We start from the raw sequence: 72,089 nt of genomic DNA on the forward strand, positions 1-72,089 counted from the left end.
GTTATCACCCATTACCTGAGAGAACAGCAATTAGCTACACTGCTGAGACCAGAGATACTGGTCTAAACACTATTTACTGTGACAAAGCGGTGGGGTGTGTGTGTGTGTTGATGGGTGAGTGAGTGTGTTAGTGTGTGTGTGTGTTGTTGTTGTTCCTCTCCATGTGTTTAATCACCACAAATGAAAGATCTCTTTATTCTCTGGAACTAGGGAGGTAGCCTGGTAGGACCATCCTGATCTCATGAGTTTACGTTAGGTTTTGCTAATCCGTGTAGCGAAACAGAATGTAAAGTCATGAGATCAGGATGGTCCTACCAGGCTACAATCAAAACAAACAACACAGTCAAGATATACAGTGAGGGAAACTATTGCATGTGCATCAGCCCATCTCATTGGTTTATTTGACATCATATTACAACATCATCTGGACAACGAGCGTTAATGGAGCCCAGACTGTAAAGAAAAATAGGTTTATGATGGACGCTCACGCACGCACACACACACAGACACTCACAGACACACATGCACACACGCACACACAAACACGCACAGATGAGATGGTACCATAGAGACTGTGTATTCTGTGTGTTATAGGGTGACAACAGAGTTCTTGATTATCCAGTGTTCCTGCATTAGCCAGTGTTACTGAGAGGTGACTGACACACAACACAAAGGAAATTAAGTCATGAGAAACCAGGCATCTCCTTTGAAAACACCAACTACTTCCTACTTCCTGGTCAGCCCTCTATAACTGTACACAAGACACAGGTTCCGTCCAAAATGGCACCCATATTCCCTACATAATTCAATACTTTTTACCGCCCCTGGTCAAAAGCACAATTTGGGAAAGGTGTGCCATTTTGGGATGCAACCACAGTCCAACCAGTCCACAGGGCAGGTCAATTCAATAAGGCCTGAACCATGTTACTGTAAACTGAAAGCTGATTAACTGATTAAGATGATTGACTGATAACCAGACCATTGAGTTTTAGCTAGCTTATTGATGTGATGAACCACAAGGATCTGATTGAGAACAAGCACAGTAAGAGATTATGGATGATGTTTGTACTGTAGGTGATTGACATCTGTTGTGTCACACATTCGCACATGTACACAGAATCATAATTTCATAATCTTTCGCAATAACATATTCATCATGTATTTTTCCATACTGTCAACCTACAGTAGGTTGCTAATGTTACATAGGTATCTACACTCAAGAATAAGGGGAAACAACAGTCTGTGCATGTAGTTTCATTTAACACACAGTCAGAGTTGTGTCTCTGAAATGTCAGCTTGATGCCTTTTAGTTTGATGCCTCAAAAAGCTCTCTCAGAGTTCTCTCTGTGAATTTAAAGTGGTTGGACTGCAATTAGTGGCCCACAGAACGACATCAGAACAGAACAGAAGTGTGTCAGAGTGTGTAACGTGGTGAATCAGTGTGTCAGCGGAGAGCTAGCCTAGTTACGGTCGCCAAGGAGTCGATAGTTACAGTCTCTAAGGAGTCGATCTAAAAGTAGTCTATAGTCATTTGAAAAATCTCAGCAGCACATAGCAAGAAGACTGTACATGAAGTGTAGGCTGGTCATACTGAGGAGATGAATGGTGAGAAATAGGCCTTTCAATTACACACAGAACAAAACACAGGCAACTATTGAACCCACAGACACAGACGCACACACACATGAACGCACACGGACAGAAATCATATGTTTCTGAAGACACGCACACTCACACACAATTCATTTATTTGAGATGTATTTAAGACTGTGGAAACTAGCTTTTGAAAAAAGTTAACATGTTGGAATGCATTCAAGAAAATAAAACATGGATGCTCCAAATACATATGCCTACATATTGAATGAAGAAAGATAAATTCTCCATTCAATCAATGATACAATAACAATGGGGAACATTTTTCAAACTGAAACTTCACTTGTCTCTGTTCGGTCCTCGCCTCCTGATCCAGCTCCTATAGAGAGACTAGGAGTCTGAGAGAGAAGGTCAATAACTATTTGAATAGGAGGTCTGAAAGAGGTCTTGTCTTGTTTCCTGGTATTGCTGAGATCTGAATAGGCCTATCTGATCCAGTATGACATTTAGTTCTGAGCAGAAGGTTGTCTTGTCTCTTGGTCCTGAGTAGTAAATGCAGACTCAAACATCCTTGATGCCCTTTGACCTGGGTCGTGTTCATTAGTGTGCCTGTTTTAAAATGTTGTGCAACGCAAATGAAAGTAGTTCACTTGGTTTTGGATTGTTTTCTTCCATTTCGTGCCTATTAAACATGACGCTGATTCCAGAACAGTCACATCCATTGTCTGATCATTCACCTTGGAAACTGATCCCAGCTCAGTTCCTATGGAGGGAGAGAGGGAGATGATTGGTCCCCCAGGGGTTCTACTGGGTCCCATGGAGCCAATCAGAGATCAAAGAGGGGAACAATTCATTCCTTCATTCTTGCTGACATCATCATTATCCTGAGGGTTCTCTCTGTCTCTTTCTCTCTCTCTAGAGTGGGAGTCCCAAAATATGAAATTCTGAGATTGAGGCAGAGAGTTTAACATAGGATATTGACATTTGATATTGAGATCGGGGCTATTGACATTGTACCTTTAGTGAAAGGTGTTTCAATGATGCTTCACTCATCTGTGGGGAGAAAAGGGAAAATTACTAGGACTTGACTTGAAGTTGACACACCCACCAACCCACCCACACACACACCTGCTGCTTCATTAAGGCTGTAAGCCCTAGCCTCCTTGAGGTGCTCATCACTTCAGCCAGTCCCTGTGGAGAGTGGCATTACCAATTACCTGCCCTAGGCTCCCAGTCTCCTCATTATAACACCCATGGGACACACGCACACGACCGCACGTGCACACACACACAACCACACGTGCACGCACACAAACGTGCACTCACTCTTACACACACACACACACACCATCATTACTGTGTATAACCTGGAGCTGTAGCATCAATATCCCACACCATCAGATCACTCCCATACCATCATATCACTCCCACACCACCAGATCACACCACCAGATCACTCCCACACCACCAGATCACTTCCACACCATCAGATCACTCCCACACCACCAGATCACTCCCACACCACCAGATCACACCACCAGATCACTCCCACACCACTAGATCACTTCCACAGCACCAGATCCACAGCCCTCTCTCGCAGAATGATCCTCCTCAGTGAGAAGGGTTTTAACCAGAACTCTCTCATGCTTCCTCCTGACCTCTAATTGAGTCTTTGTGTCTCTAACAGAGGATGAGAAACACATTGGGACGTGGACATCCCCTCGAACTCATATCCAAACCCATCACATCTTGTGTAAGAAAAGAATACTCAGTCTATCTGTGCAAGACTGTTACCTTTGTGTGTTCCGATCTGGATAGGAGGCATAGTGCTCAGGTCTGCAGGCAGTCCCACATACACACCACCATAGTTCCTGGGAGAAGAGGACACACACACCCGCACAGTGAGAAAGGCATAGATAGAAAGGTCTTGATCACAGTGACCTTCGAGCAAACACACGCACACACGCACGCACACGCGCACACACACACACACACACACACACGCACACACGCACACACACATTACTCACATCCTTTTATCTTCTTCTTGTCCAGACTCCTCTGTGCTGTAAATGACAACATCAGTCAGTAATAACTCAGTCAGTCATAACTCAGTCAAGTCAGTAATAACTCAGTCAGTAATAACTCAGTCAGTAATAACTCAGTCAGTAATAACTCAGTCAGTAATAACTCAGTCAGTAATAACTCAGTCAGTAATAACTCAGTCAGTAATAACTCAGTCAGACATATGTCCATCAGCCCCGGGAGCTCTGACTGTCTAGTTCAAACACACGGTCACATCAAACAAAGGTCAATGCATGGCATGGCTAGGAAATAGTAATCAACTCAGGTCCAATATCTAAGTGTTTGTTTTAAAATGTGTGTGTGCGTGCGTGTATGTATGCATGGGTCTTCACCATCTAGTGGTCTTTTCTCCACCAGAAACGTGTTTATTTTGAAGCTCTGTTGCTGTCTCATTGATGACCTGGCTATGGTTATTTTCAGTCATTTAAGAGCGACTTACAGTAGTGAGGTCATACATTTTCATACTTTTTTTATTTCGTACTGGACCCCCTTGGGAATCGAACCCACAACCATGACATTGCAAGTGATACTCCACACGGCACCAGCTAGGCTTGTTGAGAACTCTGCCTGCCAGTCAAAATGTTTATCAGGAAGCTTGTTGAGAACTCGGCCTGCCTGTCAAAACGTTTATCAGGAAGCTTGTTGAGAACTCTGCCTGCCAGTCAAAATGTTTATCAGGAAGCTTGTTGAGAACTCTGCCTGCCTGTCAAAATGTTTATCAGGAAGCTTGTTGAGAACTCTGCCTGCCTGTCAAAATGTTTATCAGGAAGCTTGTTGAGAACTCTGCCTGCCTGTCAAAATGTTTATCAGGAAGCTTGTTGAGAACTCGGCCTGCCTGTCAAAATGTTTATCAGGAAGCTTGTTCAGAACTCGGCCTGCCTGTCAAAATGTTTATCAGGAAGCTTGTTGAGAACTCGGCCTGCCTGTCAAAATGTTTATCAGGAAGCTTGTTGAGAACTCGGCCTGCCTGTCAAAATGTTTATCAGGAAGCTTGTTGAGAACTCTGCCTGCCTGTCAAAATGTTTATCAGGAAGCTTGTTGAGAACTCTGCCTGCCTGTCAAAATGTTTATCAGGAAGCTTGTTGAGAACTCGGCCTGCCTTTCAAAATGTTTATCAGGGAGCTTGTTGAGAACTCTGCCTGCCTGCCAATATGTTTATCAGGAAGTAGTCCACAGTATTTGACTAATTCATTCTGAGAAATTGTGTTCTTCCCTTTATAGAGTTGAAAGGCAGGTCCCTGTGGGCAAGGTGAGGACTGAGTGTGAGTGAGACCTGATGGGGATGATTGTGGTGCCTGGCTGGGATAAACAGAGCAGTGACGTGGAAAGTTCTTCATCTTTAATGAAAGAACATGACCTATTAGCTGACAACAACAGCATATTCTTCACCTACAGTTGTCATACTGACAACAACAACAACACATTCTCCACCTACGGCTGTCATACTGACAACAACACATTCTCCACCTATGGCTGTCATACTGACAACAACACATTCTCCACCCACAGCTGTCATACTGACAACAACACATTCTCCAGGTACGGCAACAACAACAACACAGGAGCCCAATGCCGACTCACCAAGTAAAGTGTGCAATAATAAAGGAAAATATATTTTTCAAGATATATTTATATGCAGTACCAGTCAAAAGTTTGGACACACCTACTCATTCAAGGGTTTTTCTTTATTTTTACTATTTTCTACATTGTAGAATAATAGTGAAGACATCAAAACTATGAAATAACACATATGGAATCATGTAGTAACCATGTGTTGGGTCATTGTCCTGTTGAAAATCAAATGATAGTCCCACTAAGCCCAAACCAGATGGGATGGCATATCGCTGCAGAATGCTGTGGTAGCCATGCTGGTTAAGTGTGCCTTGAACTCTAAATAAATCACTGACAGTGTCACCAGCAAAGCACCCCCACACCATAACACCACCTCCTCCATGCTTTACGGTGGGAACTACACATTTAGAGATCATCCGTTCACCCACACCGCGTCTAACAAAGACACGGTGGTTGGAACCAAAAATCTCAAATTTGGACTCCAGACCAAAGGACACATTTCCACCGGTCTGATGTCCATTGCTCGTGTTTCTTGTTCCAAGCAGGTCTCTTCTTATTATTGGTGTCCTTTAGTAGGGGGTTCTTTGCAGCAGTTCAACCATGAAGGCCTGATTCACACAGTCTCCTCTGAACAGTTGATGTTGAGATGTGTCTGTTACTTGAACTCTGTGAAACATTTACTTGGGCTGCAATTTCTGAGGCTGGTAACTCTAATGAACTTATCCTCTGCAGCAGAGGTAACTCTGGGTCTTCCTTTCCTGTGGCAGTCCTCATGAGAGCCAGTTTCATCATAGCGCTTGATGGTTTTTGCAACTGCACTTGAAGAAACTTTCAAAGTTCTTGACATTTTCCGGATTGACTGACCTTCATGTCTTAAAGTAATGATGGACTGTTGTTTCTCTTCGCTTATTTGAGCTGTTAATTATTAATAAATTATTAATTCATTATTTGAGCTTGCCATAATATGGACTTGGTCTTTTACCAAATAGGGCTATCTTCTGTATACCCCCCTACCTTGTCACAACACAACTGATTGACTCAAACGCATTAAGGAGGAAAGAAATTCCACAAATTAACTGCATTCCAAGTGACTACCTCATGAAGCTGGTTGAGAGAATGCCAAGAGTGTGCAAAGCTGTCATCAAGGCAAAGGGTGCCTATTTGAAGAATCTCAAATCTCAAATATATTTTGATTTGTTTAACACTTTTTTGGTTAATACCATGTGTTATTTCATAGTTTTGATGTCTTCACTATTATTCTACAATGTATAAAAACTGTAAAAATAAAGAAAAACCCTTGAATGAGTAGGTGTGTCCAAACGTTTGACTGTTAGTGTGTGTGTGTGTATATATATATATATATATATATATATATATATATATATATATATATATATATATATATATATATATATATATATATATATATATATATATATATATATATATATATATATATACACACAGTGGGGAGAACAAGTATTTGATACACTGCCGATTTTGCAGGTTTTCCTACTTACAAAGCATGTAGAGGTCTGTAATTTTTTATCATAGGTACACTTCAACTGTGAGAGACGGAATCTAAAACAAAATCCTGAAAATCACATTGTATGATTTTTAAGTAATTAATTTGCATTTTATTGCATGACATAAGTATTTGATCACCTGCCAACCAGTAAGAATTCCGGCTCTCACAGACCTGTTAGTTTTTCTTTAAGAAGCACTCCTGTTCTCCACTCATTACCTGTATTAACTGCACCTGTTTGAACTCGTTACCTGTATAAAAGACACCTGTCCACACACTCAAACAGACTCCAACCTCTCCACAATGGCCAAGACCAGAGAGCTGTGTAAGGACATCAGGGATAAAATTGTAGACCTGCACAAGGCTGGGATGGGCTACAGGACAATAGGCAAGCAGCTTGGTGAGAAGGCAACAACTGTTGGCACAATTATTAGAAAATGGAAGAAGTTCAAGATGACGGTCAATCACCCTCGGTCTGGGGCTCCATGCAAGATCTCACCTCGTGGGGCATCAATGATCATGAGGAAGGTGAGGAATCAGCCCAGAACTACACGGCAGGACCTGGTCAATGACCTGAAGAGAGCTGGGACCACAGTCTCAAAGAAAACCATTAGTAACACACTACGCCTTCATGGATTAAAATCCTGCAGCGCACGCAAGGTCCCCCTGCTCAAGCCAGTGCATGTCCAGGCCCGTCTGAAGTTTGCCAATGACCATCTGGATGATCCAGAGGAAGAATGGGAGAAGGTCTAATGAGACAAAAATAGAGCTTTTTGGTCTAAACTCCACTCGCCGTGTTTGGAGGAGGAAGAAGGATGAATACAACCCCAAGAACACCATCCCAACCGTGAAGCATGGAGGTGGAAACATAATTCTTTGGGGATGTTTTCTGCAAAGGGGACAGGACGACTGCACCGTATTGAGGGGAGGATGGATGGGGCCATGTATCATGAGATCTTGGCCAACAACCTCCTTCCCTCAGTAAGAGCATTGAAGATGGGTCGTGGCTGGGTCTTCCAGCATGACAACGACCCGAAACAGCCAGGGCAACTAAGGAGTGGCTCCGTAAGAAGCTTCTCAAGGTCCTGGAGTGGCCTAGCCTGTCTCCAGACCTGAACCCAAAAGAAAATCTTTGGAGGGAGCTGAAAGTCCGTATTGCCCAGCGACAGCCACAAAACCTGAAGGATCTGGAGAAGATCTGTATGGAGGAGTGGGCCAAAATCCCTGCTGCAATGTGTGCAAACCTGGTCAAGACCTACAGGAAACGTATGATCTCTGTAATTGCAAACAAAGGTTTCAGTACCAAATATTAAGTTCTTCTTTTCTGATGTATCAAATACTTATGTCATGCAATAAAATGCAAATGAATTACTTAAAAATCATACAATGTGATTTTCTGGATTTTTGTTTTAGATTCCGTCTCTCACAGTTGAAGTGTACCTATAATAAAAATTACAGACCTCTACATGCTTTGTAAGTAGGAAAACCTGCAAAATCGGCAGTGTATCAAATACTTGTTCTCCCCACTGTATGTATATAATTATATATATATATATTTACAAAAAATATATGGGAGATTAGAAATTATGCAGACAATTACATTGATGGAAGCTTCAATCTATCTGCAGTATTAAAGCTGATCTACCTGGGCTTGGGGCTAGAGAGAGACAACAATACTCACACTTCTTCTTTGGAGGCTTCAGCGGGACCTGTGGGATCAAAAATATATACATTTAAGATGACTGACCAACGGGTGGGGTGGGGTGGGGTGGGGGGGGGGGGTGGGGTGGGGGGGGGGTGGGGTGGGGGGGGGTGGGTATACAAAACAGTTCATCTGATAATACTTGTGGAATGTAAAAATACTTGCTTGATATGTTTTCCAGTTTCTTGAAATACTTTGCAAATTCAACTTATTTCTATGTGAAAACTGAAATGGTCCATTCCTTTTCCATTTTAGTAGACGCTCTTATCCAGAGTAACTTACAGTAGTGAGTGCTTACATTTTCATACTGGTCCCCGCTGGGAAATGAAGCCACAACCGTAGCATTGCAAGCGCCATGTTCTACCAACTGAGCCACATCATCACATTATCACAAACCACTTGATGTCTCAACGTACTCAATTACTGTATTGTGCATTGTTTTTCTTCATGGTGATGGAAAATGTACAAACCTAGATGACCAGCCTATGTACAATACAGTATTGTGCATTTACCATAAGTGGTTTGTAAGGATGGTAAATATACTGCACAACATTATGCTTTGGGGGTGTTTTTCTGCTAAGGGGACAGGACAACTTCACCGCATCAAAGGGACGATGGACGGGGCCATGTACCGTCAAATCTTGGGTGAGAACCTCCTTCCCTCAGCCAGGGCATTGAAAAGGGGTCGTGGATGGGTATTCCAGCATGACAATGACCCAAAACACACGGCCAAGGCAACAAAGCAGTGGCTCAAGAAGAAGCACATTAAGGTCCTGGAGTGGCCTAGCCAGTCTCCAGACCTTAATCCCATAGAAAATCTGTGGAGGGAGCTGAAGGTTCGAGATGCCAAACGTCAGCCTCAAAACCTTAATGACTTGGAGAAGATCTGCAAAGAGGAGTGGGACAAAATCCCTCCTGAGATGTGTGCAAACCTGGTGGCCAACTACAAGAAACGTCTGACCTCTGTGATTGCCAACAAGGGTTTTGCCACCAAGTACTAAGTCATGTTTTGCAGAGGGGTCAAATACTTATTTCCCTCATTAAAATGCAAATCAATTTATAACATTTTTGACATGCGTTTTTCTGGATTTGTTTGTTGTTATTCTGTCTCTCACTGTTCAAATAAACCTACCATTAAAATTATAGACTGATCATTTCTTTGTCAGTGGGCAAACGTACAAAATCAGCAGGGGATCAAATACTTTTTTCCCTCACTGTATATCGGTCTGCTTATACTAGTAAAGTCCCAGTGCACTACTTTTGTGAATATTTATTTTTTCTTCAAAAAATCATTTATTTATTTAAATGTTTTATTATTCTGATTTCTCAACACCCCTACTTTCCTACCTCTATCTACCTACCTACCTACCTACCTACCTACTTACCTACCTACCTACCTACCTACCTACACCTAAAGTGGCTTCAGAATGTATTCACACCCCTTGACTCTTTCCAAATTGTGTTGTGTTACAGCCTGAATGTAAAATGGATTAAATTGAGATGTTTTTGTCACTGGCCTACACACACACCCCATAATGCCAAAGTGGGGACATTTTTACAAATTAATTAAAATTTTTAAGCTGAAATGTCTTGAGTCAATAAGTATTCAACCCCTTTGTTATGACAAGCCTGAATGAGTTCAGGAGTAAACATTTGCTTAACGTCACATAATAAGTTGCATGGACTCACTCTGTGTGCAATAATAGTGTTTAACATTTTTGAATGACTACCTCATCTCTGTACCCCACACATACAATTATCTGTAACAGTGAATTTCAAACACAGATTCAACCACAAAGACCAGGGAGGTTTTCCAAAGCCTCGCAAAGAAGGGCACCTATTGATAAATGGGTAAAAAAAAATTAAGCAGACATTGAATATCTCTTTGAGCATGTCGAGCAAGTTATTAATTACACTTTGGATGGTGTATCAATACACCCACTCACTACAAAGATAGAGGCGTCCTTCCTAACTCAGTTGCCAAAGTGGGAGGAAACAACTCAATAATTTCACCATGAGGCCAATTACTCCACAACACTAAGCTAATTGACAGAATGAAAAGAAGGAAGCCTGTACAGAATACAGTGCATTCGGGAAAGTATTCAGACCCCTTGATTTTGTTATGTTACAGCCTTATTCAAAAATAGATTAAATGGTTTTTTTCTCCTCATCAATCTACAAACAATAACCCATAATGACAAAGCAAAAACAGGTTTTTAGAAATGTTTGCAAATGTATTAAAAATAAAAAAATGATATATCACATTTACATAAGTATTCAGACCATGTACTCAGTACTTTGTTGAAGCATCTTTGGCAGCGATTACAGCCTCAAGTCTTCTTGGGTATGATGCTACAAGCTTGGCACACCTGTATTGTAGGGAGTTTCTCCCATTCTTCTCTGCAGATCCTCTCAAGCTTTGTCAGGTTGGATGGGGAGCATCGCTGCACAAATCTTTTCAAGTCTCTCCAGAGATGTTTGATCGGGTTCAAGTCCGGGCTCTGGCTGGGCCACTCAAGGACATTCAGAGACTTGTCCCGAAGCCACTCCTGCGTTGTCTTGGCTGTGTACTTAGGGTCATTGTCCTGTTGAAAGGTGAACCTTCGCCCAAGTCTGAGGTCCTGAGCGCTCTGGAGCAGGTTTTCGTCAAGGATCTCTCTGTACTTTGCTCTGTTCATCTTTCCCTCGATCCTGACTAGTCTCCCAGTCCCTGCCAGTGAAAAACATCCCCACAGCATGATGCTGCCACCACCATGCTTCACCGTAGGGATGGTGCCAGGTTTCCTCCAGACGTGACACTTGGCGTTCAGACCAAAAAGTTCAATCTTGGTTTCATCAGACCAGAGAAGCTTGTTTCTCATGCTCTGGGAGTCCTTTAGGTGCCTTTTGGCAAACTCCAAGCAGGCGGTCATGTGCCTTTTACTGAGGAGTGGCTTCCGTCTGGCCATTCTACCATAAAGGCCTGATTGGTGGAGTGCTGCAGAGATGGTTGTCCTTCTGGAAGGTTCTCCCATCTCCACAAGAACCATCGGGTTCTTGGTCACCTCCCTGACCAAGGCAATTCTCCCCCGATTGCTCAGTTTGGCCGGGCGGCCAGCTCTAGGAAGAGTTTTGGTGGTTCCAAACTTCTTCCATTTAAGAATGATGGAGCCACTGTGTTCCTGGGGACCTTCAATGCTGCAGAAATGTTCTTGAACCCTTCTCCAGATCTGTGCCTCGACCCAATCCTGTCTCAGAGCTCTACGGACAATTCCTTTGACCTCATGGCTTGGTTTTTGCTCTGACATGCACTGTCAACTGTGGAACCTTATATAGACAGGTGTGCCTTTCCAAATCATGTCCAATCAATTGAATTTACCACAGGTGGACTCCAATCAAGTTGTAGAAACATCTCAAAGATTATCAATGGAAACAGGATGCACGTTAGCTAAATATCGAGTCTCATAGCAAAGGGTCTGAATACTTATGTAATTTTTTTTATTTTTTATATCTAAAAACCTGTTTTTGCTTTGTCATTATGGGGTATTGTGTGTAGATTGATGAGGAAAAATATTTATTTAATCCATTTTTGAATGTCGAAAAAGTGAAGGGGTCTGAATACTTTCCGAATGCACTGTATATATGCATCCTGTTTGCAACAAGTCATTAAACAAACATGCATCCTTTTTGCAACAAGGCACTATAGTAATACTGCAAAAAAATTGTCAAAGCAATTCACTTTTTGTCCCGAATACAAAGTGTTATGTTTAGGGACAATCCAATATAACACATTGCTGAGTACCACTCTCCATATTTTCAAGCAAAGTGGTGGCTGCATCATGTTATGGGTATGCTTGTAATCATTAAGGACTGGGGAGTTTTTCAGGATAAAAAAGAAACAGGAGCAGAATCCTAGAGGAAAACCTGGTTCGGTCTGCTTTCCACCAGACACTGCGAGATGAATTCACCTTTCAGCAGTACAGCAATAACCTAAAACACAAGGCCAAATCTACACTGGAGTTGCTTACCAAGAAGACAGTGAATGTTCCTGAGTGGCAGAGTTTTGACTTAAATCTACTTGAAAATCTATGGTGACCTGAAAATGGTTGTCTAGCAATGATCAACACCCAATTTGACAGAGCTTGAAGAATTATGAAAATAATAATGGGCAAATGTTACACAATCCAAGTGTGGAAAGCTCTTAAGAGACTTAAACACACTATGACTCCCCTCGCAACCTGTGTGTGTGTGTTTGAGCATGCATGCGTGTGTGGGTCTGAAATCTCTCCCATCCACTGCCATGTCTTTTTAGAAACAGAGAAGCCTTGACTGCTTTCAGTGTTCATGAGCTTGGCTATTGTCCCATTGTGAGTGCTGTTGAAAACATCTTGTCCCCGAGTCACCTATCTATTCTGTACTCAGGCAGGCATCTGAGCACCACTCTCCCCAGCCATAACAGATATATCTGTTCAGGCAGGCATCTGAGCACCACTCTCCCCAGCCATAACATACAGTTGAAATCGGAAGTTTATATGCACCTTAGCCAAATACATTTAAACTCAGTTTTTCACAATTCTTGACATTTAATCCTAGTCAAGATTCCCTGTCTTAGGTAATTTAGGATCACCACTTTATTTTAAGAATGTGAAATGTTAGAATAATAGTAGAGAGAATTATTTTATTTAAGCTTTTATTTCTTTCATCACATTCCCAGTGGGTCAGAAGTTTATATACACTCAATTAGTATTTGGTAGCATTGCCTTTAAATTGTTTAACTTGGGTCAAACGTTTCGGGTAGCCTTACACAAGATTCCCACAATAAGTTGGGTGAATTTTGGCCAATTCTTTCTGACAGAGCTGGTGTAACTGAGTCAGGTTTGTAGGCCTCCTTGCTCGCACACGCTTTTTCAGTTCTGTCCACACATTTTCTATAGGATTGAGGTCAGGGCTTTGTGATGGCCACTCCAATACCTTGACTTTGTTGTCCTTAAGCCATTTTGCCACAACTTGACCAAGCTTTAACTTCCTGACTGATGTCTTGAGATGTTGCTTCAATATATCCACATAATTTTCCTTCCTCATGATGCCATCTATTTTGTGAAGTGCACCAGTCCCTCCTGCAGCAAAGCACCCCCATAGCATGATGCTGCCACCCCCGTGCTTCACGGTTGGGATGGTGTTCTTCGGCTTCCAAGCAACCCCCTTTTCCCTCCAAACATAACGATGGTCATTATGGCCAAACAGTTCTATTTTTGTTTCATCAGACCAGAGGACATTTCTCCAAAAAGTACGATCTTTGTCCCCATGTGCAGTTTCAAACCGTAGTCTGGCTTTTTTATGGCGGTTTTGGAGCAGTGGCTTCTTCCTTGCTGAGCAGCCTTTCAGGTTATGTCGATATAGGACTCGTTTTACTGTGGATATAGATACCTGCTTCCTCCAGCATCTTCACAAGGTCCTTTGCTGTTGTTCTGGGATTGATTTGCACTTTTTGCACCAAAGTACGTTCATCTCTAGGAGACAGAATGTGTCTCCTTCCTGAGCGGTATGACGGCTGCGTGGTCCCATGGTGTTTATACTTGCATACTATTGTTTGTACAGATGAACATGGTACCTTCAGGTGTTTGGAAATTGCTCCCAAGGATGAACCAGACTTGTGGAGGTCTACAAAAAAAATTTCTGAGGTCTTGGCTGATTTATTTTGATTTTCTCATGATGTCAAGCAAAGAGGCACTGAGTTTGAAGGTGGGCCTTGAAATACATCCACAGGTACACCTCCAATTGACTCAAATGATGTCAATTAGCCTATCAGAAGCTTCTAAAGCCATGACATCATTTTCTGGAATTTTCCAAGCTGTTTAAAGGCACAGTCAACTTAGTGTATGTAAACTTCTGACCCACTGGAATTGTGATACAGTGAATTATAAGTGAAATAATCTGTCTGTAAACAATTGTTGGAAAAATGACTTGTATCATGCACAAAGTAAATGTCCTAACCGACTTGCCAAAACTATAGTTTGTTAACAATACATTTGTGGAGTGGTTGAAAAACGTGTTTTAATGACTCCAACCTAAGTATATGTAAACTTCCGACTTCAACTGTATATATCTGGTCAGGCAGTCATCAGAGCACCACTCTCCCCAGCCATAACAGATATAGCTGGTCAGACAGTCATCAGAGCACCACTCTCCCCAGCCATAACAGATATATCTGGTCAGACAGTCATCAGAGCAGCACTCTCCCCAGCCATAACAGATATATCTGGTCAGACAGTCATCAGAGCACCACTCTCCCCAGCCATAACAGATATATCTGGTCAGACAGTCATCAGAGCACCACTCTCCCCAGCCATAACAGATATATCTGGTCAGACAGTCATCAGAGCAGCACTCTCCCCAGCCATAACAGATATATCTGGTCAGACAGTCATCAGAGCACCACTCTCCCCAGCCATAACAGATATATCTGGTCAGACAGTCATCAGAGCACCACTCTCCGCTGCTATAACAGATATATCTGGTCAGACAGTCATCAGAGCACCACTCTCCCCAGCCATAACAGATATATCTGGTCAGACAGTCATCAGAGCAGCACCCTCCCCAGCCATAACAGATATAGCTGGTGACTAACTCTTAATTGGTTAACAAATGCTGAGAGAGATGAAATCAGATCACGCACGCACGCATGCACACACACACACACACACACACACACACAGGAGGAAAAAGCTGAGCAGCAGGAAAGCTTTGGATCAAGACATCAGTTTACTGCCAGTCATATCCTCAACCTCAGCTATACTAGTGGTCTACTGTTAGTCAAGGTGAACAAGCCATATCCTCAACCTCAGCTATACTAGTGGTCTACTGTTAGTCAAGGTGAACAAGCCATACCCTCAACCTCAGCTATACTAGTGGTCTACTGTTAGTCAAGGTGAACAAGCCATATCCTCAACCTCAGCTATACTAGTGGTCTACTGTTAGTCAAGGTGAACAAGTCATATCCTCAACCTCAGCTATACTAGTGGTCTACTGTTAGTCAAGGTAAACAAGCCATATCCTCAACCTCAGCTATACTAGTGGTCTACTGTTAGTCAAGGTAAACAAGCCATACCCTCAACCTCAGCTATACTAGTGGTCTACTGTTAGTCAAGGTGAACAAGCCATATCCTCAACCTCAGCTATACTAGTGGTCTACTGTTAGTCAAGGTAAACAAGCCATATCCTCAACCTCAGCTATACTAGTGGTCTACTGTTAGTCAAGGTAAACAAGCCATACCCTCAACCTCAGCTATACTAGTGGTCTACTGTTAGTCAAGGTAAACAAGTCATATCCTCAACCTCAGCTATACTAGTGGTCTACTGTTAGTCAAGGTAAACAAGCCATATCCTCAACCTCAGCTATACTAGTGGTCTACTGTTAGTCAAGGTAAACAAGCCATACCCTCAACCTCAGCTATACTAGTGGTCTACTGTTAGTCAAGGTGAACAAGCCATACCCTCAACCTCAGCTATACTAGTGGTCTACTGTTAGTCAAGGTAAACAAGCCATATCCTCAACCTCAGCTATACTAGTGGTCTACTGTTAGTCAAGGTAAACAAGCCATATCCTCAACCTCAGCTATACTAGTGGTCTACTGTTAGTCAAGGTAAACAAGCCGTATGATGGTGTTGTTCATGTGACAGTTCATAATATGTTAAGTGTAATAGATGTTAACTAGTACATCAGTAGGACATGGTAGTCTGTCTATGGTACACATAATACCGGTTGATTTTCACTTGTATCCATTTTCCATACAAAACACTACATGTTGAATTACATGCTGAAAATACCTTCTATTGAACATCAAACCCAAGGCACACCAGCCCAACATATTGAATATAACTGACTAACACAGAACATCTCCTTTGATCAAAAAATATCCTCTCAGGGTTTCTCTTTTCATAATGGTCATGTCAGGGGAAAGCATTTCAAGGGTAATGTCTATTGGCTTTGATTTCTGAAACACTCACATATTATCTCTCTCTCTGTGAATGTTGATGTATCAATGACATCAAGACTGCTGCTGCTTTGATTCAAACTGACAGTGTCTGAGTCAACTAGTTTAGCTTCAGATCAACACACACACTCGCCAGGCAAGCATGCACACACGGTTGCATTTCAATGAGCGAGCGTGCACACACACACACGGTTGCATTTCAATGAGCGAGCGTGCACACACACACACGGTTGCATTTCAATGAGCGAGCGTGCACACACACACACGGTTGCATTTCAATGAGCGAGCGTGCACACACACACACGGTTGCATTTCAATGAGCGAGCGTGCACACACACACACGGTTGCATTTCAATGAGCGAGCGTGCACACACACACACACACACACACACACACACACACACACACACACAGAAATCATTGCCCACATACTGTACAGAGAAGGTACTTCTGTAGCCTAAATCTCTATTCATAAAAAAGCCCTGTTCCACAACTCTATTGTAAAGCCCACTCCTTCATTGTTGCAGTGACAGTTAGCTCAGTATGAGATGCTAGAATGAGAGTTTGGCAGAAAAACTAAATATTATTCCTTATGCCCTCAAAGGAGAAATATATCAACATAAATAACTCACATGTAAAGTATACACACTTACACAAATACACATGCACACACTTACTTCACACACACACACACACACACACACACTAGAACACACACAAACACACTAGAACACACACTGTACACACACATTGACCCACACTTTAGCAGCGCTAGGTCGATGGCACACTCACCTCCTCCAGCCGCGCTGGTCGTTGAGGAATTTCCACAACCCATCTCACAGAGAGAGAGAGAGAAGACGTGGAGAAGAGGTGGAGAGGGGTACAGTAGTAGAGGAGAGAGAAGAGGTGGAGAGGGGTACAGTAGTAGAGGAGAGAGAAGAGGTGGAGAGGGGTACAGTAGTAGAGGAGAGAGAAGAGGTGGAGAGGGGTACAGTAGTAGAGGAGAGAGAAGAGGTGGAGAGGGGTACAGTAGCAGAGGAGAGAGAAGAGGTGGAGAGGGGTACAGTAGTAGAGGAGAGAGAAGAGGTGGAGAGGGGTACAGTAGTAGAGGAGAGAGAAGAGGTGGAGAGGGGTACAGTAGTAGAGGAGAGAGAAGAGGTGGAGAGGGGTACAGTAGCAGAGGAGAGAGAAGAGGTGGAGAGGGGTACAGTAGTAGAGGAGAGAGAAGAGGTGGAGAGGGGTACAGTAGTAGTGGAGAGAGAAGAGGTGGAGAGGGGTACAGTAGCAGAGGAGAGAGAAGAGGTGGAGAGGGGTACAGAAGCAGTGTTGTCTTTGGCTTGCTGCTGCCGTCTCTCTCGGTGGTGCTCTCTGAGTGTCTCCCCTGTGAGACTGAAGCAGCATGTTAAGTCAAGAATTGGGGGAGGAAACTTAAAGAGAGGGGAGGAGAAGAGAGCGAGAGAGGAAGGAAGAGAGAGGGCCACTGTTGTAACACTGTGTGTGTGTTTGAGAGAGAGAGAGAGAGAGAGAGAGAGAGAGAGAGAGAGAGAGAGAGAGAGAGAGAGAGAGAGAGAGAGAGAGAGAGAGAGAGAGAGAGAGAGAGAGAGAGAGGGCGATGGAGAAGAGGAGAGAGTGGGTATATTCCTCCCCCTACTGGAGTTGCCCAGGTAACAAGGAGTGGGCACTTCAGGGTGGGGGCTCAGCCAATGAGAGGGCTGTGTTTGTACCAGGGAGATGAAGATGGTGCAGCGGCATTTCTCTGAGTCTCTCTGTGTGTGTGTGTGTGTGTGTGTGTGTGTGTGTGTGTGTGTGTGTGTGTGTGTTTGCATGTTCTCCACTTCCATCTTGAGACAACCAGCCCGTTGAAGCAACTTAATCAATCTATTTCAACCTAATCAAAAAGCTCAACACACCAAAAGCTCCATTGCACGGAATAACTCTCTTCAAGGGACTACATCCACATCTGTAATCTTACTGAACCGTTCTATATCTTCAATATAATCTTACTGAACCGTTCTATATCATCAATATAATCTTACTGAACCGTTCTATATCATCAATATAATCTTACTGAACCGTTCTATATAATCAATATAATCTTACTGAACCGTTCTATATCATCAATATAATCTTACTGAACCGTTCTATATAATCAATATAATCTTACTGAACCGTTCTATATCATCAATATAATCCTACTGAACCGTGCTACATCATCAATATAATCTTACTGAACCGTGCTACATCATCAATATAATCTTACTGAACCGTGCTATAGATTCTGTATAACTTGCTTTGTATGTTTGACTACTAGCTAGATTCTCTTTCCCCAAACTTCTCTTCAGTCCATACCATTGATTAGTGTTTAAACCTTTCCGGTCAGCCGTGAGGTGTGCTGTACATTCAGTCCGGTTGTCTATCATTAGTGAGTCTATTTCAGGTGCACATGGTAGTCATGCAGTCACGGCTGTTTTGTTGTTCATGTTATCCATTCTAACCAGTAAATGTCTATGACTCAGAGACATCCTGTGTGTGTGTGTGTGTTTTCACAGTACCCTGTCATCTAGGCTTCAGTACTTAATCTGACCAGTATGACATCCCACTGCCACTGGAACAACCATGATGGCACCATTTGGAGCTATTTGCCTCAGTTCTTATAATGGCATATATATTTAACGGACCGGAACTCCATACTTTCAGACAATAACACTGTTGTTTTCCACATTTTCTACAAAGACCAAGACTAGCAGTAGAACATAACCGACCGGAACTCTATAGTTTCCCTCCCAAATAAGGCTAATTCCTGGACGACTTGGAGGAATGAGTCATTCTTTGCAGTAAAATTGTGTAGAATACTCCAAGCATGGACAGCAACAGAGACATGCACCCAATTTTCAATCAGCTCAAATTCAAATCTGGACCTCGAAGCCAGTTCCACTGCTTTTTTTCCATTATTCCCCTCTAATCAGGGACTGATTTAAACCTGGGAAACCAGGTGGGTGTAATGATCAGGTAGAATAGAAAACCAGCAGTAGTCCGGAGCTCATAGGGGAAGATTTGAATATCCCTTGGGTAGAGGCTAGGGGTTGAGTTGGAGTTGGGACCAAAGGCGTCATGCCCATACGGTGCACAGGGGCACCGTCCCCCTCTGTAATAATATTAGCCACTTAGCAATTTTATGACGTTGTCTTTAGCTAGCCCAGATAGGGAACCAATCTCCCAACCTCATAACTACCAAGAAGCCATTTCAGGCTATCAATTAGGTTAGACTAGCTAGCTTGTCTAACCATCTTAGCTGGCATGCCTGCTGGCAAGGTTGGTAGACTTTAGAAAAGCAAGCAACAACTAAATGTACTGAATAAGACTCACATTCCTTTCAACCTTTTACCCAGATTTTAGCAGAGATGCAGAGAAGCATGTTTAGTTTCTTTAAAAGAATAACCACCAGTCAGGAGGATACAGACTTCTCAAGAGGTATGCTTAGATATGTATTATTTCTACATAGAATTAAGCATAATGGTTATGGCTCTAGATTGCAGGAATTTCAGGTGTTTGAAAAATGCAAAATTCTCTAATTTACAACGGGGGGCCTATCCCTCCTATGGACCACCCCCCAGCTATCCTCACGTACTTTGTGCCCATTCAGATTTTTGGGGTGCATGACGCCCCTGGTTGGGACTGCTTCCAGTCGAAGCTCGCATCCACTTTAAGACCCTGGGAAACTGCCCCTCCCTACCTTCAGGCTATGCTCAAACCCTACACCCCAATCCGAGCACTCCGTTCTGCCATCTCTGGTTTCTTTGCCCTCCCACCCCTACAGGGGTCAGCTCCCGCACAGCCCAGTCCAAGCTCTTCTCTGTCCTGGCACCCCAATGGTGGAACAAGGTTCCCCTAACGTCAGCGGAGTCCCTGCCCATCTTCCGAAACCCTACCTCCTCAAAGAATATCTTAAATAAACCCTACGCCGCCCCCGCAGTCACATTTAATACGACTTTGATATGTGGTTGTCTTACCTACCAATCTTAAAGCGGCAATCAGCAGGTGAAACAATATCAAAGTGAATTCTCCGCCACTGTTTCGCTAAAGATCTGAGGGATAGGGCTGGAGTAATGTAACCACTCTCAAATTCATAGACAGAGCCATGTCAAGAATGTATTTAGCTACCACAGGTTTCCCCTTTAAGACGAATGCACTAATTGTAGGGGAGAGCTGGGTAAGTTGAGCCTTTTATACATACAGCATCACTCCGTCAAGGGAAATATAGTATTCTTTCTAACAAAGGTATCTATATATATTTCAGGATGTTGCGTATCCCTGGAAATAATCAGAATCCATGTAAACATTACAGTTTTGAAACATAGCTTGTATAGGGTAAATTGAGCCAGAGGACAGGGTAAGTTAAACCACCTACACATTTCTGTACTTAATGAAATATTACCACTACCTTTTTAAAACCATGTCTATCTTTATTTCCCAAAGACAATTCAACACAATGACAATCACTTTTTTTGTCTTTTAATCATTTGAATGATCTTTTAACACAGGCTTAACACCTAACAAACACCTTGTACTATTTTAAACACATTTAAATAGGCCAGGCCCCGTTGTTACCTCATATCCCAGAGATAATGCCTTGCATTACACCTGGGAAGAAAACACTTCAACTTGATAATGGAAAATGGACTTGGAGTCTGTCTGTCCATGGAAGCAGTGATTGTTGGTGGAGTGGTTATTCTACTTTCGACCATCTGAGGGCAGCTTTGTCAAGCAACTACAGTTACACCCACACCAGCCCTACTGAGAGAGAGAGGGAGAGAGAGACCCACACACAACCACCTCAATGTCCTCTTGACCACATGACGTAAACACCTCATCGAAATTCAAATCAAATTTTATTTGTCACGTTTCATAAAACAACAGGTGTAGACTAACAGTGAGATACTTATTTACGGGACCTTTTTCAACAATGCAGTTTAATAGAACAACGTTATAATAGAAATAGCGACATGAGGAATAACAACAACGAGTAATAATGACATGGCTATATACAGGAAGTACCAGTACCGAGTCCATGTGCAGGGGTACCAGGTAATAACATGGCTATATACAGGAAGTACCAGTACCAAGTCCATGTGCAGGGGTACCAGGTAATAACATGGCTATATACAGGAAGTACCAGTACCGAGTCCATGTGCAGGGGTACCAGGTAATTGAGGTGGCTACAGTATGTACATATAGTAGGGGTAAAGCGACTAGGCAACAGGATTGATAAGACAGTAGCAGCAGTGGGTAGCCGTTCGATTAGCTACTTAGCAGTCTTATGGCTTGTCCTGTCCACCTGTCTCCAGGTGTCCCACACACACTTAATGCTGCTGTGATGCAGCCAAGCCACATCTGAAGACACTGAAAATACATTTCTCATGTGGGTTGGTCTGATTACTTAACTACTTCAGAGATGCTGCCCTCCCTCTCTTGCGTAATCAGTGGGCTGACGAGGGGAAGTCGTTGGCATTTGAAATTCAGATATACCCTACCAACTGTGATTACTCAGGCTCAGGGTCACATAGTAGGACTCCCATACGGCTCCCATTTAGGAGACAAGTACTATGTTCCAATATCCACACTAGCATTGCACGTAGAATGAATGGCCAATACATTGCTTCATTCTAAGTGGTATACTAGTGTGGTTTGGCAGTGAAATAAATCAGTTAGCAGGAGAATGACAGTGGTTCCGTCCCAAATGGCACCCTATTCCCTATATAGTGCACAAAAGTAGTGCACTACATAGGGAATAGGGTGCGATTATGAAAGATGGAGAGCTGTTGTGACGAGATGTTGAGGTCGCATGACATCCTCCAATAGTCATCCTCTTCCCTTGCTATCTCCCATCAGTGTCCACCCCTCTCTGGCTATCTCCCATCAGATCAGCGTCCACCCCTCTCTCTGGCAGGACCGAGTTTGGGAAACCCTGCTATAGTGCACTCATATATACTGTACAGTAGCATTGATGCAGTGTGTGTGAGTGATTTGGCTTGCACTTTGATACGCCCTCCTCTGCTACGAGAGGCTTGTTAAGGAGCGAGACAAGAACCCAAACGCTTTCATCATTTTTTATTTTATTTTAGCAGAGCCGTTAGTGCTTTGGGCTAATGAGAATGTCTTTACAGAGCTCTTGCGCGAACTGCTTGGAGGTTCTCTCAATAGAATATCACTGTTTACACTCAAATATACACAGACGGACATCTGCAGAACAGACTGGCATACATTCACTACAATGTCTTCTGAACAGACTGGCATACAAAACAAAGGGTTCTGTATGTGGTGTTGGGGGTTTAAAAGATTTAGAGGGATGGAACGCCTGGCCTGGCTGTTGGACCAGTGTTGGCCAGAGTTCAGTTAGTCATGGCTGAGATTGCAGAGGAGAGGAGCCCCAGACCAGACCTGGACGGGGCTGAGAAGGGGGAGTATGTGGCTGACATTCTCCAGATGTGTTTCCCACTTCTCCTCTGCTAGGCAGGCAGCAGATTAACTTCTCCTCCACACAGCCAGCTAGCCAGCCAGGCAGCAGATTAACTTCTCTTCCACACAGCCAGCCAGCCAGCCAGCCAGGCAGCAGATTAACTTCTCTTCCACACAGCCAGCCAGCCAGGCAGCAGATTAACTTCTCTTCCACACAGCCAGCCAGCCAGCCAGCCAGGCAGCAGATTAACTTCTCCTCCACACAGCCAGCCAGCCAGCCAGCCAGGCAGCAGATTAACTTCTCTTCCACACAGCCAGGCAGCAGATTCACTAACGTGTGCAGGCGGACATCTTCTCGCCACCCTTCATGCCAACCCAGTCCAGGCCACAGTCAGGAACACCAACAGGCTTAACAGACAGAGGGGGAATCACACAGATCTGTCTCAGTCAGAAGAGTTCACACACAACTGCATGGCGACAAACATTGCTCGGAACTACACATGGAAGGACAGGCACACACACACACACACACACACACACACACACACACTAGCTGATCTCTTGAATAAAATGAGTCTTGATAAACATTCTCTGACTACAAAACACTCAGTTGGGTGTGGGTGGCGTCATAAAGCCCTCCACCAACCTTTCCTTTCTGAACCATCTAAGAAGTGGAGAGTATTGCGTTTTTCCTCACTGGAATTGATTAATCAGTCGTTGCTACAGCCCTGTCTGCAGCCCAACAAAGCTTTCATCTGTAGTCCAAAACACATCGATAGGATGTAGGGGGAAAAAACCCTGGTCCGCTGTATTCAGTCAGTCAACACTCACTGGCAAACAGATCACTTACCCATTACAGTGCTGACAGTGTCATGGTTTTTACAATTAGGCTGTGTTCCAAATGGCACCCTGTTCCCTACATTGTGCCCTACCCTTGACCAGGGCCCACACCCTGTTCCCTACATTGTGCCCTACCATTGACCAATGTAGGGAACATAGGGTACCATTTGGGGGAAAGCCTAATTCTCTGATAATAAAGAGAATTAGGCTTTCCCTCTTTTCTCCTCCCATCATCACTACCTTTATTATTATTATCACTTCTCTATTCATAAAGGCACTTCCTGGATAAATAGAAAAGGCAAAAATAAGCAGAGAAAGACAGAGAGACACAGAGCCACAGAGAGACAGAGACAGAGAGAGAGTAGTGAGAAAGAACCAGAGAACAAGAGAGAGAAAGTGACAAAGAGAAAATGAAAAATGCATAAATTAGTCAAGTCAGTGATGATTTGTGCAGTCTGGTTATAATTAGAGATCAAAGGAGTTCCCCTGCTGTGTCCGTCTGTCTGGCTGGTGTGGGTCGTCTAGAGTGGGCAGAGACTGGGTATGTGACAGGCAGCCACGCCACACCAACACTAGACAGTCTGCTGATGCCATCTACCCCCCTGGGCAGGAACACTGAGGTTCAGTCCCAAATGGCACCCTATTCACTATATAGTGCACTACTTTTTACCAGGGCCCTATAGGGAATCGGGTGCCATTTGGGACGCATCCTCAATCAGGCCTTAGCCACCTGCTATGGTAACAGAGGGGTTGAGACGAATCACAACTTGAGGAAAGAGTCTCATTTTCCTCTCAAGTCGTATTAATATTAATGACAGAGTTAGGTGTCTGCATTAGGTGCTTAGTCATATCCCATATTAGGATTGGTCCTCATTCGCCCATATAGGTGGCAAGCATGGAGAAACCAGCATCCTCAGATGAACTGAGACGAATCCTGTACTTGAGGAAAGAGCTCGAATTTCAATTTAAAAGATGAATTAATATTTATGATAGAGTTTCACAAGTGTCCCCATTTGACCCTATGTGGTGAACGCAGTAAGGAACAACCTAACAATGCTCAGATGAACTCCGACACACTTAGGTTGCGTCCCAAATGGCACTATTGCCTTGATAGTGCACTTTTTTGGGGCCCCATTTGGCACGCACCCTTAAATACATCACCAGGTCAATGTGTGAGGATATGCACACTGTATGGGAGATTGAGGGAATATGTAGCATCACATCATGCGCCATAGACAAATTCTATTCATCTACCTCCGTATAGCTTCAGGATGACAACACATGGGTTTAGTATTCAAATATATTTGAGGAGTGATTGAAAATGATTCGGCAGTTTGCATAGCAAATAAAGCAAATGGGGAAAACTATTTGGCAAATTATTTAAGGATGACGTTTGAAATCCATTCAAATGGTTTCAGAAGAATTGCTCAATAGAAAAAGGCAGTACCTGTACCGAGTTGACAACCTCCACGAGTCATGGTGGTTCACAGTTCAATGATTTATAAAAGTACCATTCAATTATATACATATGTAATGATCATTTTAGCATTTCTCTCTTCAATATCTAGTCTCTTGTTTCACACACAAACAATAAGAGCCATTTTGAAATAAACAGTTAAAAAAATTATACAAAAAAACAATTATGGCATAGCACATAACAGCAAACATTTTGTATTATTAGCATCGAGCTAAAGTGGTTACATTTCAGATTAACAAGCACTGATTCATCTATCCACATATGCACCGTTTCTGGACCCAAGATGGAAAAATTAAGGCAAATGATGTGTTGCTTGAATAAAAATGAGAAGATGTTCACTTCAGCTCTACTGTCGATTGGCACTTAGTCAAACCAAAGGCTAGTGTGTGAGAGAGCTCTAACTTGGTCCGTCAGTTAGTTTCAGTGAGACGTTGATATCAATGGTACAGTATGAATGTGCTTCATCTTTTAGTACTGGTCTTGTTGGTGTGTTTTACTACTGTTTAGGGGAGAGCTGACCCTGAATAGTGACACAGTCATTCATATGAAGTGGTTCAGGCTGTTGCACCCTATTCCCCTACATACTGCACTACACAGGAGAACTGAATGAAAAAATATATCAATGACAAATAAAAATCACGGCAAAAACAAAGTTCGGCCATTTTTAGAATAACAACATCATTAACCAGTCATAACTAGCCAATGGCAACGCAGATTACACAGTAAGCAACCAATCGATTAAACACAGGATATATGACATCATGGAACACCCTGTTTCTTCGCTTCTAGAAACGTTTTAAAAACACAAATTAACAAACTTAGTTGTGCCCATCCATCCGTTTAAAAAATAATTTCATCTGGGTATGTAAAGCGTCTTTTGCATAAAGCCTGCGCCATAAAAATATATGTACATACAATACTACTCTTAACTCTGGAGCACATTAAACATCTGATTATCTGTACAAGCTGGAAGTCATCAACACCAGGTTGTATGTCATGAGGCTGACAGGTATAGTTGCTATGGTTGGTCAGTGGCGGTGTACCGTATATCCTCTGTCGGGGTTTACAGTCTGCTAGCTCACTCAGGGACTATACTGTAGGCCCTTGCTCATTCAGAGTCTATAGGATCCATAGAGTCAGAGAGAGAGAGGGAGATGGAGTGATTAGGAATCATCCTGTCCAAGTTTGGCCCTGTAGTTCTGCTCCTTCACAAGTATTTTCCCCAAACGCCATAGTTTCCCACATCCTGTCTCTAGGCGGAAGATTGATATGTGTAACTCTTCATGGTTGGTACTGTAATAGTCTGAAGTTAACGAGTTCTGCCTCAGTCTCCGGTCCCCCTCATCTTGGTCTACAGTGGTCCCATAGCTCCTCCCCCTATATCTGGCCCCACCTCTCTGGGGGTCAGAGGTTAAAGGTCAGTGACCTTGTTCTCGAGGGCGGCGGCTATCTGCTGCAGCCGCAGGGTCAGCTGTTTACTCTGGGCGGCTGGGTCTTCATCTAAAGACTGGATGATCTGGAGGGAGGGAGGGAGGGTAAACGAGAGAGGACACAGAAGAGACAGTAGTAAACAGATTTTCTGCGACAGCAAGTGCCATTCATTTGTCTAATTTCCTACAGGATGTAGGGACAATGCAGAGGTAGTTAACCACGTGGATAGGGCCTTCAAACCACCAAACAAGGAAGTGAGTCCTAAGGTTCTTAACCAAGTGGATAGGGCCTTCAAACCACCAAACAAGGAAGTGAGTCCTAAGGTTCTTAACCAAGTGGATAGGGCCTTCAAACCACCAAACAAGGAAGTGAGTCCTAAGGTTCTTAACCAAGTGGATTGGGCCTTCAAACCACCAAACAAGGAAGTGAGTCCTAAGGTTCTTAACCAAGTGGATAGGGCCTTCAAACCACCAAACAAGGAAGTGAGTCCTAAGGTTCTTAACCAAGTGGATAGGGCCTTCAAACCACCAAACAAGGAAGTGAGTCCTAAGGTTCTTAACCAAGTGGATAGGGCCTTCAAACCACCAAACAAGGAAGTGAGTCCTAAGGTTCTTAACCAAGTGGATAGGGCCTTCAAACCACCAAACAAGGAAGTGAGTCCTAAGGTTCTTAACCAAGTGGATAGGGCCTTCAAACCACCAAACAAGGAAGTGAGTAGTAAGGTTTTTACCCCGTCATAGTATTTGCTGGCATACTGGTAGAGCTGGTGCAAGGCCGCCTGGGTATTCAGCTTGTCTGTGTGTTCCTGGAGAGGACAAAGAAGGAAGGATGAATCTTATTGGTGTATTCTGATGATGCAATAGAAGACTGCCCACACACAACCACAAACAGATGTGAGGTCACACGTGAACACACAGGTACGTACCCTGGACACCTCAGCCAGGTGTGTGTTCATGTCCTGGTCACTGACTGGGACCATCTGCTTGATTCCCTTGTAGTAACTGAGGAGAGACAGAAGGAGAGCGAGATGAGATGTCTGATTGGCTGACAGGTCCTACCAACCTATCCCCTGTGTTGTTTATGATGCACTAGAAGAGATAATACTACATCTGGTGTGTTCGGACTGCAACCTATTCTCTATATTGGTCAAGAGTACTGCAGTATCGGCTCATTAGATTGGCAGTCAATCCAATCCTCATCATCATATGTTCTGGGATGAATATGAGAGAACTCACTCGTCCACCATCTTCTTATAGGTGGAGATCTCCTTTGCATAGAGCAGCTTGTTGCTGGGAGATTCCCGGCTCAGTTTGTGTTCCGTCTTGGTGCAGGCGTCCATGAAGGTCTGAGCAATGACGGACAGCGACGCGTCCACCACCTCCGTCACGTGCACGTCAAAGATGAAGTGAGGGTTCTTCAGGATGTTCACCCAGAAACGCAAGGGCAGGCTGGGGAAGGAGAACACACACATTAGTATATACACACACACACAACCGCACAGAGCAGCACAGCTTAACCCAGCATAAGAGCAAGGTGAAACAGTTGCAGGCTGTCCAAACTAAAGCCCAACTCCTTCCCATCTAATTTAACAAGATAACAGATCCCTTTTCGTTCTCCCTCACAGACCAGCTGAGTCACTCAAACCCAGACATCTTAACTCAACACAGGAAACCACAACTAAACAAGTGTGAGTAAGGCTGAATAAAGCCTAATAATCCCACCACCTGCCAGAGTCCTCCAGCCTCAGCCCATATAGAAATCCTATTCAAGTGGTGAGATTCTACTCCTTTGAGAAGGACTTGAGTTCTGTGTTATTAGAATGCTGACTGGAGGAGCCTACAGGGGTCATCAGATCTCCATCTACCTCTGAATTAGCCTTGGTCGAGTGAATTCCTAATGAGTCTGCGGTCTGTCTGTGTGCGTGTGTGTGTGTGTGTGTGTGTGTGTGTGTGTGTCTTCTCCTCCAGGTCACCTCAGCGTACACCGAGCTAGAGCCTCTTTAAGAATTTATATTTGTTCGCTGGATGCTCGCTCGCTCTCTCTTTCCTTTCTCTCCCTCTCTCCCCTCTAGCCAGCTCAGCTTCACAACAGCTCTAACCCCTAAAAACCTATTCTTTACTGGAGATAAGGCCTGGGGAACATTATCCAAGGATAGCGGGGTATAATTATCAAGCTTTGTTAGCTGCATCACATAACACATTCACTGGAAGCCCTCATTTAATTGGCTTGCTGATATCTCCTCTTGCTGATATGTAGGAGAGGGGTGGGAGAGATAGAGAGCGGGAGAGCGAGATAGAGGGAGGGAGAGAAAGAGAGAGGGAGAGAGAGAAAGGGAGAGAGAGAGAGAGGGAGGGAGAGAGAGAAAGAGAGAGAGAGAGAGAGAGAGAGAGAGAGAGAGAGAGAGAGTTAGATAAAGAGGAAGGGACTGAGAATGGAGAGAAGAGAAACAGGGGAAGAAAGAGAGGGAGTGAGTGAAAGAGGAGAAGATAGATAGTGAGAGAGATGTCTCTAGAGTCTAATGAAGTCAGTCTTTCAGCTCCTCATCCTGACTACAGCTCTTACTCTGACACTCATTCCCACCTGTCAATCAAATATACATCACAAGCAGTATCTATATTTAATAGTTCCCATCAACAGGAGTTAAATAATTCACTCTGATAACTTCCAGGGAAGGTAGGACAGTCAGACCCTAGAACTACAACATTGTAAAGAGGAGTCAGACGCTAGGACTACAACATGGTAAGAAGCAGTCAGACCCTAGGACTACAACATGGTAAGAAGCAGTCAGACCCTAGGACTACAACATTGTAAAGAGGAGTCAGACGCTAGGACTACAACATGGTAAGAAGCAGTCAGACCCTAGGACTACAACATGGTAAGGAGCAGTCAGACCCTAGGACTACAACATGGTAAAAAGGAGTCAGACCCTAGGACTACAACATGGTAAGAAGGAGTCAGACCCTAGGACTACAACATGGTAAGAAGCAGTCAGACCCTAGGACTACAACATGGTAAAAAGGAGTCAGACCCTAGGACTACAACATGGTAAAAAGGAGTCAGACCCTTGGACTACAACATGGTAAGAACAGTCAAGTGTAGAAGAAGGTTGGAGGTACTGAACTATTGTGTTTATACGTGTGTGTATACAGTGTGCATATCTGTGTGTGTGTGTTTGTGTCTATGTGTGTGTACCTGTTGGTCTTCCAGATATGGACAGTCTCCTCCTCAACGTTGTCGTGTTTCAGAGCCTGCTCATCCAGGAAGTCAAAGAAGTATTTAACAGCAGGAGGAACCACCGCTCCAGAACACAACACACTGCGGAAGAAATCATCCACAAACTGCTGCAGAGTACCCTGCAACACACACAGGACACACACACATATTAGGACACTCACACTAGGACATATCCAGAGAGACTTCCAGTTATTGCATTCATCTTAAGAGAGCTAGGTGGAACAACCACATATCATATTAGGTAGTCAGTAGATAGTATCTGACAGAGGCATAAAACATCAGCTCACATTAAGTACCACAACACACACTTACACCCACACAACTTCCAGTGTATCTCCTGTCCACCCACACAATGAGTGCATCTCCTGTCCACCCACACAATGAGTGCATCTCCTGTCCACCCACACAATGAGTGCATCTCCTGTCCACCCACACAATGAGTGCATCTCCTGTCCACCCACACAATGAGTGCATCTCCTGTCCACCCACACAATGAGTCCATCTCCTCTCCACCCACACAATCAGCGCTACATATTCTACATTTTATATTTTCCGGGTCAAATGAGTAATGAATGAGTAATTCTGCACTTGTGCTAAAGGTGTTATAAGCCTATTATAACTAGTACTATAACTGCTAAACATAATGCTATAACTGCAATACGTAGTGCTATAACTGCTATACGTAGTGCTATAACTGCAATACGTAGTGCTATAACTGCTATCGGTAGTGCTATAACTGCTATATGTAGTGCTATAACTGCTATACGTAGTGCTATAACTGCTATACGTAGCGCTATAACTGCTATATGTAGTGCTATAACTGTTCTTAGTAGTGCTATAACTGCTATATGTAGTGCTATAACTGCAATACGTAGTGCTATAACTGCTATACGTAGCGCTATAACTGCTATATGTAGTGCTATAACTGTTCTTAGTAGTGCTATAACTGCTATCGGTAGTGCTATAACTGCTATATGTAGTGCTATAACTGCTATACGTAGTGCTATAACTGCTATACGTAGCGCTATAACTGCTATATGTAGTGCTATAACTGTTCTTAGTAGTGCTATAACTGCTATATGTAGTGCTATAACTGTTCTTAGTAGCGCTATAACTGCTATACGTAGTGCTATAACTGCTATATGTAGTGCTGTAACTGTTCTTAGTAGTGCTATAACTGCTATACGTAGTGCTATAACTGCTATATGTAGTGCTGTAACTGTTCTTAGTAGTGCTATAACTGCTATATGTGGTGCTATAACTGTTCCTACTAGTACCATAACTGTTCTTAGTAGTGCTATAATTTCTATATGTAGTGCTGTAACTGTTCTTAGTAGTGCTATAATTTCTATATGTAGTGCTGTAACTGTTCTTAGTAGTGCTATAACTGCTATATGTAGTGCTGTAACTGTTCTTAGTAGTGCTATAATTTCTATATGTAGTGCTGTAACTGTTCTTAGTAGTGCTATAACTGCTATATGTAGTGCTGTAACTGTTCTTAGTAGTGCTATAACTGCTATACGTAGTGCTGTAACTGTTCCTACTAGTGCTATAATTGCTAGACATAGCGCTATAACTTCTATACGGAGTGCTATAACAGCTGTATGTAGTGTAGTTATCAGACTGACTAACCTTGACAGAGAGCAGTCGTGTCAGGTAGATCTCAGCGATGGCTTTAGTCGTAGCCTTAGCCTTCAAACTTCCTCTCTTAGATTTGACCTCATCCAGCTCGTCTGCTGGCCGCACCAGGTGGAACACCTTGTCATCTTCCAACAGGGCGTTTTCTACAGGGGACGCCAGACCACACAACACAGGGTGAGACACCAGGGACATGTTCAGTAGGCATCAGATAGAAGATAACAGACTCAAACAGGGTGGGACTCCCTAAATTCTTTTTCGTTTCCCCTTGCAAAATGTTTGGCCATAATGAACATGACCAAAAGTTGAGACGTTTTTCCTAGATGCTGATCTCAGGTCAGTAGTGCATTCACCACCCTGATAAATTAAGGTTAGGATTGGGGGACAGGTAGGCCGATCCTAGATCTGTGCTTCGGGATAACTCACTTTCTTCATGGCTGTCCTGGTTCTGGTGGAACTGGCGATGGGTGTGAAGCACTCTGGACAGCACCAGCGTGGCATTGTCTCTCACCTGAAACACACAGTCCAGTACCATATATAGTTAACACAGTCCAGTACCTTATCTAGTTAACACAGTACAGTACCATACAGTGGGGAGAACAAGTATTTGATACACTGCCGATTTTGCAGGTTTTCCTACATACAAAGCATGTAGAGGTCTGTAATTTTGATCATAGGTACACTTCAACTGTGAGAGACGGAATCTAAAACAAAAATCCAGAAAATCACATTGTATGATTTTTAAGTAATTAATTTGCATTTTATTGCATGACATAAGTATTTGATCACCTACCAACCAGTAAGAATTCCAGCTCTCACAGACCTGTTAGTTTTTCTTTAAGAAGCCCTCCTGTTCTCCACTCATTACCTGTATTAACTGCACCTGTTTGAACTCGTTACCTGTATAAAAAAACACCTGTCCACACACTCAATCAAATAGACTCCAACCTCTCCACAATGGCCAAGACCAGAGAGCTGTGTAAGGACATCAGGGATTAAATTGTAGACCTGAACAAGGCTGGGATGTGCTACAGGACAATAGGCAAGCAGCTTGGTGAGAAGGCAACAACTGTTGGCGCAATTATTAGAAAATGGAAGAAGTTCAAGATGACGGTCAATCACCCTCGGTCTGGGGCTCCATGCAAGATCTCACCTCGTGGGGCATCAATGATCATGAGGAAGGTGAGGGATCAGCCCAGAACTACACGACAGGACCTGGTCAATGACCTGAAGAGAGCTGGGACCACAGTCTCAATGAAAACCATTAGTAACACACTACGCCGTCATGGATTAAAATCCTGCAGCGCAGGCAAGGTCCCCCTGCTCAAGCCAGCGCATGTCCAGGCCCGTCTAAAGTTTGCCAATGACCATCTGGATGATCCAGAGGAGGAATGGGAGAAGGTCATGTGGTCTGATGAGACAAAAATAGAGCTTTTTGGTCTAAACTCCACTCGCCATGTTTGGAGGAAGAAGAAGGATGAGTACAACCCCAAGAACACCATCCCAACCGTGAAGCATGGAGGTGGAAACATCATTCTTTGGGGATGCTTTTCTGCTAAGGGGACAGGATGACTGCACCGTATTGAGGGGCGGATGGATGGGGCCATGTATCGCGAGATCTTGTCCAACAACCTCCTTCCCTCAGTAAGAGCATTGAACATGGGTCGTGGCTGGGTCTTCCAGCATGACAACGACCCGAAACACACAGCCAGGGCAACTAAGGAGTGGCTCCGTAAGAAGCATCTCAAGGTCCTGGAGTGGCCTAGCCAGTCTCCAGACCTGAACCCAATATAAAATATTTGGAGGGAGCTGAAAGTCCGTATTGCCCAGCGACAGCCCCGAAACCTGAAGGATCTGGAGAAGGTCTGTATGGAGGAGTGGGCCAAAATCCCTGCTGCAGTGTGTGCAAACCTGGTCAAGACCTACAGGAAACGTATGATCTCTGTAATTGCAAACAAAGGTTTCTGTACCAAATATTAAGTTCTGCTTTTCTGATGTATCAAATACTTATGTCATGCAATAAAATGCAAATTAATTACTTAAAAATCATACAATGTGATTTTCTGGATTTCACAGTTGAAGTGTACCTATGATAAAAATTACAGACCTCTACATGCTTTGTAAGTAGGAAAACCTGCAAAATCGGCAGTGTATCAAATACTTGTTCTCCCCACTGTATAGTAAACACAGTACAGTACCATATATAGTAAACAGTACTATACCATATATAGTTAACACAGTCCAATACCATATATAGTAAACAGTACAGTACCATATATAGTAAACACAGTACAGTACCATATATAGTAAACAGTACTATACCATATATAGTTAACACAGTACTATACCATATATAGTTAACACAGTCCAATACCATATATAGTAAACAGTACAGTACCATGTATAGTTAACAGTACAGTACCATATATAGTAAACAGTACAGTACCATGTATAGTTAACACAGTACAGTACCATATATAGTTAACACAGTCCAATACCATATATAGTAAACAGTACAGTACCATATATAGTAAACACAGTACAGTACCATATATAGTAAACAGTACTATACCATATATAGTTAACACAGTACTATACCATATATAGTTAACACAGTCCAATACCATATATAGTAAACAGTACAGTACCATGTATAGTTAACACAGTCCAGTACCATATATAGTTAACACAGTCCAATACCATATATAGTAAACAGTACAGTACCATATATAGTAAACACAGTCCAATACCATATATAGTAAACAGTACAGTACCATGTATAGTTAACACAGTACAGTACCATATATAGTAAACAGTACAGTACCATATATAGTAAACACAGTCCAATACCATATATAGTAAACAGTACAGTACCATATATAGTTAACACAGTCCAATACCATATATAGTAAACAGTACAGTACCATGTATAGTTAACACAGTACAGTACCATGTATAGTTAACACAGTACAGTACCATATATACAGTGAGGGAAAAAAGTATTTGTTCCCCTGCTGATTTTGTATGTTTGCCCACTGACAAAGAAATGATCAGTCTATAATTTTAATGGTAGGTTTATTTGAACAGTGAGAGACAGAATAAAAACAAAAAAATGCAGAAGAATGCATTTCAAAAATGTTATAAATTGATGAGGGAAATAAGTATTTGACCCCCTCTCAATCAGAAAGATTTCTGGCTCCCAGGTGTCTTTTATACAGGTAACGAGCTGAGATTAGGAGCACACTCTTAAAGGGAGTGCTCCTAATCTCAGCTTGTTACCTGTATAAAAGACACCTGTCCACAGAAGCAATCAATCAATCAGATTCCAAACTCTCCACCATGGCCAAGACCAAAGAGATCTCCAAGGATGTTAGGGACAAGATTGTAGACCTACACAAGGCTAGAATGGGCTACAAGACCATCGCCAAGCAGCTTGGTGAGAAGGTGACAACAGTTGGTGCGATTATTTGCAAATGGAAGAAACACAAAAGAACTGTCAATCTCCCTCGGCCTGGGGCTCCTTGCAAGATCTCACCTCGTGGAGTTGCAATGATCATGAGAACGGTGAGGAATCAGCCCAGAACTGCACGGGAGGATCTTGTCAATGATCTCAAGGCAGCTGTCACCAAGAAAACAATTGGTAACACACTACGCTGTGAAGGACTGAAATCCTGCAGCGCCCGCAAGGTCCCCCTGCTCAAGAAAGCACATATACAGGGCCGTCTGAAGTTTGCCAATGAACATCTGAATGATTCAGAGGAGAACTGGGTGAAAGTGCTGTGGTAAGATGAGACCAAAATCGAGCTCTTTGGCATCAACTCAACTCGCCGTGTTTGGAGGAGGAGGAATGCTGCCTATGACCCCAAGAACACCATCCCCACCGTCAAACATGGAGGTGGAAACATTATGCTTTGGTGGTGTTTTTCTGCTAAGGGGACAGGAGAACTTCACCGCATCAAAGGGACGATGGACGGGGCCATGTACCGTCAAATCTTGGGTGAGAACCTCCTTCTCTCAGTCAGGCATTGAAAATGGGTCGTGGATGAGTATTCCAGCATGACAATGACCCAAAACACACAGCCAAGGCAACAAAGGAGTGGCTCAAGAAGAAGCACATTAAGGTCCTGGTGTGGCCTAGCCAGTCTCCAGACCTTAATCCCATAGAAAATCTGTGGAGGGAGCTGAAGGCTCGAGTTGCCAAACGTCAGCCTCAAAACCTTAATGACTTGGAGAAGATCTGCAAAGTGGAGTGGAACAAAATCCCTCCTGAGATGTGTGCAAACCTGGTGGCCAACTACAAGAAACGTCTGACTTCTGTGATTGCCAACAAGGGTTTTGCCACCAAGTACTAAGTCACGTTTAATCATTGCTGCCTTATGAAAGGTAAGCTTGGCTTCTTATATGGTGTTGAGTAAAGCTTAAACCATGTATTTAGATTGTAGGTAGGTATTGTAGTTAGGTATTATAGGTAGTTTACTCAGGTAGTTATTGTAGGTTATTGTAGGTAATTATTGTAGGTAAGTATTGTATTCGGCGGACCCCGGCGAAGCACGAGGCTAGCTTACCCACTACTTGGACCAACAAAGCTAGCTAGCTAGCTAGCGGGTAGCTACTGGTAACTTTTAGCAACTGTGGTTAGTTGTTTCCAATGTTATTTCATGCTTAAGAGTACCTGTGATTGAGCCAGCTAGCTGCCACCATTCAGGTGTTTTTCTAACCTCATTATCCGAGGCATTAACGTTAGGTGGTTGGTAGCTGCTGTACTTAATTACAGCTACTGATAACAGTCTGCTGTAGTTTACAACAATTCTAATTTCTAAAGTGGAAGTTGGGAGAGTTTTATTCGGGTGGTTCAGTGAAACAATTATAGTTTCTGAGGTGGAAGTTGGGAGAGTTATATATTTTTTTGGTGAGGGAGGCCTGCTCTCTCCTTTCCCAGATGTTTAGTTCATCTCATTCCGATCTCCTCTGCATTATTGTAGCCATCTGCTGCAGCCTGTCAACTATGCCTCTGCCTATCCCTGTTCTCTCCTCTCCGCACAGGCTACACAAACGCCTCACACCGCGTGGCTGCTGCCTCTCTAACCTGGTGGTCCCTGCACGCACCACACACCTGGAGTTCCAGGTCTCAGGCAGCCTCTGGAACTGCCGTTCTGCCGCCAACAAGGCTGACTTCATCCCAGCCTATGCTACCCTCCAGTCCCTCGACTTCCTGGCGCTGACGGAAACATGGATTACCACTGAAAACACTGCTACTCCTACTGCTCTCTCCTCGTCTGACCATGTGTTCTCGCATACCCCGAGAGCATCTGGTCAAAGGGGTGGTGGCACAGGAATCCTCATCTCTCCCAAGTGGACATTCTCAATTGTTCCCCTAACCCATCTGTCTATCTCCTCATTTGAATTCCACGCTGTCACAGTCACTAGCCCATTTAAGCTTAATATCCTTGTCATCTATCACCCTCCAGGTTCCCTTGGAGAGTTCATCAATGAGCTTGACGCCTTGATAAGTTCCTTTCCTGAGGATGGCTCACCCTTCACAGTTTTGGGGGATTTCAACCTCCCTACGTCTACATTTGACTCATTTCTCTCTGCCTCCTTCTTTCCACTCCTCTCCTCTTTTGACCTCACCCTCTCACCGTCCCCCCCTACTCACAAGGCAGGCAATACGCTTGACTTCATCTTTACTAGATGTTGCTCTTCTACTAATCTGACTGCAACTCCCCTCCATGTCTCCGACCACTACTTTGTATCCTTTTCTCTCTCGCTCTCCTCCAACACTACTCACTCTGCCCCTACATAGATGGTAACGCGCCGCCGCAACCTTCGCTCTCTCTCTCCCACTACTCTCTCCTCTTCCATCCTATCATCTCTTCCCTCTGCTCAATCCTTCTCCCTCCAATCTCCTGATTCTGCCTCCTCAACCGTCCTCTCCTCCCTTTCTGCATCCTTTGACTCCCTGTGTCCCCTATCCTCCCGGCCGGCTCGGTCCTCCCCTCCAGCTCCGTGGCTTGATTACTCATTGCGAGCTCACAGAACAGAGCTCCGGGCAGCGGAGCGGAAATGGAAGAAAACTAAACTCCCTTCCGACCTGGCATCTTTTCACTCCCTCCTCTCTACATTTTCTTCATCTGTTTCTGCTGCTAAGGCCACTTTCTACCACTCTAAATTCCAAGCATCTGCCTCTAACCCTAGGAAGCTCTTTGCCACATTCTCCTCACTGCTGAATCCTCCCCCCCACCCCCCCCCCCCCCCCCCCTCCTCCTCCCTCTCTCTGGATGACTTCGTCAACCACTTTGAAAAGAAGGTTGACGACATCCGATCCTCGTTTGTTAAGTCTAATGACACTGCTGGTCCTGCTCACACTGCCCTACCCTATGCTTTGACTTCTTTCTCCCCTCTCTCTCCAGATAAAATCTTGCGACTAGTGACTGCAGGCCGCCCAACAACCTGCCCGCTTGACCCCATCCCCTCCTCTCTTCTCCAGACCATCTCCGGTGACCTTCTCCCCTACCTCACCTCGCTGATCAACTCATCCTTGACCGCTGGCCTTGTCCCTTCCGTCTTCAAGAGAGCGAGAGTTGCACCCCTTCTCAAAAAACCAACACTCGATCCCACTGATGTCAACAACTACAGACCAGTATCCCTTCTTTCTTTTCTTTCCAAAACTATTGAGCGTGCCGTCTTTAGCCAACTCTCTTGCTATCTCTCTCAGAATGACCTTCTTGATCCAAACCAGTCAGGTTTCAGGACTGGTCATTCAACTGAGACTGCTCTTCTCTGTGTCACGGAGGCTCTCCGCACTGCTAAAGCTAACTCTCTCTCCTCTGCTCTTGTCCTTCTAGACCTGTCTGCTGCCTTTGATACTGTGAACCATCAGATCCTCCTCTCCACCCTCTCCGAGCTGGGCATCTCCGGCGCGGCTCACTCCTGGATTGCGTCCTACCTGACCGGTCGCTCCTACCAAGTGGCGTGGCGAGAAGCTGTCTCCGCACCACGTGCTCTCACCACTGGTGTCCCCCAGGGCTCAGTTCTAGGCCCTCTCCTTTTCTCCCTATACACCAAGTCACTTGGCTCTGTCATATCCTCACATGGCCTCTCCTATCATTGCTACGCTGACGATACACAACTAATCTTCTCCTTTCCCCCTTCTGATAACCAGGTGGCGAATCGCATCTCTGCATGTCTGGCCGACATATCAGTATGGATGACGGATCACCACCTCAAGCTGAACCCTGGCAAGACGGAGCTGCTCTTCCTCCCGGGGAATGACTGCCCGTTCCATGATCTCGCCATCACGGTTGACAACTCCGTTGTGTCCTCCTCCCAGAGTGCGAAGAGCCTTGGCGTGACCCTGGACAACACCCTGTCGTTCTCCGCTAACATCAAGGCGGTGACCCGATCCTGCAGGTTCATGCTCTACAACATTCGGAGAGTACGACCCTGCCTTACACAGGAAGCGGCACAGGTCCTAATCCAGGCACTTGTCATCTCCCGTCTGGATTACTGCAACTCGCTGTTGGCTGGGCTCCCTGCCTGTGCCATTAAACCCCTACAACTCATCCAGAATGCCGCAGCCCGTCTGGTGTTCAACCTTCCCAAGTTCTCTCACGTCACCCCCCTCCTCCGCACACTCCACTGGCTTCCAGTTGAAGCTCGCATCCGTTACAAGACCATGGTGCTTGCCTATGGAGCAGTGAGGGGAACGGCACCTCCGTACCTTCAGGCTCTGATCAGTCCCTACACCCAAACGAGGGCATTGCGTTCATCCACCTCTGGCCTGCTGGCTCCCCTTCCTCTGCGGAAGCATAGTTCCCGCTCAGCCCAGTCAAAACTGTTCGCTGCTCTGGCACCCCAATGGTGGAACAAGCTCCCTCACGACGCCAGGACAGCGGAGTCACTCACCACCTTCCGGAGACATTTGAAACCCCACCTCTTTAAGGAATACCTGGGATAGGATGAAGTAATCCTTCTAGCCCCCCCCCCCCCCCCAAAAAAAAAAAGTGGTTAACCCACTGGCTATAGGGTGTATGCACCAATTTGTAAGTCGCTCTGGATAAGAGCGTCTGCTAAATGACTTAAATGTAAATGTAATGTTTTGCAGAGGGGTCAAATACTTATTTCCCTCATTAAAATGCAAATCAATTTATAACATTTTTGACATGCGTTTTTCTGGATTTTTTTGTTGTTATTCTGTCTCTCACTGTTCAAATAAACCTACAATTAAAATTATAGACTGATCATGTCTTTGTCAGTGGGCAAACGTACCAAAAGAACAAAATAACCATATATAGTTGGAGTTTCACTAAACTGTGGATTGCAAAACCCAACATTTCAATGGAACATCTGAAGTCCAAGAACAATTCAACATTAATGAATAAAGACAGCCAGCCCTGATAGATATTCACATGAACTATACATATGTTGAGAAGCTATTCAGAGAGATCACTACTATAAGGCTGAAGTCCTCGGACAGCCACTCACGTTGTAATGTGCCAGTGTGTTGAGTCTCTTCCACCTGCCCTCCTTCTGTGACGTCAAGTCCATGTCTGACAGGATCTGCCCTGTAGAGCCGGGGCGCCACTCTGTGGACGGGGGGGGAAGTGCACCTTAGCATTCTAATATTACTTAAAGGTATGTAGACTAACGTACATGCAAAAACATGAAACTTCCGGTTGTTCCCCAACTCTTAGCATTGGATAACAATGGTAGAACCGTGTGTGTGCGCATGTGTGCATTCTCACCCAGAGCAACACTGTCCACCTTCGGTCTCTGTGTGTAGGGCAGGTTGCGGTACACCTGTTCAATGATCTTCTCCTTCACCTGAGAGATGGTGTCACAGTTCAGCACCTTCACCGGCGTCACGTCTGGCCCCTCCCCGTGCACCAGCACCTGCAGGGTCTGATTGGACACACACAGATGTCAATCGTCCAGAGTCACACTGATCTCTGACCTCATGATTAGGCCACACCTATTTGTTTTGGTAAATGATAGCAACATGCTGGGTACAGCTGTCTAAAACAGCATTCTGTAGATTAATTTGCCTTGTGTGTATTGATTATTTGACCAAAAATACAATTTATTGCCTAAATGAATGAAAAACAGCATGGGGAGAGAAGACTTGAAACATGATGTCTCTCTCTATCAGTTTTCCCATAAATCACTGAGCTGATTTCTCTTCCAGATGATAACACGCTGTTTTCACAAAAGTCAGTTACAAGAGCCAATCATATTACAGGGTCCGTTACGAAAGCCAATCGTATTAGAAGGTCCATTACGAGAGCCAATCGTATTACAGGGTCCGTTAAACCAACCTTATCAGTGATTGAGTCTGATGGAAACATTAACCTCTAGCCCGTCTCTCTGCCCTTATTGAGCTTTCCCTCTCTCTCTCACCACTCCCTCGCTCTCACCACTCCCTCTCTCTCAATTATCTCTCTATGCTCTCTCTCTCTCAATGCTCTCTCTCTCTCCTCACTGAGATCTGAGACCCTCTGCTCAAAGTCGTTATTCCATTACATGTGATGTTATTGGACATCTACAGTGACTAGGGGCCCATTCGCTACCACCCCCTGTGTCCTGGGTCACGTACGCATCACAATAATACACAGAGAGTGAGATAGTCCATAGAGAAGCAGGTACCAGTGTGAGTAGAGGGCATTAGGACTAGATCACAGGAGCCAGAGGAGATGGTTAGACTTGATAAGACAGCTAGTGTTCTTGTATTGAGGGCTTGTGTCGTAGAATTACAAAATCGGTAGTAGAGTGGATATAGCTGGAAAATCCAGTTCACTCAAAATGGCTGCTGGTTCACCCACCATAGAGTGCTGCTTTGAATAGGAATATCTCTTCTATTAATTGTAATTCTTTGAGCGGTGCAGTATAGAGTGTACTCACCAGGACGCAGTACTCCACATCGTCCCCTAGGAGCCCCGTGTCGTTCAGAGTGTACTTGGCCTTCTTCATCTTAGCGTCCACTGGACCCTTCTCTACCTGGTGCTTGATGGCCTTGAACAGTTTGTATAGGGGCTCGCCCGCAGAGTCCTACACACACACACACACAGAGGGGAGTGAGCTCATCAGTACTAATGAGACCATTCTCTCTTCTCTTTCAGTGTAATTACTGAAGACACAGCCACATGTTCACTGTCACACAATTGATTATTTAAAGAGTGCTTTAATCCACAAATCTATAAGACCAAATAAATAAGTTTTCCCCAGGGTGGTCTCATTGGAACGTCTCAAACCAAACACTTCATCTGAAACATTAGAAGACAAAAGTGAGACATTGGGGAGCAAAGGAGAGGGAAACTGGAGAGACAGAAAGAGTGGTGGAGAGATGGAAAGAATGTGAATCAGAATGTGAAGACTTCAGAATCAATACATAAAATAAGAGAGAGAGACTGAAAAAGAGAGAGACTGAAAAAGAGAGACAGAAAGAGAGAGAGAGACAGAATGAAAGAGAGAGAGAGACAGAGAGCGACAGAAAGAGACAGAGAGAGACAGAATGAGAGACAGAGAGAGAGACAGAAAGAGACAGACAGAGAGAGACAGAGAGACAGAGAGAGACAGAGAGACAGAAAGACAGAGACAGAAAGAGACAGACAGAAAGAGACAGAGAGAGACAGAGAGACAGAGACAGAAAGACAGAGACAGAAAGAGACAGACAGAGACAGAGAGAGACAGAGACAGACAGAGACAGAAAGAGACAGACAGAAAGAGACAGAGAGAGAGAATGAAAGAGAAAGACAGACAGTGAGAGAAGGAGAGAGAGAGATTGTGAGAGATTGATGGAGAGAAAAAGAGGGTTTAAAAGAAAGAGCAGGTTTGAATAAACAACGTGTGAGTCTTACCCTGAGGAACTGATAGAGACAGATGGACATCCAGTTACACAGCATCCTCTCCACCACAGTCTCTGACCTGCACACACAAATTCATAAATTAAACAATTCAATTAATTAACTGCTTTCTTGTGATCTACTGTTATCTTGTGATCCACCTGTGTTGTGTTTACTAGGCACGAAACATAAGAAAACACAGAGGGGTACCATCTAAACTTGCCCAATAAGAAATGCTGGTTTTCATTAAGACAGGCCTGATTGGAAGGCTGTGTGTGTCTCACCTGCGCAGCATGAGTTTGGGGTTCTTGCTGTGCACATATTCCTCCATCAGTTCCAGCAGTAGGCTTCTCATGATGTCTGTGTAGTACTCTAGTTTCCCGTGCAGAGCCACAGTTAGTAACGACGCAAAGTAGACCCTGGACCTGGCGTTAAAGTCTGGACGGCCCTCCAAGGTCTTGATGAACTAAGAACACACAGAGACCCAACAGAGAGATGGGGTTAGCAACTCCTGTTTAAATCAATAGAACATCTGTAGGTATAGAACGAGTATCGACTCTATGTCAATACTCTGAAACTGTATCTGGCACAAGTACTGTAGACAGGCAGCCAGGCAGTCAACCTAATAGACAGACATACAGACAGACAGACCGACAGGGAGAGAAACAGTCAGCCATCCAGCCATCTCAGCAAGCTGAGTAAAACCTACATTGATGAGGAAGGTCTTGGAGTTGAGGAGGTTAGAGAACTGGTTGAGGGCCTGAGCTACGATGACCTTCCGTCCCTCGGGGATGTCCAGCTTGCCAGTGATCATGACATCATTGTCCCCGTCTTTAGAGGGTAGGAAGAAGACCCGGTCTGTGTAGGTCTTATAGTCCAGGAAGGGGATCCTGGCCTCACTCAGGTCATTGGTCTGGTCCTCCATCTCGATCATCAGGTCTGGAGGAAGATACAGAACATAACAAGACTAGCTCCTAGGAGAACCAGAACACAAATAGACTAGCTCCTAGGAGAACCACAACACAACAAGACTAGCTCCTAGGTGAACCAGAACACAACAAGACTAGCTCCTAGGAGAACCACAACACAACAAGACTAGCTCCTAGGAGAACCAGAACACAACAAGACTAGCTCCTTGGAGAACCACAACACAACAAGACTAGCTCCTAGGTGAACCAGAACACAACAAGACTAGCTCCTAGGAGAACCAGAACACAACAAGACTAGCTCCTAGGAGAACCAGAACACAACAACCCTAGCTCCTAGGAGAACCAGAACACAACAAGACTAGCTCCTAGGAGAACCAGAACACAACAAGATAGTGTGTGTGTGTCATGTTTTAGCAGTGTATGTGGTGTGTGATAGTGTGTGATGTTATAGCAGTGTATGTGGTGTGTGATAGTGTGTGATGTTATAGCAGTGTATGTGGTGTGTGATAGTGTGTGTGATGTTATAGCAGTGTATGTGGTGTGTGATAGTGTGTGTGATGTTATAGCAGTGTATGTGGTGTGTGATAGTGTGTGATGTTTTAGCAGTGTATGTGGTGTGTGATAGTGTGTGATGTTATAGCAGTGTATGTGGTGTGTGATAGTGTGTGTGATGTTATAGCAGTGTATGTGGTGTGTGATAGTGTGTGATGTTATAGCAGTGTATGTGGTGTGTGATAGTGTGTGATGTTATAGCAGGATATGTGGTGTGTGATAGTGTGTGATGTTATAGCAGTGTATGTGGTGTGTGATAGTGTGTGTGATAGTGTGCACATACCTGTGAATTCCTTCTTGCAGCGGTCTCTCACGCTCTCCTCCAGATTCTCCAACTGGTGTTTTACTTTCTCATACTCTCTCTCTGCCTGCTGGCTCTTCCTCCTGTCATACACACATAGGAACAGTCCATTAGACATCAACACACAGGAACAGCCCATTAGACATTAACACATAGGAACAGTCCATTAGACATCAACACATAGGAACAGCCCATTAGACATTAACACATAGGAACAGCCCATTAGACTACAGACAACACATAGGAACAACTCCATTCAACTATTAACACATAGGAACAGTCCATTAGACTATTAACACATAGGAACAGTCCATTAGACTATTAACACACAGGAACAGCCCATTAGACTATTAACACACAGGAACAGCCCATTAGACTATTAACACATAGGAACAGTCCATTAGACTATTAACACAGGAACAGTCCATTAGATTACAGGCATTACATTTACATTTACATTTTAGTCATTTAGCAGACGCTCTTATCCAGAGCGACTTACAGTTAGTGAATACATATATATATATATTTTTTTTTTTATACTGCCCCCCCGTGGGAATCGAACCCACAACCCTGGCGTTGCAAACGCCATGCTCTATCAACTGAGCTACATCCCTGCCGGCCATTCCCTCCCCTACCCTGGACGACGCTGGGCCAATTGTGCGCCGCCCATGAGTCTCCCGGTCGCGGCCGGCGGCGACAGAGCCTGGATTCGAACCAGGATCTCTAGTGGCACAGTTAGCACTGTGATGCAGTGCCTTAGACCACTGCGCCACTCAGGCATGTCATTAACACAGGAACAGTACATTACACTACAGACATTAACACATAGGAACAGTCCATTAGATTACAGACATTAACACATAGGAACCATCCATTAGATTATAGACATTAACACATAGGAACAGTCCATTAGATTATAGACATTAACACAGGAACAGTCCATTAGATTACAGACATTAACACATAGGAACCATCCATTAGATTATAGACATTAACACATAGGAACAGTCCATTAAATTAAAGAACTGTTCCACTATGTGAATCTGTAGTTTGCACATTTGAGATTATTCCATTGGTCCTAAAGTGTAAACTCCAGACACCCATTTCACTGGGTTAAGTAAAAACAATTCACCCATCAGAACTACATGAGTGGTGCTTGATGGGAAGTGTAGTTGTGTACCTGTAGCAGTAGACGGACACAGCTATGAACAGTAGCATAGGGACGATGACAGCTGGGATGATGATAGCCAAAGGAATCTCATACTTCCTCTCATAGTTCACTGAGCCCACCACCCACTCACCATTACCAAACTTTATCTGAGAGAGAGAGAGAGAGAGATGAGGGGAGAGAGAGAGAGAGAGAGAGAGAGAGAGAGTCAGTTAAGCCAAACAGAATAAAGTGAATAACCTACAAGACGTGTATAATTGTGGAGAGCCAGATATACATCAAGGTGTTGATGCTGATATTTCTCTGTCAGAACTGAGTGGTCCCAGTCAGAAGACTATGGTTATTGTATGGTTGAATCAGGTGTGCTTTGACTGAAGTGAATGACTACAACACAGGACATTCCATTAAGACTGGACACCCCTGATTTAGATAGGTTCCAGGGTTCCAGTGTCTTAGTACATTTATATCTGAAATACATGAGAGCCAGAGAGACCTCAGATTGTCCAGTGCGAATGCCTGAAGCATATCTCTCGTTGCCATGGTTTTAGACAGAAGGCCAGTGTTGTCACCGTTAGGTCCAAAGGGTCGGAGCTGGTGTCTCTGCGCTGGCGTTTGGAGCGGGCTCTGGGCTGGGTGGACGGAGCTTCCAGGAACAGCTTGTCATCCTGCAGGATGGTCACCTTGCAGGAGGCATCTCCTACGAACGCCTGGGCTTCTTCAGCTGTCATGCCCTTGCTGAAACCACGACCCTGGGGAGGGAGAGAGAGGTGGCTGGCTGTTAACCTCTGGACTGCAGGGAGGGACATGCAATCATTTGTAATACCAGATATGATTACATCAATATTGATATGAATTATATCAATATCAATGCACTATAATTGTCTTTTCTCTGCGGGGGGACATCGTCACAAAGCAGAATAACATTTAAGCCACAATGGTCCACAGAAAACGATAAGCGAGTATTACCAGAAATAACAACTAAACAGTCACCATGACAACACAATCCCATAAGAGTAGTGTTACTGTTATTTACCGTGACGATGATGATGGAGGTTTCAGTGATGATGTTCTTGGTCAGTTCATTGAACAACGGGTCGGGGTGGTAGTCAAAGGTCTTCAGTTCCTCTACTTCGTTGTCTAGCTGGAGCAAGGTCTTAAAGGACTGGGTCTCATAGGACCTGTTCACCGCTGGACTGTCAAACAGCAACACTGTGTCGTTCTTATGTAGGGCATACTGGATGAACTGGAGAGGGGGAGAGTGGGATGGAGAGGGGGGCATAGAGAGAGGAGGGAGGGGTAGATGGGGAGGGAGAGTGGTAGAGAGAGTGGAAAAGAGAGAGAGAAAAGAGAGAGAGAGAAAAGACAGAGAGACACAGAAAGAGAGAGATTCAAAGATAGTTTGAAATCCAAGTCAATTTCATTCCTGGCAGGACACTGTTTGTGTTTAGTCTCACAGAGAAGTCTGTAGTCACAGACAAAGAACATTAAGGTCACTGAGTCACTGTTGACATGCTAGCGACCTGCCATGGATAATACCACAGCAAGAGTACTGTACACTAGAGGGATTAGAATACACTACTGGCAGGAAACAGAGAACTTGTTGAATGGTATACTAACCTCAATGGGAATGGACTCTAGAATGGATAACATATAGTGTATTGTATAATAGGAGTGGACTCTAGAATGGATACCATGTAGTGTATTGTATAATAGGAGTGGACTATAAAATGGATACCATATAGTGTACTGTATAATAAGAGTGGACTCTAGAATGGATACCATGTAGTGTATTGTATAATAGGAGTGGACTATAGAATGGATACCATGTAGTGTATTGTATAATAGGAGTGGACTCTAGAATGGATACCATGTAGTGTATTGTATAATAGGAGTGGACTCTAGAATGGATACCATGTAGTGTATTGTATAATAGGAGTGGACTCTAGAATGGATACCATGTAGTGTATTGTATAATAGGAGTGGACTCTAGAATGGATACCATGTAGTGTATTGTATAATAGGAGTGGACTCTAGAATGGATACCATGTAGTGTATTGTATAATAGGAGTGGACTCTAGAATGGATACCATGTAGTGTATTGTATAATAGGAGTGGACTATAGAATGGATACCATGTAGTGTATTGTATAATAGGAGTGGACTCTAGAATGGATACCATGTAGTGTATTGTATAATAGGAGTGGACTCTAGAATGGATACCATGTAGTGTATTGTATAATAGGAGTGGACTCTAGAATGGATACCATGTAGTGTATTGTATAATAGGAGTGGACTATAGAATGGTTACCATGTAGTGTATTGTATAATAGGAGTGGACTCTAGAATGGATTCCACGTAGTGTACTGTATAATAGAAGTAGTGTGTACTAACCTCAATGGGAGGGGCCTCCTGAGAGAAGTCGTCAGCAGAGGGCAGCACCTTCATGGTGGCTCTCTGGATGAGGTCAAAACCACTGCCCACACACACGATCCTCCTGCCTCCACTGAAACACCAGACAACACACACGTCAGCTCTCAATACAACACAACACACACAATCCTACTGCAACTCGCTGTTGGCTGGGCTCCCCACTTGTGCCATCAAACCCTCTGCAACTTAGCAGAACGCAGCAGCCCGCCTGATGTTCAAACTTCCTAACTTTTCCCATTTCACCCCGCTCCTCCGCACACTCCACTGACTTCCAGTCAAAGCTCACATCCACTACAAGACCACGGCGCTTACCTACGGAACAGCAAGAGGAACTGCCCCTCCCTACCTTCAGGCTCTGCTCAAACCCTACACCCTAACCAGAGTACTCCATTCTGCCACCTCTGGTCTCATGGCCCTCCCACCCCAACGGGAGGGCAGCTCCTGCCCAGTCCAAGCTCTTCTGTCCTGGCACCCCAATGGTGGAACCAGCTTCCCCCTGAAGCTAAGACAGCAGAATCCCTACCAATCTTCTGAAAACATATTTTGTGAACTAACACTCACACTTTACTCTTTTCTCTATTACTAGCGCTGACTTTGCAGATAGAGACTTTGAGGAAAAATGTACTTACTATGACTGTGATATGTGGTTGTCCCACCTAGCTATCTTAAGATGGCTGCACTAACTATGTGGCTCTGGATAAGAGCATCTGCTAAATGACTAAAATGTAATCCTCCTGCCTCCACTGAAACACCAGACGACACCATATATCAGGGTCATGTTAGTAAGCACAAAACAGGAGAAAACTTTTGAAATGTTTTGAAAGAGGGAGACACTACCTGAATTTGTCCAATAAGAAACAGTAATTTCATTATGCGCTTCAAACTGTTTTGCATTCAACCCAAGCTTCGTTTAAAGAAAAAGAGGTGCTTTGATTTCAACCCTCTCTGGAACATTGTGGCTGGACTTTCCTCACCATACGAAGCTGGTCTTGGGGTTGTAGTCAGTGAGTTTGGCGTTCTCAGAGTACTGGAAGGGGACAGGGACGTCCTTGGAGGTGGTCTTCCCATACCTCACTGAGACTATCAGGGGCTCCGATGGAACCTTCTGGCCCTTGTATACACCTGTCTCACAGGTGATCTCACTGCCAAACGACAACCTAAGGGAGAAACAGGGACAGAGAGCATTATGGGAAAGGTCAAACAGGGGTCGTAGTGTTGAGGGGAGAGAAGGTCGTTCCAAAGGAACAACAAGTCAAACTCAATATACCGTATGGCTAATATATTTCAGAGGTTGGCCTTGAGAGAACAACTGAATACGACATGACTTAGGCAACCTGTACAGACAGCAAACTGTAGGGGTTGGAAGACTGAAGTGTAAGCATCCTTACACTTTACAGGGCGTTCCCCCCACGGTGACAATAACATCATCCTTGTTTGCCGTATTCAGGTGTTTCCCAGAGATAGTGATGACTGTTCCCCCAGCCTTAGGGCCCTTCAGGGGGGAAACGGTCTCAGGGATGGGGTCCTGGAGAGGGTAAGAGATGGGACATCAGTGATAAGGTAACATACTTAGGTCCTGGGGTTTTTCCTGACTGCATGACCTGACAAGGAAAAACTGCCTGTCCTAACCTTATAACATACTGTATGGTTATTTAGCAGATGCTTTCATCCAAAGTGTTTTACAGTTAACACATTGTATGTATACAGTGGGGGGAAAAAGTATTTAGTCAGCCACCAATTGTGCAAGTTCTCCCACTTAAAAAGATGAGAGAGGCCTGTAATTTTCATCATAGGTACACGTCAACTATGACAGACAAAATGAGATTTTTTTTCTCCAGAAAATCACATTGTAAGATTTTTAATGAATTTATTTGCAAATTATGGTGGAAAATAAGTATTTGGTCAATAACAAAAGTTTCTCAATACTTTGTTATATACCCTTTGTTGGCAATGACACAGGTCAAACGTTTTCTGTAAGTCTTCACAAGGTTTTCACACACTGTTGCTGGTATTTTGGCCCATTCCTCCATGCAGATCTCCTCTAGAGCAGTGATGTTTTGGGGCTGTCGCTGGGCAACACGGACTTTCAACTCCCTCCAAAGATTTTCTATGGGGTTGAGATCTGGAGACTGGCTAGGCCACTCCAGGACCTTGAAATGCTTCTTACGAAGCCACTCCTTCGTTGCCCGGGCGGTGTGTTTGGGATCATTGTCATGCTGAAAGACCCAGCCACGTTTCATCTTCACTGCCCTTGCTGATGGAAGGAGGTTTTCACTCAAAATCTCACGATACATGGCCCCATTCATTCTTTCCTTTACACGGATCAGTCGTCCTGGTCCCTTTGCAGAAAAACAGCCCCAAAGCATGATGTTTCCACCCCCATGATTCACAGTAGGTATGGTGTTCTTTGGATGCAACTCAGCATTCTTTGTCCTCCAAACACGATGAGTTGAGTTTTTACCAAAAAGTTATATTTTGGTTTCATCTGACCATATGACATTCTCCCAATCCTCTTCTGGATCATCCAAATGCACTCTAGCAAACTTCAGACGGGCCTGGACATGTACTGGCTTAAGCAGGGGGACTCATCTGGCACTGCAGGATTTGAGTCCCTGGCGGCGTAGTGTGTTACTGATGGTAGGCTTTGTTACTTTGGTCCCAGCTCTCTGCAGGTCATTCACTAGGTCCCCCCGTGTGGTTCTGGGATTTTTGCTCACCGTTCTTGTGATCATTTTGACCCCACGGGGTGAGATCTTGCATGGAGCCCCAGATCGAGGGAGATTATCAGTGGTCTTGTATGTCTTCCATTTCCTAATAATTGCTCCCACAGTTGATTTCTTCAAACCAAGCTGCTTACCTATTGCAGATTCAGTCTTCCCAGCCTGGTGCAGGTCTACAATTTTGTTTCTGGTGTCCTTTGACAGCTCTTTGGTCTTGGCCATAGTGGAGTTTGGAGTGTGACTGTTTGAGGTTGTGGACAGGTGTCTTTTATACTGATAACAAGTTCAAACAGGTGCCATTAATACAGGTAACGAGTGGAGGACAGAGGAGCCTCTTAAAGAAGAAGTTACAGGTCTGTGAGAGCCAGAAATCTTGCTTGTTTGTAGGTGACCAAATACTTATTTTCCACCATAATTTGCAACTAAATTCATAAAAAATCATACAATGTGATTTTCTGGATTTTTTTTTCTAAATTTGTCTGTCATAGTTGATGTGTACCTATGATGAAAATTACAGGCCTCTCTCATCTTTTTAAGTGGGAGAACATGCACAATTGGTGGCTGACTAAATACTTTTTTTCCCCACTGTACATATACTGTACAATATACTGAATGTGTCCCTTGACAAACTCTGGTGTCACAAACACCATGCTCTAACAACCCACTGAGCCCATTGGGACCACCAGTTACACCTCATGTCACGCCCCATTACCCTTCACTGCTTTATCATCACAACAGCAGCAGCCCAGATACTGAACACTTAGTACTTTATCATCACAACACCGCTACTGAACACCACTTAGTACTTTATCACCACAACACAGCTACTGAACACTTAGTACGTTATCATCACAACACTGCTACTGAACACTTAGTACGTTATCATCACAACACCGCTACTGAACACTTAGTACGTTATCACCACAACACTGCTACTGAACAGTTAGTACTTTATCATCACAACACCGCTACTGAACACTTAGTACTTTATCATCACAACACTGCTACTGAACACGTAGTACTTTATCACCACAACACTGCTACTGAACACTTAGTACTTTATCATCACAACACTGCTACTGAACACTTAGTACTTTATCATCACAACACAGCTACTGAACACCACTTAGTACTTTATCACCACAACACAGCTACTGAACACTTAGTACTTGATCATCACAACACAGCTAATGAACTCTTAGTACTTTATCATCCCAACACAGCTACTGAACACCACTTAGTACTTTATCATCACAACACAGCTACTGAACACTTAGTACTGTATCACCACAACACTGCTACTGAACACTTAGTACTGTATCACCACAACACTGCTACTGAACACTTAGTACTGTATCACCACAACACTGCTACTGAACACTTAGTACTGTATCACCACAACACTGCTACTGAACACTTAGTACTTTATCACCACAACACTGCTACTGAACACTTAGTACTTTATCATCAAAACACAGCGACTGAACACTTAGTACTTGATCATCACAACACAGCTAATAAACACTTAGTACTTTATCATCCCAACACAGCTACTGAACACTTAGTACTTTATCACCATAACACAGCATCACTTAGTACTCTATCATCCCAACACAGCTACTGAACAACACTTAGTACTTTACCATCACAACACAGCTACTGAACACTTAGTACTTTATCACCACAACACAGCTACTGAACACCACTTAGTACTTTATCATCACAACACAGCTACTGAACACCACTTAGTACTTTATCATCCCAACACAGCTACTGAACACCACTTAGTACTTTATCATCACAACACAGCTACTGAACACCACTTAGTACTTTATCATCACAACACAGCTACTGAACACTTAGTACTTTATCACCACAACACAGCTACTGAACACCACTTAGTACTTTATCATCACAACACAGCTACTGAACAACAGTACTGTTTGATGAGAAAATACTGGGAGCAGACAGCCAGCCAGAGAGAGAGCGAGAAAGAGCAAGTGAGAGTGCGAGAGCGAGTGAGAGCGAGAGAAAGAGAGCGAGTGAGAGAAAGAGAAAGCGAGAGAGAGAGAGAGAGAGAGAGAGAGAGAGAGAGAGGCAGCGGTGTCCCGGCTGACACGAAGGACAATATTGACAAAATAATGTTATGTACCCTAGAAAATCTGAAGCTTTGATCAAATCTATATTAAATCAAAATAGCTTTTCAAGCTTAGTACATTCTCATGGGGACATTGTTATTTTGGCAGAAACAAACAAACAAGAAAATATGAACCCCAAAATAAATGAGTGCAAATATTTACCCTAAAGTAAAATAGGCTCCCGGAATAGATTTTTTTATTAAGTCCATATACTCTTTTCCCCCATTAAATTCTATGTATCCTTTCAACAGATGCTATTCTGAATTCTAAGAGCATCTTCTAAGAACTAAGTACATTCATGAATGTGGAGATGTAAAAGCAGCAGAGTAAGACTAACATAGTGGCCGAATGAGTACTGAGCAGAGCTCTAACCAAACTAAGAGCAATGTACAATATGAAACGTCAAATCACTCCTGCACAGTGTGGGGCCTACTCTTGCAACAGTTAGGATTAATGTTAGGTTTAGGGTTAAGAATGCCACTGTAACTGTATGAAACCTACCCTATAGGTGAAGAGGACCTCTGAACGTCCTCTCCTGCCCCCCTCCACCTCTACCTCCACTTCCCCCTGGTTGATGGGACCTGGGAGGTCCACTGGAGCAGGATGCCGGGCCGGACCGATCTCACACACAATACTGGAGAAGACAGAGAGCAGCTGGGGTAAGACAAAGGTCCAGTTTCTCCACCACACACACAAGCAGACATACCGCGCATTGAAATGTTGTGTTTAATTAAATATGTTATTTTCTTCTTCATTCGCTGGACAGAAAAGTACATTACAGGCAGGGCCTTCACAAACCTAGAATAGTCCCAGTAAGCTAAATAATGTTGAAAAGACGTCTAAAATAAGTATTTTCCAGACATTGAAGTTAGGTTTAAATTAGGTTCTGAATGAAAGGTGAAAATATGTACTTTCTGGACGTTTAAAATACATATTTTCCAAGACATTGAAAATGTGTATTTTCCGGACATTGAAATCAGGTTCATTTTCGGTTCTGAATTAAAGGTGAAAATACGTAATTTATAGACATCTATGTTTGGGCCAAATCAAGGCTGGTCCAGACTGGACAAAATCTGAACCAAACATAGATGTCTATGATTGTTTTAGATTTGGTCCAGACAGGACCAAAAATTAATGTCCGTGGATGTGGAAATCAAGGCCGGTCCGGACTGCACCAAAAAAAGACGTCCATATGGCGTCTGTCCGTGCTTACTGAGATGCCTACAGTGTTGCCTGAAATTTAATTTTATGAATGCCCATCTACAGTGGGGAGAAAAAGTATTTGATACACTGCCGATTTTGCAGGTTTTCCTACTTACAAAGCATGTAGAGGTCTGTAATTTTTATCATAGGTACACTTCAACTGTGAGAGACGGAATCTAAAACAAAAATCCAGAAAATCACATTGTATGATTTTTAAGTAATTAATGTGCATTTTATTGCATGACTTAAGTATTTGATACATCAGAAAAGCAGAATTTAATATTTGGTACAGAAACCTTTGTTTGCAATTACAGAGATCATACGTTTCCTGTAGGTCTTGACCAGGTTTGCACTTTCAGCTCCCTCCAAAGATTTTCTATTGGGTTCATGTCTGGAGACTGGCTAGGCCACTCCAGGACCTTGAGATGCTTCTTACGGAGCCACTCCTTAGTTGCCCTGGCTGTGTGTTTCGGGTCGTTGTCATGCTGGAAGACCCAACCACGACCCATCTTCAATGCTCTTACTGAGGGAAGGAGGTTGTTGGCCAAGATCTCGCGATACATGGCCCCATCCATCCTCCCCTCAATACGGTGCAGTTGTCCTGTCCCCTTTGCAGAAAAGCATCCCCAAAGAATGATGTTTCCACCTCCATGCTTCATGGTTGGTATGGTGTTCTTGGGGTTGTACTCATCCTTCTTTCTCCAAACACGGCGAGTGGAGTTTAGACCAAAAAACTATATTTTTGTCTCATCAGACCACATGACCTTCTTCCATTCCTCCTCTGGATCATCCTGTTGCAAACTTCAGACGGGCCTGGACATGCGCTGGCTTGAGCAGGGGGACCTTGCCTGCGCTGCAGGATTTTAATCCATGACGGCGTAGTGTGTTACTAATGGTTTTCTTTGGGACTGTGGTCCCAGCTCTCTTCAAGTTATTGACCAGGTCCTGCCGTGTAGTTCTGGGCTGATCCCTCACCTTCCTCATGATCATTGATGCCCCACGAGGTGAGATCTTGCATGGAGCCCCAGACCGAGGGTGATTGACCATCATCTTAAACTTCTTCCATTTTCTGATAATTGCGCCAACAGTTGTTGCCTTCTCACCAAGCTGCTTGCCTATTGTCCTGTAACCCATCCCAGCCTTGTGCAGGTCTACAATTTTATCCCTGATGTCCTTACACAGCTCTCTGGTCTTGGCCATTGTGGAGAGGTTGGAGTCTGTTTGATTGAGTGTGTGGACAGGTGTCTTTTATACAGGTAACGAGTTCAAACAGGTGCAGTTAATACAGGTAATGAGTGGAGAACAGGAGGGCTTCTTAAAGAAAAACTAACAGGTCTGTGAGAGACGGAATTCTTACTGGTTGGTAGGTGATCAAATACTTATGTCATGCAATAAAATGCAAATTAATTACTTAAAAATCATACAATGTGATTTTCTGGATTTTTGAAATTACAGACCTCTACATGCTTTGTAAGTAGGAAAACCTGCAAAATCGGCAGTGTATCAAATACTTGTTCTCCCCACTGTATGTGGTAAGCCTACCGTTTGTAAAACACCAAAAAAAAACGACATCCAAACAGGACCAAAAAAGACATCTAAAAGATGTCGGCTCGTGCTTACTGGGGTGTAGCCCATCATGTCTGCCACAATGGAATGTTATGAATGCCCATTCACATGGTAGGCCCACCGTGTGTAAAACAGGCCGTTACATTGTCTTTTTTAGTTCTGATTACTGTGACTAATCAATTTGGCTATTTAAGCCTTGAATATCAGCTACCCAACTTTATCAGGAGTTATCAGGATCCTATTTGCAAGGTGTTTACACAGCGGGAAATGCAGAAGTATTTTATTTTACACTATGATCAAATTGACAGATACAAACTTGAAACCACTGATCATGACAATGAGATGAAACTCCTGGACAACAGTTGTGATTGTCCACTCCATATTGTCCATTTGACTTTGACCTGTCCTGTTTTTAGGATATGTTGTTTGTTACCATGACAGCTCATTTGTATTTGATTGGTTTCCATGTAGGTTCGGCTATTTGATCACTATTTGATCAGAGAAACCTGCATGATGTAAAAAGTGTCCGTTTCATTACATTGTCATACATTTTATCTCCAGCCTGTAGGCTACAGAAAAGGCCACATACTCTTTCTACCATATCCTATATCAGCTACATTATTTATGTTAGATTCATTTTTTGACTGAACGTTGGTGGAGCGCTGCAGCAATGCGTCTCTCCAACAGCGCCCTGGAGAGGCGTGCTGGGAAAGGACAAGCAAAATATTTTGTGACACTGCCTTTGACAAAGTGGACGCTGTTTATTACAAGGTGGCATCAGCGCTCACCTAAAAAGCCCATATACCACTGGTTGAGAGAAATTGTCACTGATTTTGGGAAGAATTATGTGAGGTTTTGTGTGTTGTTGTTGGTGTGTCTTGGTCAGTTTAGCTCAGAAAATGCTGCCCTTGTCAATCTGCCGCCATAGGTGGACGCTTAATCCTGCCTAATGAGCAGGCCGGCCGTGATTACATGGATGTGACCCTGCCCCCCAACAATCACTGTACTATACCTGGTGGATACAGAGTATCTGTCCCCCTGGTGAACACAGTCCACTCCAGCCACCGTCACCTTCTTAATGTCCTCCTTCTTTATGCCCAAGTTAGACCCTTTAATGGTCACCGCTATCCCACCGTTCAGAGGCCCGAAACGAGGGATGATCTGGGAATTAGACGGAGGAGAGAGAGAGAGAAGGGATGATTTAGATGAGTGTGGTAGATTAGACTAGAATATAAATGGTCACTGCTATCAGTGTGTATATAGTAGCTAACAGTCATAACAGTAGTAGTTCAGTGTGTATATAGTAGTGAACAGTCATTACAGTAGTAGTTCAGTGTGTATATAGTAGCTAACAGTCATTACAGTAGTAGTTCAGTGTGTATATAGTAGCTAACAGTCATAACAGTAGTAGTTCAGTGTGTATATAGTAGCTAACAGTCATAACAGTAGTAGTTCAGTGTGTATATAGTAGTGAACAGTCATTACAGTAGTAGTTCAGTGTGTATATAGTAGTGAACAGTCATTACAGTAGTAGTTCAGTGTGTATATAGTAGCTAACAGTCATTACAGTAGTAGTTCAGTGTGTATATAGTAGTGAACAGTCATTACAGTAGTAGTTCAGTGTGTATATAGTAGCTAACAGTCATTACAGTAGTAGTTCAGTGTGTATATAGTAGCTAACAGTCATTACAGTAGTAGTTCAGTGTGTATATAGTAGCTAACAGTCATTACAGTAGTAGTTCAGTGTGTATATAGTAGCTAACAGTCATTACAGTAGTAGTTCAGTGTGTATATAGTAGTGAACAGTCATTACAGTAGTAGTTCAGTGTGTATATAGTAGCTAACAGTCATTACAGTAGTAGTTCAGTGTGTATATAGTAGCTAACAGTCATAACAGTAGTAGTTCAGTGTGTATATAGTAGCTAACAGTCATAACAGTAGTAGTTCAGTGTGTATATAGTAGTGAACAGTCATTACAGTAGTAGTTCAGTGTGTATATAGTAGTGAACAGTCATTACAGTAGTAGTTCAGTGTGTATATAGTAGCTAACAGTCATTACAGTAGTAGTTCAGTGTGTATATAGTAGTGAACAGTCATTACAGTAGTAGTTCAGTGTGTATATAGTAGCTAACAGTCATTACAGTAGTAGTTCAGTGTGTATATAGTAGTGAACAGTCATTACAGTAGTAGTTCAGTGTGTATATAGTAGCTAACAGTCATTACAGTAGTAGTTCAGTGTGTATATAGTAGCTAACAGTCATTACAGTAGTAGTTCAGTGTGTATATAGTAGTGAACAGTCATTACAGTAGTAGTTCAGTGTGTATATAGTAGTGAACAGTCATTACAGTAGTAGTTCAGTGTGTATATAGTAGCTAACAGTCATTACAGTAGTAGTTCAGTGTGTATATAGTAGCTAACAGTCATTACAGTAGTAGTTCAGTGTGTATATAGTAGCTAACAGTCATTACAGTAGTAGTTCAGTGTGTATATAGTAGTGAACAGTCATTACAGTAGTAGTTCAGTGTGTATATAGTAGTGAACAGTCATTACAGTAGTAGTTCAGTGTGTATATAGTAGCTAACAGTCATTACAGTAGTAGTTCAGTGTGTATATAGTAGCTAACAGTCATTACAGTAGTAGTTCAGTGTGTATATAGTAGCTAACAGTCATTACAGTAGTAGTTCAGTGTGTATATAGTAGCTAACAGTCATTACGGTAGTAGTTCAGTGTGTATATAGTAGCTAACAGTCATTACAGTAGTAGTTCAGTGTGTATATAGTAGTGAACAGTCATTACAGTAGTAGTTCAGTGTGTATATAGTAGCTAACAGTCATTACAGTAGTAGTTCAGTGTGTATATAGTAGCTAACAGTCATTACAGTAGTAGTTCAGTGTGTATATAGTAGCTAACAGTCATTACAGTAGTAGTTCAGTGTGTATATAGTAGCTAACAGTCATTACAGTAGTAGTTCAGTGTGTATATAGTAGTGAACAGTCATTACAGTAGTAGTTCAGTGTGTATATAGTAGCTAACAGTCATTACAGTAGTAGTTCAGTGTGTATATAGTAGCTAACAGTCATAACAGTAGTAGTTCAGTGTGTATATAGTAGCTAACAGTCATAACAGTAGTAGTTCAGTGTGTATATAGTAGTGAACAGTCATTACAGTAGTAGTTCAGTGTGTATATAGTAGTGAACAGTCATTACAGTAGTAGTTCAGTGTGTATATAGTAGTGAACAGTCATTACAGTAGTAGTTCAGTGTGTATATAGTAGCTAACAGTCATTACAGTAGTAGTTCAGTGTGTATATAGTAGTGAACAGTCATTACAGTAGTAGTTCAGTGTGTATATAGTAGCTAACAGTCATTACAGTAGTAGTTCAGTGTGTATATAGTAGCTAACAGTCATTACAGTAGTAGTTCAGTGTGTATATAGTAGTGAACAGTCATTACAGTAGTAGTTCAGTGTGTATATAGTAGTGAACAGTCATTACAGTAGTAGTTCAGTGTGTATATAGTAGCTAACAGTCATTACAGTAGTAGTTCAGTGTGTATATAGTAGCTAACAGTCATTACAGTAGTAGTTCAGTGTGTATATAGTAGCTAACAGTCATTACAGTAGTAGTTCAGTGTGTATATAGTAGTGAACAGTCATTACAGTAGTAGTTCAGTGTGTATATAGTAGCTAACAGTCATTACAGTAGTAGTTCAGTGTGTATATAGTAGCTAACAGTCATTACAGTAGTAGTTCAGTGTGTATATAGTAGTGAACAGTCATTACAGTAGTAGTTCAGTGTGTATATAGTAGCTAACAGTCATTACAGTAGTAGTTCAGTGTGTATATAGTAGTGAACAGTCATTACAGTAGTAGTTCAGTGTGTATATAGTAGTGAACAGTCATTACAGTAGTAGTTCAGTGTGTATATAGTAGCTAACAGTCATTACAGTAGTAGTTCAGTGTGTATATAGTAGCTAACAGTCATTACAGTAGTAGTTCAGTGTGTATATAGTAGCTAACAGTCATTACAGTAGTAGTTCAGTGTGTATATAGTAGCTAACAGTCATTACAGTAGTAGTTCAGTGTGTATATAGTAGTGAACAGTCATTACAGTAGTAGTTCAGTGTGTATATAGTAGCTAACAGTCATTACAGTAGTAGTTCAGTGTGTATATAGTAGTGAACAGTCATTACAGTAGTAGTTCAGTGTGTATATAGTAGCTAACAGTCATTACAGTAGTAGTTCAGTGTGTATATAGTAGCTAACAGTCATTACAGTAGTAGTTCAGTGTGTATATAGTAGCTAACAGTCATTACAGTAGTAGTTCAGTGTGTATATAGTAGCTAACAGTCATTACAGTAGTAGTTCAGTGTGTATATAGTAGCTAACAGTCATTACAGTAGTAGTTCAGTGTGTATATAGTAGTGAACAGTCATTACAGTAGTAGTTCAGTGTGTATATAGTAGCTAACAGTCATTACAGTAGTAGTTCAGTGTGTATATAGTAGCTAACAGTCATAACAGTAGTAGTTCAGTGTGTACAGTGGGGGAAAAAAGTATTTAGTCAGCCACCAATTGTGCAAGTTCTCCCACTTAAAAAGATGAGAGAGGCCTGTCATTTTCATCATAGGTACACGTCAACTATGACAGACAAAATGAGGAAAAAAATATCCAGAAAATCACATTGTAGGATTTTTAATGAATTTATTTGCAAATTATGGTGGAAAATAAGTATTTGGTCAATAACAAAAGTTTCTCAATACTTTGTTATATACCCTTTGTTGGCAATGACACAGGTCAAACGTTTTCTATAAGTCTTCACAAGGTTTTCACACACTGTTGCTGGTATTTTGGCCCATTCCTCCATGCAGATCTCCTCTAGAGCAGTGATGTTTTGGGGCTGTCGCTGGGCAACACGGACTTTCAACTCCCTCCAAAGATTTTCTATGGGGTTGAGATCTGGAGACTGGCTAGGCCACTCCAGGACCTTGAAATGCTTCTTACGATGCCACTCCTTCGTTGCCCGGGCGGTGTGTTTGGGATCATTGTCATGCTGAAAGACCCAGCCACGTTTCATCTTCAATGCCCTTGCTGATGGAAGGAGGTTTTCACTCAAAATCTCACGATACATGGCCCCATTCATTCTTTCCTTTACACGGATCAGTCATCCTGGTCCCTTTGCATAAAAACAGCCCCAAAGCATGATGTTTCCACCCCCATGCTTCACAGTAGGTATGGTGTTCTTTGGATGCAACTCGGCATTCTTTGTCCTCCAAACACAACGAGTTGAGTTTTTACCAAAAGGTTCTATTTTGGTTTCATCTGACCATATGACATTCTCCCAATCCTCTTCTGGATCATCCAAATGCACTCTAGCAAACTTCAGACGGGCCTGGACATGTACTGGCTTAAGCAGGGGGACACGTCTGGCACTGCAGGATTTGAGTCCCTGGCGGCGTAGTGTGTTACTGATGGTAGGCTTTGTTACTTTGGTCCCAGCTCTCTGCAGGTCATTCACTAGGTCCCCCCGTGTGGTTCTGGGATTTTTGCTCACCGTTCTTGTGATCATTTTGACCCCACGGGGTGAGATCTTGCGTGGAGCCCCAGATCGAGGGAGATTATCAGTGGTCTTGTATGTCTTCCATTTCCTAATAATTGCTCCCACAGTTGATTTCTTCAAACCAAGCTGCTTACCTATTGCAGATTCAGTCTTCCCAGCCTGGTGCAGGTCTACAATTTTGTTTCTGGTGTCCTTTACATTTACATTTACATTTTAGTCATTTAGCAGACGCTCTTATCCAGAGCGACTTACAGTTAGTGAGTGCATACATTATTTTCGAACCCACAACCCTGGCGTTGCAAACGTCATGCTCTACCAACTGAGCTACATCCCTGTTACATCCCCAGCTACGTCCTTTGACAGCTCTTTGGTCTTGGCCATAGTAGAGTTTGGAGTGTGACTGTTTGAGGTTGTGGACAGGTGTCTTTTACACTGATAACAAGTTCAAACAGGTGCCATTAATACAGGTAACGAGTGGAGGACAGAGGAGCCTCTTAAAGAATAAGTTACAGGTCTGTGAGAGCCAGAAATCTTGCTTGTTTGTAGGTGACCAAATACTTATTTTCCACCATAATTTGCAAATAAATTCATTAAAAATCCTACAATGTGATTTTCTGGATTTTTTTTCTCAATTTGTCTGTCATAGTTGACGTGTACCTATGATGAAAATTACAGGCCTCTCTCATCTTTTTAAGTGGGAGAACTTGCACAATTGGTGGCTGACTAAATACTTTTTTCCCCCCACTGTATATAGTAGTGAACAGTCATTACAGTAGTAGTTCAGTGTGTATATAGTAGCTAACAGTCATTACAGTAGTAGTTCAGTGTGTATATAGTAGCTAACAGTCATAACAGTAGTAGTTCAGTGTGTATATAGTAGCTAACAGTCATAACAGTAGTAGTTCAGTGTGTATATAGTAGCTAACAGTCATTACAGTAGTAGTTCAGTGTGTATATAGTAGTGAACAGTCATTACAGTAGAAGTTCAGTGTGTATATAGTAGCTAACAGTCATTACAGTAGTAGTTCAGTGTGTATATAGTAGCTAACAGTCATTACAGTAGTAGTTCAGTGTGTATATAGTAGCTAACAGTCATTACAGTAGTAGTTCAGTGTGTATATAGTAGCTAACAGTCATTACAGTAGTAGTTCAGTGTGTATATAGTAGTGAACAGTCATTACAGTAGTAGTTCAGTGTGTATATAGTAGTGAACAGTCATAACAGTAGTAGTTCAGTGTGTATATAGTAGCTAACAGTCATTACAGTAGTAGTTCAGTGTGTATATAGTAGTGAACAGTCATTACAGTAGTAGTTCAGTGTGTATATAGTAGCTAACAGTCATTACAGTAGTAGTTCAGTGTGTATATAGTAGCTAACAGTCATTACAGTAGTAGTTCAGTGTGTATATAGTAGCTAACAGTCATTACAGTAGTAGTTCAGTGTGTATATAGTAGCTAACAGTCATTACAGTAGTAGTTCAGTGTGTATATAGTAGCTAACAGTCATAACAGTAGTAGTTCAGTGTGTGTATAGTAGCTAACAGTCATTACAGTAGTAGTTCAGTGTATATAGTAGCTAACAGTCATTACAGTAGTAGTTCAGTGTGTATATAGTAGTGAACAGTCATTACAGTAGTAGTTCAGTGTGTATATAGTAGTGAACAGTCATTACAGTAGTAGTTCAGTGTGTATATAGTAGCTAACAGTCATTACAGTAGTAGTTCAGTGTGTATATAGTAGCTAACAGTCATAACAGTAGTAGTTCAGTGTGTATATAGTAGTGAACAGTCATTACAGAAGTAGTTCAGTGTGTATATAGTAGCTAACAGTCATTACAGTAGTAGTTCAGTGTGTATATAGTAGCTAACAGTCATTACAGTAGTAGTTCAGTGTGTATATAGTAGCTAACAGTCATTACAGTAGTAGTTCAGTGTGTATATAGTAGCTAACAGTCATTACAGTAGTAGTTCAGTGTGTATATAGTAGCTAACAGTCATTACAGTAGTAGTTCAGTGTGTATATAGTAGTGAACAGTCATTATAGTAGTAGTTCAGTGTGTATATAGTAGCTAACAGTCATTACAGTAGTAGTTCAGTGTGTATATAGTAGTGAACAGTCATTATAGTAGTAGTTCAGTGTGTATATAGTAGCTAAAAGTCATTACAGTAGTAGTTCAGTGTGTATATAGTAGCTAACAGTCATTACAGTAGTAGTTCAGTGTGTATATAGTAGCTAACAGTCATTACAGTAGTAGTTCAGTGTGTATATAGTAGCTAACAGTCATTACAGTAGTAGTTCAGTGTGTATATAGTAGCTAACAGTCATTACAGTAGTAGTTCAGTGTGTATATAGTAGCTAACAGTCATTACAGTAGTAGTTCAGTGTGTATATAGTAGCTAACAGTCATTACAGTAGTAGTTCAGTGTGTATATAGTAGCTAACAGTCATTACAGTAGTAGTTCAGTGTGTATATAGTAGCTAACAGTCATAACAGTAGTAGTTCAGTGTGTATATAGTAGTGAACAGTCATTACAGTAGTAGTTCAGTGTGTATATAGTAGCTAACAGTCATTACAGTAGTAGTTCAGTGTGTATATAGTAGTGAACAGTCATTACAGTAGTAGTTCAGTGTGTATATAGTAGTGAACAGTCATTACAGTAGTAGTTCAGTGTGTATATAGTAGCTAACAGTCATACAGTAGTAGTTCAGTGTGTATATAGTAGCTAACAGTCATTACAGTAGTAGTTCAGTGTGTATATAGTAGCTAACAGTCATTACAGTAGTAGTTCAGTGTGTATATAGTAGCTAACAGTCATTACAGTAGTAGTTCAGTGTGTATATAGTAGCTAACAGTCATTACAGTAGTAGTTCAGTGTGTATATAGTAGCTAACAGTCATAACAGTAGTAGTTCAGTGTGTATATAGTAGCTAACAGTCATTACAGTAGTAGTTCAGTGTGTATATAGTAGTGAACAGTCATTACAGTAGTAGTTCAGTGTGTATATAGTAGTGAACAGTCATTACAGTAGTAGTTCAGTGTGTATATAGTAGTGAACAGTCATTACAGTAGTAGTTCAGTGTGTATATAGTAGCTAACAGTCATAACAGTAGTAGTTCAGTGTGTATATAGTAGTGAACAGTCATTACAGTAGTAGTTCAGTGTGTATATAGTAGCTAACAGTCATAACAGTAGTAGTTCAGTGTGTATATAGTAGTGAACAGTCATTACAGTAGTAGTTCAGTGTGTATATAGTAGCTAACAGTCATTACAGTAGTAGTTCAGTGTGTATATAGTAGCTAACAGTCATAACAGTAGTAGTTCAGTGTGTATATAGTAGCTAACAGTCATTACAGTAGTAGTTCAGTGTGTATATAGTAGCTAACAGTCATAACAGTAGTAGTTCAGTGTGTATATAGTAGCTAACAGTCATTACAGTAGTAGTTCAGTGTGTATATAGTAGCTAACAGTCATTACAGTAGTAGTTCAGTGTGTATATAGTAGCTAACAGTCATTACAGTAGTAGTTCAGTGTGTATATAGTAGCTAACAGTCATTACAGTAGTAGTTCAGTGTGTATATAGTAGTGAACAGTCATTACAGTAGTAGTTCAGTGTGTATATAGTAGTGAACAGTCATTACAGTAGTAGTTCAGTGTGTATATAGTAGCTAACAGTCATTACAGTAGTAGTTCAGTGTGTATATAGTAGTGAACAGTCATTACAGTAGTAGTTCAGTGTGTATATAGTAGCTAACAATCAATTTTATTTTATATAGCCCTTCTTACATCAGCTAATATCTCGAAGTGCTGTACAGAAACCCAGCCTAAAACCCCAAACAGCTAGTAATGCAGGTGTAGAAGCACGGTGGCTAGGAAAAACTCCCTAGAAAGGCAAAACCTAGGAAGAAACCTAGAGAGGAACCAGGCTATGAGGGGTGGCCAGTCCTCTTCTGGCTGTGCCGGGTGGAGATTATAACAGAACCATGCCAAGATGTTCAAAAATGTTCATAAGTGACAAGCATGGTCAAATAATAATCAGGAATAAATCTCAGTTGGCTTTTCATAGCCGATCATTAGAGTTTAAAACAGCAGGTCTGGGACAGGTAGGGGTTCCATAACCGCAGGCAGAACAGTTTAAACTGGAATAGCAGCAAGGCCAGGCGGACTGGGGATAGCAAGGAGTCACCACGGCCGGTAGTCCCGACGTATGGTCCTAGGGCTCAGGTCTCTCAGTTGGCTTTTCATAGCCGATCATTTAGAGTTGAAAACAGCAGGTCTGGGACAGGTAGGGGTTTCGTAGCCGCAGGCAGAACAGTTGAAACTGGAATAGCAGCAAGGCCAGGCGGACTGGGGGCAGCAGGGTGTCATCATGCCCGGTAGTCCTGACGTATGGTCCTAGGGCTCAGGTTCTCAGAGAGAAAGAGAGAACGAGAGAATTAGAGAGAGCATACTTAAATTCACACAGGACACTGGATAAGACAGGAGAAGTACTCCAGGTATAACCAACTAACCCCAGCCCCCCGACACATAAACTACTGCAGCATAAATACTGGAGGCTGAGACAGGAGCGGTCCGGAGACACTGTGGCCCCATCCGAAGAAACCCCCGGACAGGGCCAAACAGGAAGGATATAACCCCACCCACTCCGCCAAAGCACAGCCCCCGCACCACTAGAGGGATATCCCCAACCACCAACTTACAATCCTGAGACAAGGCCGAGTATAGCCCACAGAGGTCTCCACCACAGCACAAACCAAGGGGGGGGGGGGGTCGCCAACCCAGACAGGAAGATCACGTCAGTAACTCAACCCACTCAATTGACGTACCCCTCCCAGGGACGGCATGAAAGAGCACCAGCAGGCCAGTGACTCAGCCCCTGCAACAGGGTTAGAGGCAGAGAACCCCAGTGGAGAGGGGAACCGGCCTGGCAGAGACAGCAAGGGCTGTTCGTTGCTCCAGCCTTTCCGTTCACCTTCACACTCCTGGGCCAGACTACACTCAATCATATGACCTACTGAAGAGATAAGTCTTCAGTAAAGACTTAAAGGTTGAGACCGAGTCTGCGTCTCTCACATGGGTAGGCAGACTGTTCCATAAAAATGGAGATCTATAGGAGAAAGCCCTGCCTCCCGCTGTTTGCTTAGAAATTCTAGGGACAATTAGGAGGCCTGCGTCTTGTGACCGTAGCGTACGTATTGGTATGTACGGCAGGACCAACTCGGAAAGATAGGTAGGAGCAAGCCCATGTAACGCTTTATAGGTTAACAGTAAAACCTTGAAATCAGCCCTTGCCTTAACAGGAAGCCAGTGTAGGGAAGCTAGCACTGGAGTAATATGATCAAATTTCTTGGTTCTAGTCAGGATTCTAGCAGCCGTATTTAGCACTAACTGAAGTTTATTTAGTGCTTTATCCGGGTAGCCGGAAAATAGAGCATTGCAGTAGTCTAATCTAGAAGTAACAAATGCATGGATTAATTTTTCTGCATCATTTTTGGACAGAAAATTTCTGATTTTTGCAATGTTACGTAGATGGAAAAAAGCTGTCCTTGAAACAGTCTTGATATGTTCGTCAAAAGAGAGATCAGGGTCAAGAGTAACGCCTAGGTCCTTCACAGTTTTATTTGAGACGACTTTACAACCATCAAGATGAATTGTCAGATTTAACAGAAGATCTCTTTGTTTCTTGGGACCTAGAACAAGCATCTCTGTTTTGTCCGAGTTTAAAAGTAAAAAGTTTTCAGCCATCCACTTCCTTATGTCTGAAACACAGGCTTCTAGCGAGGGCAATTTTGGGGCTTCACCATGCTTCATTGAAATGTACAGCTGTGTGTCATCCGCATAGCAGTGAAAGTTAACATTATGTTTTCGAATAACATCCCCAAGAGGTAAAATATATAGTGAAAACAATAGTGGTCCTAAAACGGAACCTTGAGGAACACCGAAATGTACAGTTGATTTGTCGGAGGACAGACCATTCACAGAGACAAACTGATATCTTTCCGACAGGTAGGATCTAAACCAGGCCAGAACTTGTCCGTGTAGACCAATTTGGGTTTCCAGTCTCTCCAAAAGAATGTGGTGATCGATGGTGTCAAAGGCAGCACTAAGGTCTAGTAGCACGAGGACAGATGCAGAGCCTCGGTCTGACGCCATTAAAAGGTCATTTACCACCTTCACAAGTGCAGTCTCAGTGCTATGATGGGGTCTAAAACCAGACTGAAGCATTTCGTATACATTGTTTGTCTTCAGAAAGGCAGTGAGTTGCTGCGCAACAGCTTTTTCTAAAATTTTTGAGAGGAATGGAAGATTCGATATTGGCCGATAGTTTTTTATATTTTCCGGGTCAAGGTTTGGCTTTTTCAAGAGAGGCTTTATCACTGCCACTTTTAGTGAGTTTGGTACACATCCGGTGGATAGAGAGCTGTTTATTATGTTCAACATAGGAGGGCCAAGCACAGGAAGCAGCTCCTTCAGCAGTTTAGTAGGAATAGGATCCAGTATGCAGCTTGAAGGTTTAGAGGCCATGATTATTTTCATCATTGTGTCAAGAGATATAGTACTAAAACACTTAAGTGTCTCTCCCGATCCCAGGCCCTCGCAGAGCTGTGCAGATCCAGGACAGCTAAGCCCTGGAGGAATACGCAGATTCAAAGAGGAGTCCGTAATTTGCTTTCTAATGGTCATGATCTTTTCCTCAAAGAAGTTCATGAATTTATCACTGCTGAAGTGAAAACCATCCTCTCTTGGGGAATGCTGCTTTTTAGTTAGCTTTGCAACAGTATCAAAAAGAAATTTTGGATTGTTCTTATTTTCCTCGATTAATTTGGAAAAGTAGGATGATCGAGCAGCAGTGAGGGCTCTTCGGTACTGCACGGTACTGTCTTTCCAAGCTAGTCGGAAGACTTCCAGTTTGGTGTGGCGCCATTTCCGTTCCAATTTCCTGGAAGCTTGCTTCAAAGCTCGGGTATTTTCTGTATACCAGGGAGCTAGTTTCTTATGACAAATGTTTTTCGTTTTTAGGGGTGCAACTGCATCTAGGGTATTGTGCAAGGTTAAATTTAGTTCCTCAGTTAAGTGGTTAACTGATTTTTGTCCTCTGACGTCCTTGGGTAGGCAGAAGGGGTCTGGAAGGGCATCAATGAATTTTTGTGTTGTCTGAGAATTTATAGCACGACTTTTGATGCTCCTTGGTTGGGGTCTGAGCAGATTATTTGTTGCGATTGCAAACGTAATAAAATGGTGGTCCGATAGTCCAGGATTTTGTGGAAAAACATTAAGATCTACAACATTTATTCCATGGGACAAAACTAGGTCCAGAGTATGACTGTGGCAGTGAGTAGGTCCAGAGACATGTTGGACAAAACCCACTGAGTCGATAATGGCTCCGAAGGACTTTTGGAGTGGGTCTGTGGACTTCTCCATGTGAATATTAAAATCACCAAAAATTAGAATATGATCTGCTATGACTACAAGGTCTGATAGGAATTCAGGAAACTCAGAGAGGAACGCTGTATATGGCCCAGGAGGCCTGTAAACAGTAGCTATAAAAAGTGATTGAGTAGGCTGCATAGATTTCATGACTAGAAGCTCGAAAGATGAAAACGTCATTTTTTTTTTTGTAAATTGAAATTTGCTATCGTAAATGTTAGCAACACCTCCGCCTTTGCGGGATGCACGGGGAATATGGTCACTAGTGTAACCAGGAGGTGAGGCCTCATTTAACACAGCAAATTCATCAGGCTTAAGCCATGTTTCAGTCAGGCCAATCACATCAAGATTATGATCAGTGATTAGTTCATTGACTATGACTGCCTTTGAAGTGAGGGATCTAACATTAAGTAACCCTATTTTGAGATGTGAGGTATCACGATCTCTTTCAATAATGGCAGGAATGGAGGAGGTCTTTATCCTAATAAGATTGCTAGGGTGGACACCACCATGTTTAGTTTTGCCCAACCTAGGTCGAGGCACAGACACAGTCTCAATGGGTATGGCTGAGCTGACTACACTGACTATACTATTGGCAGACTCCACTAAGCTGGCAGGTTGGCTAACAGCCTGCTGCCTGGCCTGCACCCTATTTCACTGTGGGGCTAAAGGAGTTAGAGCCCTATCTATGTTGGTAGATAAGAGGAGAGCACCCCTCCAGCTAGGATGGAGTCCGTCACTCCTCAGCAGGTCAGGCTTGATCCTGTTTGTGGGTGAGTCCCAGAAAGAGGGCCAATTATCCACAAATGTTATCTTTTGGGAGGGGCAGAAAACAGTTTTCAACCAGCGATTAAGTGCTGAGACTCTGCTGTAGAGCTCGTCACTTCCCCTAACTGGGAGGGGGCCAGAGACAATTACTCGATGCCGACACATCTTTCTAGCTGATTTACACGCTGAAGCTATGTTGCACTTGGTGACCTCTGACTGTTTCATCCTAACATCGTTGGTGCCGACGTGGATAACAATATCTCTATACTCTCTACACTCGCCAGTTTTAGCTTTAGCCAGCACCATCTTTAGATTAGCCTTAACGTCGGTAGCCCTGCCCCCTGGTAAACAGTGTATGATCGCTGGGTGATTCGTTTTAAGTCTAATACTGCGGGTAATGGAGTCGCCAATGACTAGGGTTTTCAATTTGTCAGAGCTAATGGTGGGAGCCTTCGGCGTCTCAGACCCCGTAACGGGAGGAGTAGAGACTAGAGAAGACTCAGACTCAGACTCCGACTCGCTACATAATGGGGAAAACCGGTTGAAGGTTTCTGTCGGCTGAATGAGCGACACCGGTTGAGCATTCCAACAGTATTTCCCTCCAGAAGCCATGAGAAAGTTGTCCGGCTGCAGGGACTGTGCGGGGGGAGTTATACTAACGTTACTGTCTGTACTTACTGGTGGCACAGACGCTGTTTCTTCCTTTCCTACACTGATAATACTCTTGCCTAACGATTGCGTCTGAAGCTGGGCTTGTAGCACAGCTATTCTCGCCGTAAGGCGAGAATTCTCCTGTATATTATGAGTACAGCGACTGCAATTAAAAGACATCATGTTAATGTTACTACTTAGCTTCGGCTGTTGAAGATGTTGATGAGCCATGTCCAGATAAAGCGTCCGGAGTGAAAAAGTTGAATAAGGGAAAAAAAGTTGCGATGGAAAAACGGAAAATAACGTAAAGTTGGCAGCTAAAACGCACAGGAAAATGACTCTTCTGTCTCGGGATAAACGTCCGGGGTGAAAAAGTTTAACGAAAAAAGATGAGTGAGGACAAAACTAAAAAGTTGGTAAATTTGTTGAACACAGAGATTGATTAAACGTTTATTAAAAGTAAAACGTGAATAGTTTGGCAGGTAGCCAAGTAACAGTCATTACAGTAGTAGTTCAGTGTGTATATAGTAGTGAACAGTCATAACAGTAGTAGTTCAGTGTGTATATAGTAGCTAACAGTCATTACAGTAGTAGTTCAGTGTGTATATAGTAGTGAACAGTCATTACAGTAGTAGTTCAGTGTGTATATAGTAGCTAACAGTCATTACAGTAGTAGTTCAGTGTGTATATAGTAGTGAACAGTCATTACAGTAGTAGTTCAGTGTGTATATAGTAGCTAACAGTCATTACAGTAGTAGTTCAGTGTGTATATAGTAGTGAACAGTCATTACAGTAGTAGTTCAGTGTGTATATAGTAGTGAACAGTCATTACAGTAGTAGTTCAGTGTGTATATAGTAGCTAACAGTCATTACAGTAGTAGTTCAGTGTGTATATAGTAGCTAACAGTCATTACAGTAGTAGTTCAGTGTGTATATAGTAGCTAACAGTCATTACAGTAGTAGTTCAGTGTGTATATAGTAGCTAACAGTCATAACAGTAGTAGTTCAGTGTGTATATAGTAGTGAACAGTCATTACAGTAGTAGTTCAGTGTGTATATAGTAGCTAACAGTCATTACAGTAGTAGTTCAGTGTGTATATAGTAGTGAACAGTCATTACAGTAGTAGTTCAGTGTGTATATAGTAGCTAACAGTCATTACAGTAGTAGTTCAGTGTGTATATAGTAGTGAACAGTCATAACAGTAGTAGTTCAGTGTGTATATAGTAGCTAACAGTCATTACAGTAGTAGTTCAGTGTGTATATAGTAGTGAACAGTCATTACAGTAGTAGTTCAGTGTGTATATAGTAGCTAACAGTCATTACAGTAGTAGTTCAGTGTGTATATAGTAGTGAACAGTCATTACAGTAGTAGTTCAGTGTGTATATAGTAGCTAACAGTCATTACAGTAGTAGTTCAGTGTGTATATAGTAGTGAACAGTCATTACAGTAGTAGTTCAGTGTGTATATAGTAGTGAACAGTCATTACAGTAGTAGTTCAGTGTGTATATAGTAGCTAACAGTCATTACAGTAGTAGTTCAGTGTGTATATAGTAGCTAACAGTCATTACAGTAGTAGTTCAGTGTGTATATAGTAGCTAACAGTCATTACAGTAGTAGTTCAGTGTGTATATAGTAGCTAACAGTCATAACAGTAGTAGTTCAGTGTGTATATAGTAGTGAACAGTCATTACAGTAGTAGTTCAGTGTGTATATAGTAGCTAACAGTCATTACAGTAGTAGTTCAGTGTGTATATAGTAGTGAACAGTCATTACAGTAGTAGTTCAGTGTGTATATAGTAGCTAACAGTCATTACAGTAGTAGTTCAGTGTGTATATAGTAGCTAACAGTCATTACAGTAGTAGTTCAGTGTGTATATAGTAGCTAACAGTCATTACAGTAGTAGTTCAGTGTGTATATAGTAGCTAACAGTCATTACAGTAGTAGTTCAGTGTGTATATAGTAGTGAACAGTCATTACAGTAGTAGTTCAGTGTGTATATAGTAGCTAACAGTCATTACAGTAGTAGTTCAGTGTGTATATAGTAGCTAACAGTCATAACAGTAGTAGTTCAGTGTGTACAGTGGGGAAAAAAAGTATTTAGTCAGCCACCAATTGTGCAAGTTCTCCCACTTAAAAAGATGAGAGAGGCCTGTCATTTTCATCATAGGTACACGTCAACTATGACAGACAAAATGAGGAAAAAAATATCCAGAAAATCACATTGTAGGATTTTTAATGAATTTATTTGCAAATTATGGTGGAAAATAAGTATTTGGTCAATAACAAAAGTTTCTCAATACTTTGTTATATACCCT

At 42.9% G+C, this 72,089-nt stretch overlaps 1 protein-coding gene across 1 annotated transcript; it reads right to left on the reverse strand.

Annotated features, from left to right (window-relative positions):
- Window positions 1-25,229: 25,229 nt before the first annotated feature.
- On the reverse strand, window positions 25,230-56,531 carry LOC311122550 (plexin-B2-like; the record flags this gene model as incomplete). The annotated part of the gene is made up of 22 exons (XM_084196896.1): window positions 25,230-26,739; window positions 27,385-27,459; window positions 27,580-27,655; window positions 27,890-28,102; window positions 29,847-30,007; window positions 31,521-31,672; window positions 31,953-32,037; window positions 40,011-40,111; window positions 40,271-40,427; window positions 41,424-41,570; window positions 42,380-42,446; window positions 42,649-42,830; window positions 43,074-43,303; window positions 44,129-44,229; window positions 45,327-45,463; window positions 45,884-46,063; window positions 46,348-46,557; window positions 47,705-47,816; window positions 48,718-48,900; window positions 49,132-49,268; window positions 53,103-53,235; window positions 56,383-56,531. Coding segments are annotated over 22 exons (3,093 nt in total), but the record flags the coding sequence as incomplete, so codon positions are not given.
- Window positions 56,532-72,089: the final 15,558 nt, after the last annotated feature.

Source organism: Coregonus lavaretus (assembly GCF_964263955.1).
Source record: "Coregonus lavaretus genome assembly, contig: HAP1_SCAFFOLD_1412, whole genome shotgun sequence".
In the NCBI taxonomy this organism is placed as follows: Eukaryota; Metazoa; Chordata; class Actinopteri; order Salmoniformes; family Salmonidae; genus Coregonus; species Coregonus lavaretus.